Raw genomic sequence first — 71,090 nt, 5'->3', positions numbered from 1 at the left:
TAGGCTGTCCAGAGGTTCCCTGAATCTCCATCCTTTCTGCCCCATCCGAGAATGTACACAACCTCGGTGCCAGGAAAGGTCATGGAGCAGATCATCTTGAGTGCCATTATGCGGCACGTGTGGGACAACTGGGGGATCAGGCTCAGCCAGCATGGGTTTATGAAAGGCAGGTCCTGCTTCACTAACCTGGTCTCCTTCTATGATAAGGTGACCTGCTTAGTGGATGAGGGGAAGGCTGCGGATGTTGTCTACTTGGACTTTAGTAAGGCCTTTGACACTGTCTCCCACAGCATTCTCCTGCAGAAACTGGCTGCTCATGGCTTAGATAAGTGCACCCTGCACTGGGTTAAAAACTGGCTGGACAGGTGAGCACAGGGAGTGGTGGTGAATGGAGTTAAATCCAGCTGGCGGCCAGTCACGAGTGGTGTTCCCCAGGGCTCGGTGTTGGAGCCGGTCCTGTTCAAGATCTTCACTGATGATCTGGATGAGGGGATTGAGTGCACCCTCGGTAAGTTCGCAGACGACACCAAGTTGGGCGGGAGTGTTGATCTGCTGGAGGGTAGGAAGGCCCTACAGAGGGACCTGGACAGGCTGGATCGATGGGCCAAGGCGAACTGTATAAGATTCAACAAGGCTCAGTGCCGGGTCCTGCACTTGGGTCACAGCAACCCCATGCAATGCTACAGGCTTGGGGAAGTGCGGCTGGAGAGCTGCCTGGCAGAAAAGGACCTCGGGGTGTTGGTTGACAGCTGGCTGAACATGAGCCAGCAGTGTGCTCAGGTGGCCAAGAGGGCCAATGGCATCCTGGCCTGTATCAGGCATAGTGTGGCCAGCAGGACCAGGGAGGTGACAGTGCCCCTGTACTCGGCATTGGTGAGGCCGCACCTCGAGTGCTGTGTTCAGTTTTGGGCCCCTCACTACAAGAAGGACATCGAGGTGCTGGAGCGTGGCCAGAGGAGGGCAACGAAGCTGGTGAAGGGCCTGGAGCACAAGTCCTATGAGGAGCGGCTGAGGGAGCTGGGGTTGTTTAGCCTGGAGAAGAGGAGGCTGAGGGGAGACCTTATTGCTCTCTGCAACTACCTGAAAGGAGGTTGTAGCAAGGTGGGGGTCGGTCTCTTCTCCCTAGTAACAACTGATAGGACGAGAGGAAACGTCCTCAAGCTGCGCCAGGGGAAGTTTAGGTTGGATATTAGGAAAAACTTCTTCACCGAAAGGGTGGTCAGGCACTGGCACAGGCTGCCCAGGGAAGTGGTTGAGTCCCCATCCCTGGAGGTATTTAAAAGACGGGCAGACGTGGTGCTTGAGGACATGGTTTAGTGGTGGACTTGGCAGTGTTAGGTTAACAGTTGGACTCGATGATCTTAAGGGTCTTTTCCAACCTTAATGATTCTATGATTCTATGATTCTCTGTTAGCAAAGATGCTGGCAGAGGTGGGAGAGAAGGAGGTTTCTGGAAGAGTGCTTGTCTGTAATCCTAAACATGTCCCTATAATCCCAGCCTGTGACTCAGAGCTGGGAGGATGAAGAGGGTCACTGTGGCCTGCTCATCCACCACAGCCAGTCACTAAGCCCCAAAGAGAAAAGGAGCCTTAAAGCCTCACTCCGATCGCTGTGAATGATGGCAACGGGACATGTTGCACAAAGTACACTAAATCAAAGGCAAATCTGTTATGCAATACGTTACAATACCCGGTCCCTATAGTGTCTCACTTAACAGATGGCAGGAGCTGAGTTTGATTAAACAGGGTTTTCTGAATCACTTGCAGAGACAACTGAGAGGCAGGCAGAGGCATAAAGTGACACACAGCTCAGAGCGCCTTCTAGATCTTGGCGAGTTTGCACTTCTCTGTTCATGCTGTGCCTGCCTCCATACGTCATTTCAATATAAGTCAGCTGAATTAGTCGGCGTGAGTACGTGGCCTTTTGCTCCCACCAAAGGAGCTGCTGGACTCTCCACTGCCGGCTCTGAGAGCATCCCAGTGTCGAGCAGCGCTGCAAGCCTGCCTGTGCTCGATGCGGACAACGCGGTGAAACCAGTAACGTGATAACGACACCAATGCTCCTGTTTTCCCTGGAATTAACGTCACAGGAATAAACGGCCTGTAAATCCCATATTCACATAGGGGCTTAGAACGTGTACAGTGGGCCACATGCATTTGTGAGCAGCTGGAGAGGAGACAGCAGTGTGGAGAGGTGGGGGAAGGGCGGCAGGAGGAAGGGGGATAGGCAAAGCAGATCTGCTTTGGCAACTCTGGGAGCTGAAAGATCGCCAGCCGGGCGAGTTTATTGGTTTTCTTCACAAGAAATCTTAAGCCAGCTTGGCCCTGATGAAGGATGGGACAGCCTCAAATGATGCAGCATCTGAATTATGTCCATAGTAGCAGTTAACAACCTGGATGCTTTTACAAGTTATCGAAACCTCAGCAAACCTCAGGAGACTGGGGCTCTTTTGTTCAATTTTTGGAAATTCTGCTTGGGAGGCCAAATTTGGGGGCCCCACAGAAAACGGCACCGATTAGTTCTCCAAGCCCAGCTCCCCAGCACCAGGGCTACATCTCAGCCGAACGCCTGGCATGGCACAGGGGCACGAGTAGGCACCACCTGAAGTCACCTGCGGTCTCAGTGCGAGCACAGCATGGACTAAGGGAGCCTGAAGGAAGAGAGTCCAAGGAAGCTTTCAAGCCTGTCCCACATCTGGCTCAGATCCAGCTACAAATAGTCCAGGGATGCCCCTTCCAGATGTGGACTGACACCGTGGCTGTCCAGGGAAGCTGGAAATTGCTGGAGGAGGGAAGGCGAGAGGAGGCATTATTAGGACGGTTCGGCTTAAAAATGAGGGGAGGTTCAGGAGGCTTCTGCAAGGTCTCCCTGCTGCAGGGAGCATGTTTTTGTGGCGCCTCTGGCTGTGGATTGCGAGCGGCCGGTCGGTGCCGCGGTCAGCTGCTGCTGCCTCCCAAAGCCGCAGCAGCATTGTCAAGCTGCAGACGTGCAGAACAGCTCACACCAAGGCTGCGTGCTCACAGGTGATCTTTCGGTCTGTACATTTTCCAGCGGAGCTGGCAGCTGCTCCTGCGGCGTGCATGCTTCGTTGGCTATCCAAAGAAGGAACTGGGCGGGCGTTGATCCAGTTGAGGCGGTTTCGAGGAGCGAAGGCAGGAAGGAAAATTACCAACTTTGACATATGTTGCTCCCTGCAGGTCTCTCTTATTATAGCTTGGCGGGATGTCAAGGTGCACAGACACGACCCAGAGCTGTAATACCCGATGGCTGCTTTGCCTCCTGTCCCACCCCTTTCACACAGGCAGGAGTGGCAAACCCATTTCTGGCATACCAGGAAATCCTGGTTCTCGCTATTATCAAGGAGGGAGTGCGCAGTTATACAACCTCGAGCTGCCATCAGCGGGACCCACGGTGGGGGGGCGGGGGGGGAATAGTTCACTTGGAAAGGAATGCTGCAGTGTCGGGCAGTGGTTTTGACATGCTGGAGTGAAACTTGGCATAGGGGAACAGAGGGAATTCGTTTGCCCGGTAGACGTGGCACTTGAAAAAGAGATTAAATGAAATGGCAGTGGAAATCTTGAGAGATCTTAAGAGGCGGCTAGTTAGCATGGTGCATGTGTCTGCAGCCCTTAACGCAGGTTTCACCGTGCTGGGTGTCCGTAGCTTTCTAACAACTATTTTTTATCTGAGACTCTAGCTCTTTCATCCTGCCAACACACAAAAGAAGCCAGCTGTGTGCATAGTCCTACCCGGGGTAGGGCCTCCAACTTGACAAGAAGAAATGAAGATCCAGGGTTCAGCAGCCTGAAGTGTTTGTCAGCCGTTTGCAATGGCAGAAATCTACTTACTTTTCCGAGAATATTTATCCACTCTAGTGTGCCAGGAAGAATGTAGTGTGGCATAGCAGCAATCCAGAACGATGGCAAATATTTGTTCCTGGTAAAAATTTTCTTGCTGCATGTCTTATTTTGCAGCATATCTCCTGTCTTGGAGCAGATGGGGGGGTCCAGGGTGTCCTTCTGAACTGTCACTCATTAAGGACTGAGTCTTAAAGAGAGCACTTTTAGGTGGAAAGGCTGGGAGAAATACACATGTGCATCAAGAAGCATTAGGTGTGTGTTGGATTAACACCTTTCATCCTCCCTCCTGACAAGTCCCTGCCAAGGGCTTGATGTCTAAACAAAATGCGTTAAACCTTCCTCTTCATGAATTCTTTCTTCTGGGGCAAGTTCCCCATCGCTCACTTTCATGCTGTGCTTTCAGCCGTTGTTTTCATAGTCTGTCAGCACAACCTTGAGAGAAAGGACTTTGGCTGAGAGCTGAACACACAGTACCAGTTGTACTGATTTCCATCCCCTGGTATGTAGCAGTGGACTTTCGCACTGTGCCTTCTTCGCCCTCCCCCAGCTAGGCTGAAATCTCTTGCCAAAGTTTCTGCTTTTCTGCACGGCTGAATTGACTCAGCCACGAGAAGCAGCGGCTTTAGGCTCCTGCAGCCCTGCTGTCAGGATGGGAGCCCCTTGGCAGGGCGCAGGCAGCCATGTGGGATGAGGGGCTGAAGGCATTGGAGGAATGTTGATGTTCCAACAAACTTTGGGATGAGTGAGGGAAGCTGGAATGCATGAGTGGATCAGAGAAGAGGAGGAAGCGAGCGGGAAAGGGAGATACCGTGTGATGGATGGGAAGGAGAGCGGAAGGGCAGTGTAAAATCACCCAGGGGATGGGCAGGATTTGAAGAATAAGGGCAATAAAAGATGAGGGAGTATGGTAAGTGCCTAACTCTCTGCGGAGCTGGTAAGAAATTGGACTTCCTTCCCCCCCTCATCTCTGACTTGGACTGTATTTTGAAAAGAAAAGAAAACCCAAAAGATATTTCAGTGATTATCTTTTTTTTTTTGTGAAACAGTCAGGTTCTTGCACTATGATTTATTTTTTTTCTTTCTATTCCTCTCATTATAGCAGCGAAGCAGATTAAAAACAAAAGCACCATATTTTGCACTTTGTCACGTGCTTTGCTGCCCTGTCCTTTTCTCCTTTCTGTGACTCCGGCAAGGAGAGGTGCAAAGCACAGACTTTTCCTCCTTAGCAGGGGTTTTACATTGACCACGTCACCCACGTAATGCAATGTTGTTACCTGGCAGTTATGATGCTCTTTAGCCTTAAACACAGGTTTGTACGAAACACAGGCCCTTTGTGTGAATAGAGGGAAATAGGATGAAGAAATTGGGTAATGCCAGAATAGCAGCATGCCTGGAAAAAAGGCTTGGAAGGGTAATGTGGGAAGGAGGACGCTCCAGCCTCCTCCTCAAACATTCTCCAGGCACTGGGACCTGATGCAGAAAGCCCTCATTGTCCTAGTGTCACTCAGCTGTAAGGTTTCTTCATCCCATCACGTGGCCTGCAGATACCAGTGACCACTGACTCCTGTCACCTGCTTCCCCTTTGCATGCCTTGGAAAAGAGTGTAAAACTGTATTTCTACCCTGTCTCCGCTCTTGCTGCTGTTTGTCCTTCCAAAATATACCTAGCACACCTATTTTCTCTGGCAGTGTGTTGATGAACTTTTATTTGTATCCCAGGGAACTTGTAAGAATTAGGGTCGGCTTGACATGAGTGGAGTACTGTACAGAGATATTTACAGCTGTTTGCAACACTTGTGTTGAGTATGAGACCAGCAGCAATTAGGATCCAGGCCAGTGCCTTCAGTGAATAATGGTCTTGGTTACTTGGAAATATCAGATGGCTTCAGCTTTATGCAGTTGCTATGAGGAAAAAAGTTAAGTAAACAAAGAAAAAGAATAAGAGGAGGGAGTGGTGGTTTTTTATTGGCATAGTCAAGAAGGGCAGTCAAAAAGAGAGAAAGACATTGGAAAACAATACCCTGGGTCTTCTCTTGCAGCCCACAGCACAGAACAGACATTTTCTTTGTGCGCCTTGATGCTCAATATCCTTCCCCGTGAGGACTTTTGGTTCCTGTCCCTCAGAGACCTTCCTTGGAGGCCAGTTTTGTTATTTGGGTGTCCCACTGTTAAAATTTGTTTCTAAGGCCTAACGTAGGATCTTCATCGCCATGCAGTCCTGGGACCTTATCCCTGCGAAGCACCCTCACATCTCATGGCCTTCGTGGCAGCTGGTGGTACTCAACAGCACATCCCTGGGGCCAGCACTCAGCAGTTGCCCCTCTTGTGAGGTGTGTCCGAATAGTCCACCTGGCTTCCTCTGGGGGTTTGAAGATGGGAGATCCTGAGATGGGAGACTGAGAGGGATATTATTTCTGGAGGTTTTCCAGAGCCGCTACACTGCCTGTTGCATAGATGCCTTCCTCTCCTATAGATAAGGGAGAAATGCTTTCAGATTCCTGGAAATATTTTAATTTTGTCTTTCCTCGGATAAATAAGATAACCTGAGGGAACCAATTACACTGTGTTTCTTGGTGTCTAGCTGTGGAAACAGGCACTCCGCCCCCTCTGCCAGACCGGCCTCAGAGTTTGTAGTCTTTTATGCTTCTTCTGACTGGCAGTGTGGGTCCCGCCTGGACCCAGGAGTGGTGCAGGTAGCTCCTGCGAGTCGGGGGCCTCCACCTTGATTTTTGGGCCAGTCTCCCTTTTCTGGTGCAGACTAGCCCTGAGCACAAGGCGGGCACAAGCCTTCCTCAGCACGCCACTGTTCAGAAATAAATCGAGCCCATTTTGCTGCCCTGCAGAACCCCCCCTGAGGACTCCGAGGTGAGGCAGGACTTCTCCTCACAGCTTGCTTTCCCTGCCCGCAGCAGGGGTTGCCTCCTCTCGTGGCATTCCCCGCAGTGGCCCACGTTTCCCTCTGGAGATGCAGCCTGTAATGAGATCAAGATGGAGAGGCAGCCTTTTAGCAGCCCTTCGGCCTGCTCTAGCAATGGAGGAGGGCTGCCAGTGCACCCGTCAGTGGGACGAGGTGTGGGTACTCTTGCCTTCTAGCAACAATGGAGCCGGTCCTTCCAGGGCAGCATACTCTCGCTTGCGATGACACCAAAAAAGCCTTGTCTCCTTGCAGGCTGCTGGCACATACAGCTCACTAGAGCACTGGCAAGTTTTTAAGGTTTTGTCAGATGGGAACAGTGGTGGAGAAAAGAAAAGTGAAACCAGATGTTTTTCCTTACGGTTGCTTCATATTCATATGGGGGGGGAGAAGAGAGGCCATAAAAATGTCATAACCCTTGATCCCTGAGGCTCAGCATTATACTCTGCAAAAGCCAGTGCCATAAATCCATACCTCTGCCTCGGCAGTCGTGGGTCCTGACGAGGCGAGACCGTTGTGATAGCTGATGGGGGGAGAACCTTTGCATTTGTCAGCATAAACCGGAGGAAAAAGCCTTTTGGAAGTTAACACCGATAGGCTACTTTTATGGAATCAGTTATTTTTTCACATTTCTCTGGGGATGCATCAGTGCCAAGTCCTGAGGCTGACCGGCAGGCTTAGAAATTTGGGATGTGTCTGCACTGCAATCAATCTACCCTGCAGGCTGTGCCGACGGAGCTGAGTTAACTTTGTCCTCCCCAGCTCGGGCTCGCCTGTCAGCACAGCTGGGGCAGCGCAGCGCTGGGGTGAGGACTCACCGCCGAAGCATTCACCTAACTTGCTTGGTGGGGTTTTGCAGCCCTCGCTGCACCTCAGGCACCCAGCCTGGGTACTGCTGCACTGCAGCGCAGCACCAGCAGCCATGTAGAAGCCACTCTGGTCAGAGGGTCCGGCTGGCACAGGAGAAGACCGCCAGGAAAAGTCTGACTCCAGTCAACTCTTTTTTCGTATCTACAACTGCTTGTTGTAGTCAGAAAACAACCGTGAAGAGTGCCAGGCAGCCCCCTTCCAGGGAAACATGTGCTTGTGCAAGCGTGGAGATGGAGGAGAGGAAATGAAAGTTGTGTACACACATGCCAAGAGACAAACAAGGATTTAAACAGAAAGCAGCTAGGCCTCTACTGCCCTGTACAACAAGGACTGTGATAACCGGATATTTTTCTTGATATTTGTTGATATTTCCATGCTCGGTTTCTGCCTACATCAGCAGCGAGGAAAGGCTTTCCCTAATCTGACGCAGACTGTATGGGTGCACATCTGCCTTGCAGGGGCTGGGGTGGGAGGTGACTTCAGCTGCCAGCTCAGATTCTGAATCGCTGTTTCCCTGCAAGGTCAAATGTGACTAGGTTTAGCCCTATTTTGGGGGGATAAGCTGTGTTACTTCCAGTACGATGCAGGTAGGTTGCCATCCTGTGCAGTGTATAGCTACAGCGCTACTTGTCCTAACAGGTGAACAGGAACAAGAACAGCACGAAAGGTGGGGAGCATGTGTAGGCTCTGATGGAGAGGGCAGTGGGCTTGAACTCGGAAGATACTGCTTGGGATCTCGGTTCAGCCAAAGACACCTGTGGTTTCTGTGGTCAAATCATGAAAACCAGCTTTTGGAGCCTTCTGCCGTTTTGCAAAAGAAGTGAGCTGCCCTCCGTACTCTCCGCTGGGCCCTGTGGTTGCACACTGCTCAGGTATTAGGACAGCGTGGCCCAACTGGTTAGAATAATTTTTAAAAGTGTTTTCATATGCCGGTTAGTCATCCTGTAAAATAATTTCATAGAATGACTGCAGTTTTCTTTGACTTTGCAATATGTTTTACTCACGAAGCGACTAAAAGTTTAGACGCTTTGTGACGAGAATTGCAGATGTTTTACCTCACTGCTTGATTTCTCTTCTCCATTGCCACACCAAGCAATGGAAAGCTGGAGACATTCACAGGCTGCCTGGCATTGTCATCACACTACTTGTGTGAACGCTGGTGCTCTGGGCATCCTGGTGCACTGTGGCCATCAAAAATGAGCTTTTCTGTGGGTGACTGAGCTTCCAGCAACTTTGTATTGACTGGGATGTTCTCGGACAGACGCAGTTCTTCTGTTCCTTCATCACTGATCATGTTTTCTAGACTTCTGGTCTATCTCACTCCTCTCTTCTGGACTCTTTCCAGCTGGTTGGTGTTGAAGTGTTGTGTCCAAACTGGACAGCAGTCCAGCTCCAGCCCAGCTAGTCCTGGGTGGAAAGATTACTTCACTTGCCCGGAGGGCTTTTCTCCTGTTTATACATCCAGCACGTTGTTTGCCTTTTTCCTAATGGTGTTGCACTGTTGACTGACATTTGGCATATGACCCTGATCCTCCCCTGCAGAACGTGTACCGAGACGGTGGCATCTCCATCCTGGATCTGGGAACTGACGTATTTCTGCCGGCGTATAGTTCCTTGTGCTTGGGCCCCTTGAAATGCACTCTCTTTCTCTGTGACCATTTCTTCAGTTTTCCTGTGGTTAATGGAAAGAAACTTTTATGATTGATTCAGACAGTTGATGAATGTCCATCTGGGGGGGCCGGCTTGGGTGATGGAGTTGTGGTGGGCCAAAGCACCGGGAGACAGAGGCAGATGTTACGGGCAAGACTGAAATGTAATGGCTGATGTTACAATGCTCAGTTGTGAAAATACTAGTTAGCTCTGTCAAGGGATGGATGTTGCTGACCAGCTTTAGAACTAATTACAAAAGATTGCCGCGTTGTAGAAATGAACATAAGAATAGTTTTGCATCTCTCTTTGGTTTAGGGAGTTAGTAATAGCCAGAGGGTGAGGATTTCATGTGCATACCTATTATCTCCTGGCATTTTGCAAAACGACTGAAAACTTCAGCCAGTTTGCGAAATGACTGGTTTCACAATACGGGAACATAACGTATGTGCCTTAAAAGGCTACTGTAACTGAAACGGAGCAGTAACTCAACAGCACCTTTGAGTGTTCTGTGAAAGATGAAATTTGTCTGAGGAGAGAGGAGTTCGTTCCCTCCGTCAGGTATTCTCCTTGTCCCTGTTGCAGCTGAGCACTTTGAAGCCATTAGAAAGGACAGAATGGCCTTTAGACTTCTGCTGACCTGGAAACTCCCCGAGCACTGCATTTTTTTTGTTGTTGTCAAAAAACTCTTCCCCTTGCACCCAGCTGTTTCTCCCCGCTCATTTTGCTTTAGTGCAGCCCAGCAGAACTTCTCTGGGATTAAAAACTGCTCCTTCTGCCATCCAAGTGTTGGGAGAGGAGAGTGATTGCTGGGCAACTGATGAGCTGGGGTGAAACAGTGTTGGGAAAGAGAGCACAATGTTCTTTTCTTTTTATGGAAAGTGATATATTACTATAGGCCACAGTAATCCAAGGTCTGCTCTTAGCTACTTCACGATTAGCGAACAGGCCCCTCTTGTGCTGTACCGACCATTTGTGCAGCTGTGGTAGGCACGAGGATGTCAATTAATCTTGATTTGTGCGATAGGATTACTTCACATGAGAGGAAATTTATCATCGGGTTTGGTTTCAGTGTATGTAGATGGACATCACGCTATCTTTGCAGGGAAAGCACAGGCCTCCGCTGTGCCAGGCGAGTCACTGGTCCTCGCTGGACCTTCCCTGGCAAATTCCCTCTCTTCTCGGGAGCCCTAACTCTGTCTAAAAGATGGAGCAATCAGCACACAGTACAAAACGTTTCGCAAACTTTGCCCAGTCTGTCCCTGTGTCACATCCATTTTAGGGAAAAGAAAAATAAGGCTTTTGCTCAGCCATATAAATGGTTGTAATTATTATTTGCACGGCAGCTCAAACTTTGTGAGATGCAGGGTAAACACAGAAACAGGTGAAGCCCTGGTTCTGCATCAGAGAGCACAACGTCTGCCTAGATAAAAAACCCGAAAAGATAAAAAAGATGCAGGCAAGCACACCCTCCAAGAACAGACATGTGTTGTCTTTTAATATTCCTTCTACCGCCATCCTGAACCAGAGAAAAATGAATTTACCTTCAAAATTGCAAGGCTCAGAGAAATAAATAAACAACAAACCACAAATGTGGTATTCTTCTTACTGGCTTCTTTTGCAAGGTGACGTTTGTGCAGAAGAATGAAGCTCTTCTCTCTCAGGTGCGATGAAAAAATACGGAATAATGTGACTTGTGACAAAATCATGAGACCTGCCAAACTATTTCTCAGTCCAGTGCCCAAGTGTTCTCCTTCTTTATCCAACGTACCAGCCCCTGCTGCACGAAGCCAGGCTCCCCAGGGACCAGACTGCTCTGAAATGGGTGCAAGGCAGCACATGCTGGCTGATCTAGCCAGTACAGGTCAAAGCAGGGAAGAGGGAGCAGCATGGCCTTCAGCAAAAAACAGTTCAGGGACCTGGAGAACTGGCTGCCTTTGTGAGCCGGGGCTGAAGTCCTCACTGCTGTGCCTCCGCTGCAATTGCTCCCTGCCTGACCTCGCTCGGCTGCAGCTAGCTGAAGTATGCCAGCCACGCTGATTGTAATGTGGAGATCACTGTGTGCAAGCCAGAGGAGAAAATAGCTGGGCAGATGGTGCTATATTAAGGAGAGCGTCTCAGAATTGTCTGCTGGGATTCTCCGGGGGCAAGGGCCCATCTTGGCCTCACTTGCTCTCTGCCTTCCCCAGCGCCTCCTCCTCTTCTGCCCCTTTTCTCCCTTGTAGATCCTCCCTCGCTGAGGAAGCCGTGGGGTGATGCACGGCCCAAGGGGTGCTACCTCCAGCTGGAATTTGGGGGAAGATGAAACCTGGGTGTATGAAGCCTGCGCCCCATCTGTGTTCAGGCAAGCCAGAGGCGTCTCCGTTCCCACGCCCTGGTCCAGCTCTCTGCTCTGCCACAGGTCCCAGAGCAGGACCGGAGCGGCAGTTTTCTGCAGGGATGAGCTGGCACAGGCGAGGGAGGGCCTCCTAATCTTCCTTGTCAGCAATCAGCTTTCTTCTCTTCAGACTCCATGGGGGGGAAGGACTTGCAGCAGCATGTTTTTCTTCTTCCTCTCCCAGCCTCAGCTCCTCTCCTTTCCCCCCTCCCACCGCTCCCAGCCAGTACCAGCCCTGCTACTCATCCCTGCCAGTTGTCTCTGCCTCCCTCCCAGCTCTCCCCTCCGGTTCCCAGCTAAGCTCCAGCGAGCAGGGCAGCAGGCTGGGGTGGGAGGGGAGGACAGTGATAAGACACAGCTGCTGGCTGCTCTTAGCAGCTCTGAGACTGGCATCTAGTGACCAGCAGCAGAGCGGGCTGGGCATGGACGGCCGCATGGCAGGAGGGAGGGCACTCGTGTCTCCTCGAGAGGTCAACGTGCACTCCCCTGGGGTCACCTTTTGTAAACAAACAAGACCTGTGTAGTACAGAAAACAAATGGGAGAATAAAAAACGCTTGGGTTGATGATGCAATTGAAGGGCCTGATGATTTGTGGCTTTGCACTACTACCCTTAAAAGTTTTTTGTGGCACTAAGACCATTTCCTAGGGCAGGGGGCTCTCAAGGAGGCTGGGCAGAAGTTCCCTTGCCCCATCTCCTCGCCAACTCTGCTGGAAAATAGAGTCCACGTGTTGCATGACATTTCCAGCCCTTTGAAACATCCTAACAGCATAAAGACGGTAGCTGAAAGCATGTGGAACGGTCATCCTCCTTTATCAATGCAGGCATCTGGTGTTTGGGGGGCTCAGAAAGGAACGGAGCTGTCTGGTCAGATGTGATACGAGCTCCAGTGCGGTATATCTGGGCTGTGGCTGGGATCCCTAGCTGGTCACCGCAGAAAACTGGAGTGCAGAGAAGCCCCGGAGTTGGTCTAAGTAATGGATGTTCAGGATCCTACACATACAGAAAGAAAACTGTCTCCTTTCACCAGTCAGAGTGTGGAAGTATCAAAGATGGAAATACAGGGATTGGTCGTGGTGGGTGTCGAAAGGGATGCTAGAAGATAAAGAAGCACAGCAGCCGCACAGGAACAGTCATGCAGTCACTCAGAGACGCTGCAAAAGGCATGTGGGACAGTGGCCATCATTTGCTCTTTATAGCACACATCTTACTTGGTTAGCCCTTCTGTTGTAAGAATAATTTTACTGCCTGTGAACAGTTTGCATGACACTCCTTTTCCACGCAGCCCTTTCACAATGTTTTTTCCATATTAAACTTGACGGATTTTTAAGTGTAAGATTGTCACAGAAAAAGAATTTTTATTTTTTCTGGCTTTTGAGCATTTAAAAAATCTTGTCCACAGCATTGCACCCAAATAATTTTTTCTCATTGTTAAAATATGATGCTCCTGGGTTTGTATCATGTGCTTCTTCATATCCCTGTTACCAAGTGGTATTTTGCCCCAGCACGTCATGGTCCTCTCAGGTCCTGGTTTCGATTCTGAGTCTGCGAGGAAAGAGGCAGGCGAGGTCCCCAGCTGCCTGATGCAAAGTGCCGGTGCTTGAGAGAGGGAAATACTAATTCTGTTGTAGAAAGCGATGTGACATGCCATCTGCACAATGCGGGGTAGTTATGGTCATTCACGTTCAAAAAAGATTGATTCACGCTGGAACAGGTGCAAAGAAAGGCAGCGGGAGGATTAGGGTGTTGGAGAGCTGAGGTTATAAAAGTAGACTAAAAGAGCTTGGCTTATTTAGTCCAGCACCATGAAGGCTGAGAGAGGGATATGATCGCTCTCTATAAATACATCCTGGAGGTTAATGCTAAGGAGGAAGAGGAGCTATTTCAGTTAAAGGACAATGCTGACACAAAAGCAAACGGGCATCATAAACCTGGCATGCAGAAACCGAGGTGGGAAGTTAGGTAGATGTCAGGCATTGCTGCTGGCAGGGTGAGGGCAGGGTGAGGGCAGAGGGCTCGGGCTGCTCGCAGGGAAGCTGCATTGCTGTGGCTACCCGTGCCACGGGCTGGGGACAGCAGCCATGGGATTGCAGGACCCCAGCAGGAGACGTCTGCTTGAGCCCGTTCAGTGGAGTGCCGGGGAGGTGGCACAGCAGATCTGCAGCTCCCACCCTGACGGGACCCTGAGGGCACCGGCAGCCCTGCTGCCCCTGCCTGACCCCGCAGGGCTCCCTCACGGCCTAGGACCCCGTGTCAGCCCTCGGGGCCATCAGCCCCTGCCCCAGTGATGCCGCAGCAGGGCCGCTCTCCACTCCCCACAGCCCTGCCCTGTCCAGGCATGGGCCCACCCGCGGGCCTAGGCCTGTCTCCATCCCCAGGGAGGTGCCTGATGGACGGGGCTGGCGCTGCCCTCCCTGGGCCTGCAGGGGCTGTGGGACAGGCACCTGCCGGCCATGTTAGCCCTGCTGCTGGCCGTGAGCAGCGTGGGGCTGTGCTGATCTGCATGCAGGACTTTCACCAGCCTGTGGGTTACAACGGCCATAGTAGTCTCAGTTTGCCTGCCTGGAGAGGGAGGAAGCACCACTGAGATGGGGCGCGCTGGTGCCTGCTTTTTTTGTGGCCGGGGAAGGAGAGTTTTACTTGTAATGGCTTCAACGGGGGATTTTGGGGTATGGAAGGAGGCGGCTGCCCCGGCCTGCTGCTGGTCGTGGGGCTGGGGCCTGGGAGCGCAGCCAGCTGCCCAGGGCTGATGCTGCAGCAGCACAGGGCATCCCCAGGAGGCCACGGACATTTTGTTCCTTGCGCAGAGCGTGGTCAGCCACTGGAGTTAGCCCACGGCCGAGAAGCTCTCTCTGGGCATATCTGTCCCTTGATATCACTCACATCACATTGTGCTTCAAATCTCTGACTTGGGCTTCAGATCTCACTGTCTAAAAACATTGGCAGCACGAGCAGACGAGTGAGTTGCTCTCGGTGATGGGAGCCGAGCGGCTGCTGGCGTGCCGGTCCAGTTTTATTTCCACCCTGCACCATATGCTCGCTGAGACTCTTCACCTTTGTGTCAGTGGGATGGAGAGGAGCTGTCAGTGAAACTGTGCCTCCTGCCGAAGCGTGCCCGGCCAGGGCAGGAGCCCTGCCTTTCCTCCCCAGGAAGATGCTGCTGCTTGCTCTTGGGGTGCTCTGCTGGTACAGAGCTCCGAGCACACCCCACCTTTGGTGGCCAGGTCACCTGTCTGAGGACCAGGTGACATAAAGCGATGGAGATCTTACCTAGCTAGCAGGTAAGATCTTACCTAGCTGGCAGGCTTTTATTGCTCCTTGCAAAACAAATAACGTCGCGGTCACAAGCATCCCAGCTCATGTGTTTCAGGGTTTCCCCCCCTTTTCTATTTTCATTGAGTGAGGCTGAAGGCAGCCCATGGGATGAATATTTCACTCTGGACTTCCATTCAGCTGTTAAGCCAGGATGTTTGCCAGAAATGTAATTCTTTCTTATATCTCCAGGATAATAGCTGGGCAGGATGGCGGATGGCTCATTCAGGACGAGACATTACAACACTTTTATTCCTGGCACAGGATGGTATGTGGCTGTACTGCCTCTGGGTAGGTGCTTGGCTGCTTGGCTGACAGTGCTTCTTTAAGGGGAGATTTTTGGGTTTTTTTAAATACCTCTTCTCGTGCTTTGCCCAGTGAGTTCTCCTGGTTGGGACATCCTGTATTAGAAAGGGACCCGTCAATGCATGTGTTAGATGCCTGCTGCCCTCTAATGGCTGCCTGTCCCTGCGAGCCTTGGGACAGCAGAGGTTTTGTGCATTCAGTGAAAGAAATCTGCTTAGCTCAGAGCCTTTTCCAGCGATTTCATAGCATGGGACAAATCTCTGGAGAGAGAGTGTGGAGAGATCTCTTCATTACTCTTCATGGTATAACGTGCTTCTTCCTTTTCCCCGCGCTCAGTGCAAACCCCATCTTTTGCTCCTTGCTTCTGCCACATCCCATCCTGCTTTGATTCCTGTTAGGGAAGTACTTGCCTTTCCTAGCGGCTTTAGATGCAGTTTAGGGGGTGGACAAAGAAGAAAAACAACAACACAACCCTTGAACTGCATCAGCTTTCTGCAGACCACAGGAGACCTGCAGAACATGGTCGGAGAGACACTGCTGTGGACTTGCCAAACACTTGGAGAGAGTTCAGACAGCTTTATTTGTGAAAGGCTTTACTGTGGTAACGGAGACACATAGTGTCAACTTCTGCTGGTTCACTACCAGACACGTAATAATGTCTCCTCTGTTCTGAGAAAGTTATCGGTGCCCTGCCTGCCTTGTTGACTTAGAGGGATTACATTTCTTACCAAGCAGGGACCATGCAGTTCCCTGCTGAATGGCTTGCTGCTTCTTATCTGCAGGCAAGGTACAGCACGTTGCTCCCTCAGGAGCATTTCCTGAACCAGCACGGGCTCCCTGGAAAGCCTGATGCTCATCAAGTGTTGTGGAGTTCTTCTGGTCTTCTCCCCAAAACCAAAACCTTTAAGACTGTCTGGAGGTCCACTGCTGTATTGGACCAGCACAAGGGAAGCAGTAAGATATCTGGAAGGAATTTTGCAGATGAGTTAATGATCAGTGGAGTATGAAGAATGGTACCGACACAGCCTGCATCTCTTTGCCAAGGAATCTAGCATCCTACTGAGGGCTGGAGGCCGTAAGCGACAGGGGAAAATGAGAGATGAATTGCAGTTAAGCAGACAAACAAGCACTGTGAGTGCTCTTGGAGGAAAGTTCCAGGGGCTGGAGCCTAACTTCATTCACAGCTTTCTCCCTCTTTTGACTTAACTACTTTTGCTAATTTTGATAACAATCTCAATGAGAACACAGGATCACAACTGTTGTTTCATCACAGTTAGCCAGGCTCAGTGAAAGTTTAACGAAAACAGCAAGACTGCAATCTTTGATGTTCCCTCTTCTATCCAGCCTGGAAAGAACAGTTTTAGTGCTCTATTTATAAAACGTATTTTAAATCTGGGTTTGTACATTTGGGAAGGTGGGGGGTGAAAGCCTGGCTTCATTCAAATCAGTGGGAGTTTTGCCATGATTTGCACAGGCCAGATTTTCATCCTTGTTTATGTAGTTTTGCAGCCAGGCTGAAGAACTATTAGGATGCCTGGGCCAGAAAAAGAAATCTTGAATCTCAACATTTTTTTTCACTGTTGCAAACAGTTGGGGTAAAAATGCTGGGAAAGTCCCAAGGAAATTGAACTGGCATAGAAGTCATGTGTTCAGCTGGCCATGCTTTAGATGCTTTTTTTGTGCTCTCCATCTCTTCTCTTGCTGCCTGAACCGAGAATGATGTGCTACAGACCAACCTGATCTGCAGAGAGCTGCAATTCTGACACACAGCCATCTGCAATGCCTTCACCGGCAGGGGATTGCTGGGTAGCTTTTTAAGATCAGATAATAGGCGGGTGAAAGACAACCAGAAGTCTGAACATACTTAGTAAGCAAAGTTCCTGACTAATAGAGGCAGCAGTTGGTTTAATAGCAATCCGCATTTGGTAGCCAAGGTGCTATGGGATGTGCTTGGATCACGTCTGGGCATGCATCAGGTGAAAAAACTGCTCTGTTAGACGGGCTGCTTTTTCTAAACTGCCATTCTAGGTCAGTGCAACACACTGAACTAGAAGCCACGTGTGAAAAGGATTTCTAGGTCACATCCCTGTGACTCTGAGTTTGCACTCGTGGGGTTTTCAGGTGGTCTTTCTATATCTAGTAGCACTCATCAGCTTCTAAATTCCCCAGTCTGTGTCTGCGCAGCAAAGAGCATGTGCAGCTGTTCATTTCATTTGACAAATCCTGCACCTCATATTCCAGAATAACAGTCAACATACTTAAAATTTCTATTTTGGGCAGAACAGTGAAACCAATAAGTTGCAGTGTAGTTTTTACCCCAGAAGCTGCACTGACTTTAAAAAAGGCTACATCTGTGCAGCTTCTGCTAAAACACTGGGGTGCAGGGTGCCAGACAAACTAACCTGAGCATCCACACACGTCTGCAACACTTTAAAGCAGCTGTATGATTTTAAGCTCATTTAGTTTAACGTTGTACCACCCAAGCACAGCACCTTGTGTAGGGAAAGTTTCACAGGTACCACCAAGGGCTGTGCTGGATTGTTAGAACAGGCAACTCTTAAGGTAGAGCTTTGAGCTAAAAATAAGTCACTCAGTTCAAGTGTCCACATAAGGCTGTGCTATGCTCCATAGCTTATCTGGTAGCAGTGACTTCAGAGGAACTACACTGGAGAACACAAGAAGAAAATTTTGTCCCAGGCTCTGATCTCAGAACCTCCTGTAGGCCCCAGAAGCACATAAAGCAAACACCAGTGCTTGTTTGGTGCAACACTGTCCCTTTTTTCCACAGAATTTGCCTCAGAAGAATGAGGATCTGGTCAAGTACAGACTAATCCTGGACCCGAACATGGTGGCTGAAGAGTTGCTGGACTGGATCCTACAGGCCTTGTTTAAAACAAAACAAAAGAAAACAAAAACGACAAACCCAACAGTCCTGCTGACACAGGTTCAATTTTTGCCTGAGGGAGACCTACCAGGTTTGACACTTGGTGAATTAAGAGGGAAATTATTGGGGTGACTTTCCCGTTTTCTTCAAATAAACATGCCAACATTTCCGTCAAAAGCAATGCTCCAAACAGAACCAGTTTGGCTTCCTCTCCTAGGCAGGACCCACCAGAGAGAATTTTGTCGAATCTTGCCAAGATGCTGGCAGCTGTAATAAGCTGGATATAAACAGGGCAAAGGGACAGCCCACAGGCCTTCCCTTGCCCCTACCAGTGGAAAAGGGATGGGTGAGATTTCCCTGCTGTTGCTCAGCTGCTGGTTAACAGAAGAAGCTGTTTTCTATTTGGGCTTGCGCTGGTTGAGCAGCCCGGTCTGCAGCTGTATCGTGTTACATGCTGTTATGCAACCCCATCCTCTCTTGCAAACAATGACAGGAGCAACCTAAATCATGAAACATAAAGACTATAATTAAAGAGGGGAAAGTGCTTATTTCGCATTCGGATACCCACAGCCAATTCAGATTAGCTGAACTAGCAAATCGCTTGGCACAGGCTTAATGAGGATAACATTTGCACTGGACTAAATGATGGTTGTTTTACCCCACTGTCAGCCAAGACAGTAGTGTAACCTGACTAATGCTGCCATGGCTTGGGCATTTCTCTCCCTTCTTAACAGGCAGTGAGGTTTACACCACGAACAGGAGGAGCCTTGCAGTCAAAGGCTTTGCCTCAGGTTTCAAAACCATTAGCACCTGGGGGAGCTCTGGTCCAGGATGATGCTTCAGCTCTGTTTCTTATAATTGGAAGTTTGCAGGTCTACAAAGCTGACTATTTGCTGAGACTATGCTCTACATTTCCCTACAAGGCTTACCCTCTTCATGTTGGCTGGGGGGTTTATGCATCCATGCAGCTTGCTGCTGCAGTTGGCTGTGAAAAGTGGAAGCCCCCAGCCGGGCACTCTGAGTTTGGAGAGTGTGTGACTATGCAAAGCCTCTGAAGGCAAGGAAAGTGTTTCTGAACCCCCTACTGCCTCCCTCCCACCTCTTAAAGAAAAAAGAGCCACAGTTTTTAAGATCTGATGTTTCTTTCAGATTTTTCTTGCTGGAGGTCTTCCTTGGGGAACCCAGATTAGTAGCTTACGCAGGCATTAATGGAACAGCAGCTGTTTAATGTTAAACAAAGAGAGATTTTCATCCAACTGATTGCTAGATATTTGACTTAAATAAGAATTAATTAAGAATAAAGGCCCTGCTTCCTTTTAGCTTACAACTTTTACTCTGGTGAACATCTCCAAGGGACTCAGTTGAGTTTTCTGATTTGTGCCACAGTCATCAGGACTCCAAAAGTTCTAAGGAAGCTGAAAAAAAAAGGTGAATGTTTTTATGTTGCTGCCTATGAAACTATATACCCGCTGGATCTTCAGCTGACCCTAGGGATATCTAGCAGGGGGAGGAAAAGAGCTTAAGTTTAAAATGTAAAAAATGGGGAGATGAATCAGCACTATTTTGATGCTAGTGGCTCCACCCACCTGTTTTAATCATGCATCTTTCCCTTTTTCCTGCTGTAGTCATCCTCTGCACGTAGTTAGAATTATTTTACAGGTCGCTGAATGCCAGAAATGATGCAAGTTACACTGTCCCAGTATCAGTGACACCCACATCTTGCTAATTTATATTGGATATGAAGATAATTACCCATGACTTTGGGCAAGTAGGTCAACAGTTTAGTTTATGGAGAGTTCTGCAAAATACTGATGACAAAACACTGCAGCATCTGTACCGCTGGTTGCATAGTGTCCCACTGCTGTCCAGAACCCTGCATTATCCCTTCCTACAGCCATCCCATCACAGCCAAAAGCTTATCTATCTGAAGAGTCAGGCTACTCTTCAAATGGGAAGACGTTGCATGATATTGAATAACAGTTCTGTTTCTCCATATGCATACATTTTTCACACTTAATCTCATTCTTTTGCCTCAGTCTCCAAGAGGAAAAGTTCAGGCATCTTAGCTTTGAAAACAGCTCTGTGTTTCTCCGACAGTTAGTTAAATTTGAGATGCAACAGGTTATTCCACAGAGGCATCATCGAGGCTGGGGAATGATCTAGACAAATTAGAGAGCTGGGCAACCGTATGAAATTTAACAAGGGCTGGGTTTTGCACCTGGGACATGGCAACCCTGGATGTGCATACAGACTAGGGAACGAGAGGCTGGAGAGCAGCCCCGCGGAGAGGGATCTGGGGGTTCTGGTCGGCGGCAAGTTGAACATGAGCCAACAGTGTGCCCTGGCAGCCAGGAGGGCCAACTGTGTCCTGGGGTGCATCGAGCACTGCATTGCTAGCTGGTCGAGGGAGGTGATTGTCCCGCTCTGCTCTGCACTGGTGTAGCCTCACCTTGAGCACTGTGCAGAGTTTTGGGTGCCGCAGTACAAAAAGGATACGAAGCTACTAGAGAGTGTCCAGAGGAGAGCCACAAAGATGGTGAAGGGTTTAGAGGGAAAGCCCGTATGAGGAGCAGCTGAAGTCACTTGGTCTGTTCAGCCTGGAGAAGAGGAGACTGAGGGGAGACCTCATCGCGGTCTACAGCTTCCTCACAAGGGGAAGAGGAGGGGCAGGCGCTGATCCCTTCTCCCTGGCGACCAATGATAGGACCTGAGGGAACGGCAGGAAGATATGCCAGGGGAGGTTTAGGTTGGACATTAGGAAAAGGTTCTTCACCCAGAGGGTGGTGGAGCATTGGAACAGGCTCCCCCAGGAGGTAGTCACGTCACCAAGCCTGGCAATATTTAAGAAGCATTTGGACAACTCCCTCAGACATATGGTGTGAATTTGGGGTTGTCCTGTGCAGGGACAGGAGTTGGACTCAGTGAGCCTTGTGGGTCCCTTCCAACTCAGGACATTCTATAATTCTATGACTGTGTTTACTAGGAGGGTGCAATATCACATTTTACTGACTGCAGTATCGGTCAGACATGAGACACTGCCTCTGCTGACACAGTGAGTCAGTTCTCCAGCGCAGGTGTACCTATACCCCAGCTTCCCCTTAGAGCCCCACATCCAGAGATGCTTCTTAACCTCCCCCAGGTTTTAGGCTCCTCATTTTTTTGTATATCCTGGGATGAGAACCTCAGCAGCCCTGGGCCAGTCTAGCTCTGCTTCTGCTTAGCTTTGCTATAGGTTTTGGGTGGGAACCATGAGGATTTTGCATGCTAACGAGCCCTTAATTGCACCTGCATTGAGATGCCTCCTCCCCTTCGCTTAGCTTAGCTGAGCTCACAGCAAGTGGTTCATCATGTGCCTGAATGTACAGCAGGTGACCAGTCTTACACGCTGATAGAGAGGAGCTTATTTACAGCTGGGATCATTTCCAAGCTATAAGGCCCAACAGAGCCTAGGCAGGAGGTTTCTCTGTGGAGGCAGGGGGGGAGTTTCAAAGTGGAGCTAATGGGGTTAATTCAGCACTCCTTTGCCTTTAGGGCTGTCCCAAGTTGCTCACCTGCTTTTACTCAAGTGATGAAGCAGCAGCTGGTGCAACCCACCATTTTCATCACCTTTATATTTGGCCCTCCAGCAACAAGGAAAGAGAGTTGGGACTTGGCCTCACTAGTAGTGCTTGTTTTCCTTTCAGGAAGGATGGAGGTGGGTGATGAGGTGGCTGGAAACATTACTCCTAGTGCAGGTTCCTGCTCTCTCCTTCATGGAGAGATAAGCTGACCTGATATTCCCTCTATCTACAGGAGCTTCTCTGACTATGAAGGTACTGTTGTCAGGCAATTTTTAAAGGATTGTATTGTTTATTTTTAGTTCTTTAAATATGGGCTTAAGTTCATAGACAATTGTCCTCTTTATTTTATTTTTTTAAAATAAAAAGCTGTTTTGGGAATACTTAGACCTAGGCTGATGCTCAGTATCAGAACTTGGCTCCCTGTGATGCTGCAAGGAGCACAGGGAGAAACAGCTGCCTATGGGCTGCAAAAGAAAGGCTCTTTAGCAGCCAATGGTGTCACCCCTGTAAAGATCCTGGGGAAAAAATGTTTCCATGGGTGCCTTGTTGGATGTAGGAGCAGGTGGGTATTTGACACTTCTTCAGAAGTTATGTATTTACAAAGTCAGATGCTGACATCAAACACTTGGTAACTTAAGAAGGTGGAATTGTATGTTATGTTGGTGTATTCTTCTTTTTCCTCCATGTCTTCACTTCCTCTAGACTGCCAGTCTGTTTTCTACTTTAACCCTGTAGTGCCAAAAGCCGTTTGAAACAGGCTGTTCTTTTTCAGCTCTCAGTGACTCTAGTAAAATTCAAAGAGTTAATCTCTTCTACATGTGTTAAATACAAAGGCTTGCTTCTGGCTGAAGTGCTGCTTTGCTGAGGTCTGTCTTTTCTCTCTCTGTATTTTTTTGGAATCAAATTTATGGTTGCCTCTCCACAGAGTATGAAAGTTTCTTTTTATTATTATTTTAAGTAAAAAATATAACTGCCGTGGTGTCCCACTTCCTGGATGACATTGGCAACTTTATGTGTGGCTACTGACATTTCAAGAGAACCATCTTATGCAGGCAGTCTGTGTTCAGCTAAATTTAGCAAGCCACGGATCAAGTGGCAAGTGTGTTCCACCCCGAAACCTATTTTAGGGAGGAACTCGGCATAGGCACCAAGAGGTTAAAAAGCTGTGTGGGAGAAGGAAAAAAAAAAAAAGACAAGAAGCAAAATATTTTGCAAGAATTGTTGCTATGTTCTGAGCTTCAGCTCTTGAACACTGTGGCTCTGAATCACGTTCACTGGGGAAACAGCTGCAGCTGTTTAAGATGCTACTGCTCCTCAGCTGTTTGTTACCTTCCCTTTGCAGGCTGGGCTCTGAGTGCAAACCTTCCTCAGCAGCTTAGGCTTAATGTACTGGCTTCTAATCTGTAGCAAATAAGATCCTGGCATGTGCCCCTTTCCCTCAGCATCACTGGGAAGCACAGTGGTCCCTGCAAAAGGGCTGGGGTGACCGTGGATATTTTAAGCAACCTCAGTAAGTTTCTGTAATGGGTTTGGAAGGGCTGCGTTTATGTGCACTGTGTGCTTGAGAGTCCTGACTGTATTCTGCTGTCCCAGATCATGAAATATGTTTCTACATATTCAGTTGTGACTAGGTTAGTTAAAATTGTTTTGGAAAATTGACTTGGCTAAGTCACAGAGAAACCATGGTGTGGATATGCTGGTCTGTAATTAATTGATGAGCGCTAACCAGATAAAAACCGGTTGTCAGCTCGCATAAATGCATTCATATGGGTTTGTGCGTGTTTAGCCAAACCATTCAAACCCTATTTTGATTCAGCTGCTTCTAGACGCTGTTTATTCCCTCCTATAAAAGTGTACATTAGCGAAAAGGAGGTGAAATGCTGTCCTAGAACAGAGGTGTACCACTGCGCGCCCATCTTCTCCCTACTGCCAGGGCTGCCCTGCGATGGAAGATGCGAGGCAGACTGCCTCCCTGGGAGCCCTGCCAGCAGCTGACTCAAGGCAAAGTATCTCAGGGACTGACTGTAATGGATAAGAGCCGCACCCGGGCTGGTTAAGCAGCGCACCTGGTGCTGTCTGCTCTGGCAGCGATTGGGAAAGACATTGGTGTTTGCTGGCGTAGCCCCCTGACAGCGTGCCCACGGCTCACCTGGGCTTCAGCCGCAAGCAGGCCTGCGAGCTCGCACAGCTACGAGGTCTTGCCTTGCCCCAGCCTGTGCAGGTGGGGAGCTGGCATGGCCCCTCTCCTTTCCTGCTGGAGGAGGGAGATGGATGAAACTAGGCTGGGGGCAGCTGAGTCACAGCCTGGCTCCTTGCTTACTCTTGGGGCAACTTTTTGATTGAGGATCCAGAGGTATGTTAGAAACAGGAAAGGGACAGCTAGTTTCTAGTGGGGATGCTGGGCTGGGAATCTAGAGGTGTAGGAGAGTCCCAGCTGTGCTACTGGCCTCAGCTTCCCTTAGAAACAAAATAGGGCTAGTAACTACTCTATCATGAAGTTCAAGCTCTGGAATATTGAACATTACTTAAGGGAGTATTCATTGGACTACCATTTGTGCTTTTATTAGCAACACTGGCACTTATTAAAATGGGGATCTAACAGGCTTTTCATTGTGTAGCTTGCTTATTCTTTTACTGAGCTCAAGTCAATTGACAAAATAGTTCAGGGTCTTCTGCATCAGCTGGTAGTGCAGTGTGAGAATAAGTATGATTAAGACTTCAAGTTTGTACCATAGTCACAGGAAAAAAAGAGGGTGTTCCCTTTTTTCTTAGGATGTACTAAACAGGTCCTTATTATTAAATCTTCGCAGAGGTTTTGACCAGTCTGAAAGGCATCCTTGCAATGAGCAAACTAATGCATAAGTGCTTTTGATGCCCAAGTGTTTAGGAGAGATGCTTTCCTAAGCATTCGGTACTCTTCTTTTTCACAAAAGTCATGACTGCTCAGTATTCAGCCCTAAAAATCTCTTGTTTTCTGCAAAACCAGAGAAGGCTGTGTTTAGCTTTCTTGGTATTCCTAAATCTGGAGGGGGGACGGACGGACGACACCCCAGACTTGAAAGGAAGTACACTTAATTTCCCTCCTCCATGGGAAAAGATAAAGTATTTCTCAAGACCCAAGAAACCCCCCTGAAAAAGAGCAGAAACCCAATTAATAAGGATTTTTTTGCAAGCAGCCTTAAAATCTTGACAAAAGACAGAATTATACCTCTTGAAAACGTCACCTTGACCTTATTTGGGGCAACACGGGTTGGAGTACCGTTTTCAGATCAGACTTGTCCTCCCCCATTTTCACTTCTGTGAAAGTAAGCAGAAGGGGTCATTTCAGCACCTGCTTGCAGGACACAGCCATGTTGAAGAGCAGAAAGCAATGCTTCAAGGCTGCTTGGAAAGAGAAGGAATTTAATTCCCACCTTAATTGGTGAAATGGGCTCTTTCCTATCAATTTCTGTGAGGGCTGCTGCAGACACTAACAAACTGAGGTGAAACTGCAAATAGACTAAACCTTGCTGAAACTGGTGGTGGAGGGAGAATCTGTGTCCCCCTGTTTATGGTAGGAGTAGGAAACAGATAAGGTCCCTAATGGAACTTGAAAGGTGGAAATACTGGAGTCCCAACCCCAAATGCATGCTCATGGCAAGTGGCAAGGTCTTCAGCTGGCTGTTGCCTTATCAAATATGAAAGGATTGAGAAAAGCAGGGAAAAATGATGGTGGTCTTTTAATGATATAGGAAGGCTGTCCTAATGCCTAACTGCTGCTGAACACACTATCCAGCTCTCCCCTTTCCTCTGTTCTTCTTTCCTGACTCTGGAGCAAGCTACTTGGGGAGACACAAACAAACCCCTCACCCTCCTAGCAGTGTTTTTTATCATTTTTTTTTTTTTCAGTAGGATCAGCTTGCTGTGGGATGGCAGGGGTGGTCGTGCTGGCCTGAGATAGAGCAGCACAGCTGCAGATGGGGGTTGTGAGGAGGTAAGAGGCAGTGATCTGAGGGTGATTCTCAGGGAAAAAAAATTTGCTGAGTCTGGTGTTGGCAGCTGAAGTTGTTAATGAACTGGCTGTGAATCTGCTGCAGGGGATGGGCAGCTGTATTAATGCCTGGTGTTGTCAAGTTTGCTAGTGCAGCAGCCTGTTACTGGAGGCGATTTGGGAGCAGGTACATGCTGTGCTTGGCTGTTCCCTCTGCAGGGCAGTAACCTCTGGCAGAGAAGGGTTTGGTGGCCCACAGCTGGTAGTGTCCTTGAGTCCTGCAGCAAGAATAGCCAGAGCTACTGTCAAGGTTTGAAGAAGTTTCTAAACAGAGTATGAATTTCAAAAGGGGACATAAGAATGTGAGCAAATACATCGCATTATTTGATCTCTCCTGTGTTCATTGGGGGGGGGGAGGAGGAAAAAAGGAATTTGTGCATTCTTTGTAAGGGATGGAGGGAACACCTTATTCAGCTACAAATCGGCTTGTAACGGAAACTTGCCGCTCCCTAAATTTTTGGCTGGCTGCTGAGGTCAGAAGGGATAATAGTAGCACTGTGCTGGGGTTAGCATTGCTCTAGTTATGAGGAGGGAGCTCTGTCTTGTCAACATAGGCTGAAATCATCTCATAGTATGGACACAGATGATGTCTAAGTCATTAACACTTCAGTGATAAATATCTTCTCACATGGTAAAGTCCTAGGAAAGTGGCTTTGATAAAAATGAAGAGGATTGCTTAACTGGAAACTTTCTACCTTTATGGCACTTGCACGGTGTTGGTGTATGACACTAGATGTGCTCCAACAAGTAAGGGCCCAGCAGGACAATTCATAAGGCTTGTGGCCTGATCCTTGTTGCATTTTTTGGAGGGCCCTTCAAAGTGGGCAGCAGGCCACTCTTACCCTGCTGGTGATGGCAGAGGTAGCAGCTGAGGCACTGCAGCCCCAGCTGTGTTTCATGATGCCTTTCCTGTACCAGGAGGCCAGGCGTGAGCTCTCTATGGGAGAGGAGGGGCTGCCACATCCTCAGGAAAGCTGGTAATCGGGTTGGTTTCCAGGAAATTGGTGCTTGTGGGTAGCTCCTCTAATGAATCCCAGGAGCTCTTGGAAAATAGTTTGCTCTGGTACCACGAGCTGAGGACCATCCTCCTGATGGCCTTGGTGAGAAGTAGGGTGGGTAGAGGCTTGTGTGAATGCCTGCAGCGAAGGCAGTGTTTCAGAGAGGTGTTGAGCTGACTGCATGTGTGCAGGTTGGCTCTTCCCCTGTGTGTGATATGTGATGTTCAGGGATCATCAGGTGTGTAGTACTCATGGTGAGAAGAACTTGTGGCCTGTCTTGAGCTAGAAATTTGGGCACCGCTGTCCCAGAGCATATAGCTTGCAAAGCCTCATTTGCTGGTAGTTTCTGCAATTGTGGTAGAGAAGGGCCAAGTTTCAGGGAGGAAAAAAGTGGCCATGAGAACTTTTAAATCACTAAAAAAAGATACAGACACTGCAATCTTTGCTATGACTCATCTAGGCTGTTATTTGAAAAAGGCAGGCTGAGCAGTTGTGGACCTCCTTGCTCAAGGGAGCAGCACTCATTTGTGAACTTGCTGAAGCCCTGAAAAGCAGAATTGGTGTAGGTGAGCAGTTCCCATGCTGAGCCTCTGACCACTGATTTCCCTCTAACCACGGCCAGATGCAGCTTAGGGAGAGCTAGCAGGTCATGGCTGGCTAGTTTCTTCCCACCTGTTGTTTAGCAGTAGTGGAAACAAGTTTGAGAAGTAAAAATCCAGCAAATACATTCTCATCATCCTCTTTCTCCTGCAAACAAACAATGAAATAGTTGCAGGCCTATCTAATTCCTGGATGGATGGAGCTTTGCACTGCTATGGGTGTTGTGAATGGGAAGTGGGGGGATGTCTATGAGGAAAGCTGGTGTCTGCATTATCAAAGTGTGAGTGGAGAAAATTTCAGGATATTTCGTGAGCGTTTTTCTCCCTTTGAACTTTATTCCAAATTCACAAAGAGGCAAAGCACTTCTGTGAACTGCAGCAGCTTGTTCAGTCACCTTCCTTCAGTGAACAAGCCATGCTCCCGTGGGGCATTGCTGGGACATGAAAGTGCCGACAGATGAGTTCTGGCAAACCTTGCAGCATCGCTGCCTCCTCCCTGGGGATTACGGACCCGTCGAGTCCCAGCAGGAAAGAGTATGTCCCCTCAGCTCAGCAAACCTTGGTGCAAACTGCTGAGGGGGGGTAGGTCTGTGCTGTTTCACTGTCTGGTGGCCTGGGCACTGGGCAGAGGAGTGCTGCTGTCCCCGGCCACTGCTGGTGTTTGCTCAGGGAGCGGGAGTCGGGGTGATAACGTGTCCCTTGTGATAAAGCGCTTTTGTTGTTTGCCTGCTCGGTCAGAGCTAGGTAGGTGTTCTGCATTGCTGTGCGTTAAGGGTGTAGGCTGTTTAAAAAAAAAAAAAAAAAGGAACTTTGAATGGGCTGGGTCTAGGTGTCAGAGGGTTAAAATGGAACAGTTCCGTCAGTCGCTGGAGGGAGAAAGTTGTATAACATCACCTTACACTGAGTAAACATCTCCATCTTAGCTAGTCAGCCCTTTAAAATCTTGATGCGCGAGAGGAACGCTCGTGCAATCACGAAGCCACCGTCTGTTTAAGGAGCTTTTATTTTTTTAGCCAGGTTTTTGCAATGGTGTACCGCCATCCTCAAGGCAGGGAAAAAAGATAACGGGGGGGGGGGGGGGGGGGGGGAAGGAAGGAAGGAAGGAAAGAAGGAATAGACCGGTGTCAAGGCTCAGTAGTTTAAGAGTGCCACCTCCTGGCTGGCCGTGCGAGGCAGGGTGTCCCCGCTTGGCACTGACGTGTCCCACGCTTGCTGTTACCGGCAGCAGCCGGGAAGTCCCACGCACGAACTTCTTGCCAAGCGCTGGACGGCGCGGGGCTGGAAAGGGGGAAATCGGCTGCAGCTCATACCTAGTCAGCGCAGCAGCCAGGAATGGTCTTTGGTGTGCAAAGGCTGGCCCAGGCAGGATTTTTCCACTTTGTGCAAAAACCGCGAGTCTTCAGTATTTCTCAGCTGCATGGGATGAAAAGAAGTCCTGATCTTGCCTCTTCTCCCAGAGGTGGGGGGGCTCAGAAGATAAGAAGTTTTGATTCATAGGGGGGCAGGACAGATCCTCTTTGGTAAGGTCAGATCAATTGTCCAAATGCTTATATTTAAATTTCATAATGTTAATTAAAGGCAACAGTTAGAAAAGTATTTTGAAGTGAAAAGCCCCTTCCTATAGCACTGGTGTGTAAAGCTTTCCCCTTAGGAACAGGCCAGGATTTCCTGGTGTGAGGGGGTATCCATTGCCCCATCCTCTAGGGCCCTGATCTCCCTATTAACACCAGTTAGCACAAGGCAGCACGGATGTAGCCAGGCAGTCCTGCTGGGGCTGCACGGGGTGCTGCTGCAAATGCCTCCTGAGCCAGGGTGATGCGAGGGCAGCGTGGCTGGGCGGCTCCTTGAGATGGGATGTCAGCTGGAGAGCAAGGACTTGTCTGGGACCGAGGAGCTGGAGCTTGGGGTACTGCAGAAAAGTCTGTCCCTAGGGAGGCCAGCAGAATAGGGTCTCAGCTTTGCAGGAAACCTTGGTTTCCCTAAAGGGTTGGGTTTGCAGCCTTGCTTTTACTGCTGCACTTGAGTTTCCATGAAGCGGAGCAGGATCCAGGACTGCCTTGCATGTGGGTGGCAGTCCCATAGCAGTTTAGGCAGCTTTTAACCTCCCATCTTGTTTCCCTGCTCCTGGCTACGGCACTCCTATGACCCCTGCAGAGCCAGTTCAAGAAGTTAAACCACTGGAAAGCACAAGGCAGAGGTGAGCAGCTTTTGCTGGCTCAGTTTCGTGAACAGACGTGCGGCAGAGCAGGGTGAACCTAGCGTGGGTGTGAGGGAGGGGAGAGGAGCACATAGCTGTGGTGACAAGGGCATGAGCACAGCCCCAGTGGCCTTGGTGCTTTGCTGTGCCCTGGATGCTGTGTTTGTGGTGGCCCCCAGTGCAGCTGGGGCAGGCTTTCAGCAGCAGCATGTGCTTCCTGAGGCACATCAGCTACTTCAATGTATGCTTGAGCGCTTAGAGATGCTCAGGACCTTATAGGCAGTATTTTCACTCTCTAAGGAAACAATTTATCTTTGCAGAGGTTCCAGTAACAGCATGGGGTGGTTTCTTGTCTCTTTTTTTCCTCTCTAGATGGTACAAAAAAATACATTCACTTACACAATGCAGCAGACCAGGTCTCTAATCTTCCCTCTGTTGTACCACTTTGGCAAGTTCTTTGGATTTATATTTGTATTTCAGTGTTCCCCATCCTCCTCGCTTTCATCTCATCCTATGGTGTTTCCTGTGGGTGTAGTTCCTACTGAGGAAGCAGGAGTGGCAGGAATGTCTTGAAATGGCTGTGATGGAAAAACCTGGAAGTGGGATAGCACCTCTGGAGCAGCACTTCAGCCTGTAGTGGGGCAAAGCGGAAACCTCTGCAACACTTGACATGAGGAATGCTGCATCCTGGGACCCCAACCCTTCAGCTGGACTGAAGGATTTGTGACAGGAGCCAGGCCAGAGAACTGGCTGAGACTGAAATAAGTAAATAAAGCTACAGTGTAAGTCTAGTGTGACACAACTGGGAATTCCTTCAGCCAGTTTTACTGATAAAGCCTCCATATCATCAAAGTACAATTCAATAGTTTTGGACTTTCTTCTAAATCACTCATGAGTGAGTCTTTTTCCTACCAGCCCTTTCTGCTCTGTGACCCCCATCCGTGTCTGGGCGGTTGTCTGTTTAATCGATCCTTTAGCTACCACCCTTTCCAGACAAACTGCTTTGCTTGATCTGGCTGCTTGCCCTGAAATTGAGCAGAAGATCTTCAAACCTTAATATTGGTCTGTTAGCTCTGTCTCACCTGTGTTTGGGGTTTCATACCAAGTGGGAGGTAAAAAAAAAAAAAACAACCAAACAAAAAAACCCCAGAAAACTTGCCAAGAAAATGCCTTTCAATCCTGGTGGTGATATCAGTTGTGTGAAGCTCTGTGCAGAGATTGTGATTTCCAAGCCAATGTAGAAAATTTTCCCTGAACTGTCACAGGACTGAAATCTTTCTTTTTGCCTCAAGATACTCTGGTGTGATTAAACCCTGAGGTACCCATGAGTCTACTTAAGACTAAGTTTCTTACCTCAGCTGTACTTGGGATTTGTGTCCATGTAGCTGTTTTTGCTGGCCAGTAAATGCCAGAGTGGGAGCAGTTTGCCATTGTAGACACAACTATAGGAGAGATCTGTGTGAGCAAGCAGCAGTGACTTGGAGGTGAAAAAATCCTGCAGTGTTGTTTGCTTGCCACCTTCTGCAATTGCAGTACCAAAGCTCATTGTAGTAGTGGCTCTAGGCCTGTTTGTTTATTCGTACTCATCATCCCCAAGATACTGATGTATTTTTGAACTCTCATGTCTCTTGTGTGTTTGCCCTTGGAGATGTTGATGAAAGAATTGGGGATGGAAAAGCATTGTGTATTCCTGGCCTGGATCTGCAGTTCCCTAGCATCCAGGGAGACCTTGAATTTGATGCTGCTGTCCTATGTCTTAGGGAACAAACCAAGCTATGAATAAGAAAGACAAGCTCTGGGGGAAAACAGTCTTCCATTCATAAAATTCAACAGTAAAGACTGAGTAGTAATTTCTCAGCCTGCTGCAAAGCAACAGGAACTCCACATTGGGACTAGAAAGCTACTGACAGCTTCTTCAGCTTTTGCTGTGCCACAGTTAATAAATTGGTTCAGCTTTGATTTTTATCTAGATACGACAAAGGTGTCTCCAGCTAAGTGATGCGGATTAGGAACTACACTAATCCAAGCAGTTTTGAACTCCAAAAAATAAAACAACCCCCCTTCTTCCTTCTGTTAGCTTCTCTTGGCTTTCAGAATGCGAAATAGCTGGGGCATAACTTGAATAAATCAAGTAAAAGAACAGATTAAAGTTATAGCATTGTATTTTGGGCTGAATCAAAACCTATTGTGCAGACACTGAAGTTTCTGCTTCAGTGATGCTGGGGTGAGAAAGAGAAAATTATTTGCATCTTACAATTTGATGTGGTCCTGATCCTGCAGTTATTTGTTTCAGCAGCCAAAGGGTCCTGTGGGAGCTCAGGCAGAGCACTGCCGGGAGGGAGGCAGGCAGGAGGGGGTAAATCACGGTCAGCAGAGTGGTGCAAAGGTTGAGGAAGATCTTTGATTTGGGTGCTCTAGTAAAGAGCATCTCAAGCATTCAGTAGGGAAACCTGATTGTGACTCCCTCTTCTCCTGCCCTGGAGCAGCCTGTTGTTTTCCAAACTGATGTTTGTCAGGTGGTAGAAGGAGGTGAAGTTTTGCAAGGGGCAAGAGAGCATCCTGGATCAAAGTATTTGGTTTTTCAAGGTAAAGCTGCATTAAATGGGGGAGAAGCGAATCAACAACAGTGAAGAATAATCTGTGCATTTTATCACTGCTAAACCCAGCTGTAAAACTCACCATAGGAAAGCTAATGAAATGGGAGCCACACAAGCAAACAGAGGGCATGGGGCTATCTGCAAACATTTATTTTGGCTCTGGTAGAGCCACTCTCCTGATCAAAGCGGTTGGAGTTTGAACCTCTTCTAAGTTGTTTCCTACTTGGTCTGGGAGTGCCCTGCTCTTGCATTGATGGCATCGGTACCCTCTGTGCAGCTGAGTGGAAGAAGGAAAGCATCAGTAGGGAGAAGGAAAGTATGTGTGAGGCTGCCTTACTGCAGTGTGAGACAACAGTAGCTTATTTTAGCTTTGCCAGCTGCTGCCTGGTTTAGGGAAACAACCTAAGGCTTATTGTATAACTAGATAGTACAGGCATTATCATAGGGCCAACAGGGAATGCTTTACCCTCTTGCAGGCTCATGCCTGGCAGACTGAGTAACTCTGCAACCCTTGTCAACAAAATATCCCTCTGGCAGAAATCCCCTTGAGCCTCAGGCTGGGCCCTTCGGGAGCCTCTTCTCTGATCTTTGTTCAGGCTTCCCCTCTTCTCCCCCAGCTAGAGATGCTTGAATCCCTCTTGGCAATTAGTTGCCTGGCTGAAATGAATTGCTCCTCTCTGATCGTTTCAGGCTCTGTGGTTGGTGTTTGGCAGGGGGGCTTGCTTGGTGAATGTGGTGTTCTTGCTCAGTCTCACTGGCTGGGGAAATACTCTAAGAGCTTTTGGGAGGAGGTAACATGGGTGAGGAAGGCAGTAGTGCCATGGAGAGAGGCAAAGGGAGGAGGAAGTTTTAAGGCCTCATGAGCAGGATCTTTCTATGCAAGCATCTTGCATCTCACTTTATATGTTAAGAGCAGATCAAAGGCAGCTTTATTTCTGACTTTCTTTCCATGATTTCTTTTCTCGCCATTTTTGTCCCTTCTGTATCTTTTCTTTTTTTGGTAGTCTGTTGGGAGATTGTTGTAGACACTGGTGTGCTTGAGTTCGGATCTAGTTTAAGACCAGCTCCTAATTTGTTTACACTAGAGAGGTGTGAGAGACAAGTGGGGAGCTGGGCTTGACTGTACCTGCTAATACTCTGTCTCTCCTCACTGGGTCAGGGCAGTGCTGAGGAACCACAGAGTGTCCCTGCCTCGAAGGAGAGGCCAGGCTGAGCAGCGAGGGAAGAGAGCAAACAGTGTGAAGTTAACCCTGTGGGTGTTAGTCTGCAGAGGATTGCTTCATTATATATTTTTTTAACAGTTCTTATTTTTAAATAGCTCCATGTTATCTAGCCAGAGTACTTGTTTTTGGGGCCCTCCCTGGAGGTGTGGGTATTGAGGGTAAACCGGGGCAATCTGGAAGGCTGGCAGAGCAATCTAAGCAAGACTTTCCCCTCACTGTCCCAGGGGACCATATGTGACTCTGTCCTCGTACCTGCCACAGCCAGCTCTCTTGTGCTATGTGAGGAAAGTCCTGTATCCATCGTGTGAGGTCCAGGAAGGCTTTCCTGTTCTAGGCTGGTTGAACACTGGCATCTGCCACACGAGTCTGAGAGCTCTTCCTCCATGGGAGCCCCATCCTACTGCTGCACAGAAATGAGGATCTTTGCAGTGTACACCCATGTAACAAGGCTGGGTGGGAGACAGCTAGATTTGTGGGTGGACCTTCATGTTGATCTGGGGATATGCTGGTGTAAAGGAGTGGTGGGAGCTCTGTTCATGTCTGGCAGTCTTGAACTTTGCCTGCTGAGATACAGAAGTCTCTGACTGGGCTGTGCATGACTTGGTAGAAACATTGTAGAAACTGTTCTGTCTCAGCTTTAACTGATTATTGAGTGTATTTGTAGCACACTGATCATTGTGTTTGCCTGAGCCCTGTGGGAGCTTCTGGGGACCAGACTCCCATCCGATCGGTCTCACTGAGGCATTTGTTAGTCCTGGGAAGATTAGTTCAGAATATTCCACAAAAGAGACTGGGGTCTATATTCTAGGCAGATCCCTCATCATAGTCCGTTGTGTGAGAGCTGAGGCTAAAGATAGCTTCATGCTTTACCTTCCCAGTGTCCTCTGGGGCAAAAACTTAAATTTTTGTTGTGAATATACCACAGACCTTCTGGGACAGCAAAGGATTTGTTAGCTGTGCTGGGATTAATGAAACTGAGCCCTGTTTTTGTTGCTTGACCATGCTCAATGGTGTCTTATTAGAAACAGGAATTCATGGAAGAAATGGAGGCATTTCTTAGGATGGTGGGGCAGAGCTCTTTTTAATTTAGAGCAGCTGAGGCCTTGAGCTACTAAGCCCTGAATGATTTTCAGACAAGAAAGCTCCATGGCTCTATGGTATGGCAAACACCTTTCTCCTGCTATGGAGAAAGCTCCAGTTTAAGTCTTGGAGTGTGGGTTTAAGATTTATTCTTGGTTCCTCAGCTTAATTGCAGGAGAAAAAGGGCAAGCAATTTTTGTGATAGGAAGCCAAAAGTTGTTCAGCTGGTGCTGGGAGTGAGGCTTTGCAAGGTCTGTGTGTAAGCTGGGCAGTGAACGGTCGGTGGTGGAAGATCTCAAGGGCTGGAAGTCTGTCACTTTAGATTAAATTCCTGCTTTTTGGGCAACTGAGACCTGAAGCATCTTCTGCTACAGATGCTCTAGGGAGCCTCTGTACCATGTGGAGGTGAAGGCTGGCTTGTTTGCTGTGGTGGGCCTGGGGGCCCCTCCAGGTGTGCCCCAGGGTGTAAGGAGCATGGCAAATTTAGCTAAGAGGATCTTGGCTATTATGGGACTGATTTCAAGTAGAAGTGCTTAAACTAGCACTGGGTTTGTTTTTCATCTGATAAGAGACCAAGAAGCTTGGTGGAAGGAATTTCAGTTTTAGTCATGCTTTTGTTGTGTGGTTGTGGTGGAACAGAGCTGAGCAAGTGGACTCTTGTGTGAGTGCTGCTGCTGAATGCAGTTTTGTTAGCTTTTTCTCAAGGTATGGCTCTTCTGGTATCTTATGGGAATCTGGGGAGAGAAGTGAATCTGAAGAGCTACTGACATAAGGAGAAAAAACGGAGCCTGTGTCTGTATTGTGATACTCTCTTATTAGCTATGAAGACCTAAAACACAGTAATGGTGGTGACTTGGATGAACGGCTTCCGAAACAGCATCAGCACTTTAGAGTTGATCCTCATCTAGGGAGTGGTGGCCAAAGCTGTGATGAACCCCCTGGTGTTCTCTCTTTTTTTTTTTTTTCCAAATCAGGGTGTAATGGAAATGGGCTGAAACTGCAGTGTGTTAAACATGCTCTATCCCATTTTGTGGCACTTGCTGGTTCATGTTCAACAGTGGTAAGCCTCCCTGATGCAAGTCAGGCCTCAAAGACTTGCTCATCTGTGCTGGGGTGGCAGGTGAGAATTTCACTGCATGGGAGGGAAGCAAGGGACTATCCCTTGCTGCTAGCTGTTGGCTGCTCTGCAGTGTTGGTCATCTGTGCGGCAGGGATGTTCTTGCTGCTCAGGAATTTGTTTGAGCCACAGCATGTGGGTGTGTAGGATGGGGGCCATGTGTTGGTGCTCCTGTGTGGCCAGCTGTGAGCCACAGCTGCCCTAGATGTACATGCTGAACCTCTCCAAGATGAGGCATGCAGCCCAATGCTTGCTACCATCCTTCATAAGCCTGTGCTCAGCTCCAGGACCCTGCTGTGGCTCCGATTCCTGCCCATACCTTTCCAAATCAGAACTTAACCCTAGTACTGACCCTTCCCCTATGCTGTAAGTCTCCCAAACAGGTCTCCACACTCTCCAACCCAAGATCCTAATCCCATGTGCTGCCATATGCTTGGTTATCTACCTACCCATCAGTTATGCCAGCTGCAAAGGCTCCTGGAATGAGAGGGTTTGGGGAATGTGCTGCACCTGGGAGTGTAATTTGTGTTTACTTTTCCTGGGGCTTCATGCTCAAAGCAAGGAAAAATGTGTCCTCTGCTACCGTAAAAATGTGTGTCAACATGACTGATATTTCATATTTAAAAAAAAAAAAAGTGCTCATTTAACTTGTTTCCCTCAATCTTTTTTCCCCTCCCTTCTCCCCCCCACTTTAAGCTTTGGATAGATCCTGGAATCATGAGGAAAAATGAGAAAAAAGTATTCTCTCATTATGAATTTATTGAGAAGCAACAAAAGCGCATAGCTTAGGTACAGAATGATTCACCTATCACTTAAGACAGTAAAGAATGAAAAATTCCAGGTAGACTCCAGAAGACTCGAGTGATATGAATCTGGTGACAGGACATGGATCACTGGAAAAAAAGGCATGTTCATCCTATTTGGTCTTTGTTCTGTGGTTATAACAAAATCTATACTAGTGGGGGCTCCAGACAGACCCCAGGGAAGATTGAAAATGTTGAGTGCTGTAACTGCATAATGTGTTACATATGAAAGTCATCTTTAGCCTGTGTTAGAAATGGATGCCTCCATAACTTACTGCAAAAAAAAAAAGTTTAGGCTCTTGCCTGTTCTGCCTCATGCTGTTTTCATCCAAAGATGAGAATGTTGGTATCAGATACTTTCTACTTGCAGCTGTATATATTAGAAGCAAAAAGTGAGCTAGTGTGCATTTAGAAATAAAATTACCACTAGAGGGTCTAGTGACTTCTTGAAAATAGTGGATTATAAAAAGGAATAGCATCAGAACCACCATGTGGGGATTATTTTCTTCAGAATCATTGTAGCATGCAAGCAGCTCACTTGGCTTGAATAGCTTTGGTAGTTTGTAGCTTTCATGAAATTGGCTTGTTGCTAATAATACTCTAAATAATTTTTCACGGTAAAATCAGCACAAGCAACAGTGACATGATCTTCATTAGTCAGCTTTGCTGAAATAGTGTAATCTCCCTGTATGAGACAAACACAAAACAAGAGATTAGCCCATCAGTAGTATATAACTGCTTCTGTTTCGATGAGGGAGTCCTCTTCCTAGAAACAGAATAACACTTTTCCCATCAAGTTCCTCCAAAACCTTTCCTGTCCAAATGTTTCAGAACTGGTAAAGGACTTGTCTATATTTTCTGCCAGAATACTCTCATCAGGGATATCAATGCTGACAGCACAAGTTCAAAATTAAAACAGCACAAGGGGAACAAAATGTTTTGATGCATAAAAATTCCTTTCAAATCTGTATAACTTCTCATGTTTCTTATGAGCAAGTGCAGTATGGCCTGTGCTGTTTAGTAACTGGAAGGGGAAGAGGTGCTTGGTTGTCTGGCACTTGTCTTCCTTGGAGCTTGTTGTTCAGTGCGTACACTGTTATTGGTATGAATTTTTATAGAAGAGCACCTTGGGGGATGTGTGTATAGATGACTCAATCTGTGATGAATTCCTATATAATAAAACAAGAGGTAGTTTAATTTAAAATTGTGTATAGAATCGTTAAGGTTGGAAAAGACCCTTAAGATCATCGAGTCTAACTGTTAACCTAACACTGCCAAGTCCACCACTAAACCATGTCCTCAAGCAGCAGGTCTACCTTTCTTTTAAATACCTCCAGGAATGGGGACTCAACCACTTCCCTGGGCAGCCTGTTCCAGTGCCTGACGACCCCTTCAGTGAAGAAGTTTTTCCTAATATCCAACCTAAACTTCCCCTGGCGCAGCTTGAGGCTGTTTCCTCTCCTCCTATCGCTTGTTATTGGGAGAAGAGACCGACCCCCACCTTGCTACAACCTCCTTTCAGGTAGTTGCAGAGAGCAATAAGGTCTCCCCTCAGCCTCCTCTTCTCCAGGCTAAACAACCCCAGCTCCCTCAGCCGCTCCTCATAAGACTTGTGCTCCAGACCCTTCACCAGCTCTGCCCTTCTCTGGCCATGCTCCAGCACCTCCATGTCCTTCTTGTAGTGAGGGGCCCGAAGCTGAACACAGCACTTGAGGTGTGGCCTCACCAGTGCTGAGTAAGTGTAGTTAAAATTATGAATACTTCAGGCAGAACTTGTATCATTGCAGTGCAAAAAATCTTAACCTTAAAGAAGCCATGGCGCTTTTTTTGTATTGGTCAAAACTGCTCTCTCCTCCTTCTCCAAGTGTCTGCACTGGGCAGGGGAGGTGACAATGCTCATTTAACAGATTTGGAGGAAGAGGTGAACTAGATTTAATTCACTCTGGATTGTTGGCACTGCAGTATTTTTTTCTGTTTTTTCTGGAGCGTGGAGGGGAGCAAAACCTGGGGTAGGAGAGCTTGGCAGCAGTGGCCTCCTGGCTTTGAACCATAGAAAGCCCTTGCCCTGCTCTGGACTCTTCTGGTTGTGGAGTAGAAGGAGGCACAGCTAGAATGAGTCAGGCTTCTTGGCATTTGCCTTTTACCATGGGATTTCTAAAGCAATAACTGGCCTGTGTCCTCACAGAGGTTCAAGCTAAGTGTAACATCCAAATTTAGAGAGAGGCCCAATGGCAACATGCTCATGAGAATACAGCCTTGTTGTAATCGCTGTGCAGACTGTGCAAACATCCTTCGGGCTGCTCAGATGAGGCTGTTCTTTGTAATGAGCAGAAGACAACTGCTGCATGGAATAACACCATCCTTCCATGCCAGCAGTAAGGAGTTATTTGCCTGATTGATTAATTAACAAAAAAGGCTTCCTATTCCCTTTCCCACAAGCATGTTAATTCTCCAAAAGCTCATAGTTTTGTTCATGGAAGGGAGTTTATAATAACTCATTTCCATTGCTTGTTAGTGATTAGATTTTTTCCTCTGTCAGAATAACTTTTTCCTCATGGGTAAAAATTCTTATTAAAAGAGGATTGTGAACAGTCTTAGAATATCTGGCTCCAAATTCAGTTAATTGGCCTAGAACTGGAGTTTTATTGGTCTGTGTGGATGTTTCTAGGGCTTCCTCTTGGTCTAGAGACCTATTCCTCCGTCTGTCTAGAGCCTTTACTATAGAAGTGTCCTCAGTATGTTGGTAAAGCTGCTCCTGGAGCAGGATGCTGACTGATAGGAGCTTGGGCACTCCAGTGTGAGAGAACAAAAGGCATTGCTAAACACAGCATCTCTAGGCATAGCCTTTAGGGAAGCAGGCTGGTAAGGCTAGGATAACAGTCTGCATAAGGGGGCCCAGCTCCCCCTGTGCGAGCCTTGGAAAATGAAGGTTGTGGTTGCTGCTATCACCAAGGAAAGACTGAGACGCATGAGATGGGAGGCTCAATCCTCCCAAAAGCCAGCTATCCTTGTTATTGCCTCTGTAGGTTTTGGCAAGCCTAATCCTCTGGGGCTCATGTCCTTGTTCTGTATCCTTGTTCTGATCTTGTCTGCACCTGTTCCTGCACCTGGACCAACCCAGTGCTGAGCAGGCCCCAGACCTCATCTTTGAGGCTGTGACATAGGTTTTATGTCTGCTGCTGAAGAACTGAGAGCTTGTGCTGTGCTTCTCTGTGTGAGTAAATCTGAGGAGTGTTTGACTGGCTACCTGAACTGTGTGCTTTCACAGTGGTGACAGTGATCCTTTCTTCACCACATTCTCAACCAGATGCCTTGATGATCCAGATGTTGCCTTCTCCCCTTCAATCCAGTCTCTTTGTGTCTGTGGCTAAAAATCCTGTTATTTACTGGTCAATATAGTTTCATGTTGTGCCCAGTTAAGAGACACTGGTGTGTTCAGCATTTGAGACCTATCTTGCTTTGCAGTGTGATTTAGTTGACCTTTAAGAAGGAGACTTAGTTGAGTGTGGAGAAGACTGCTTGTAAAAAGCATCTGTAATGGATGACCAGGAAATTCAGAGCAGTGCATAGAGTACTGCTTGTTTTCACACCTTTTGAAGAAATTACTTACTTTCTTTAAGGCTCCATTAGTCCAGAGAAAGTGTCCTTGGCCTAATAACTTGTACTTTCAGTTGCAACCTAGAATACCTCTGTCTGTATCTAACACCATATATGTGCAGAGGAACACATACAATTGCAATAGTTTTAATCTGCCTTTATAGCCAGTGAGGATGAATGACCTTCTCCAAATTGTTCAGCCCACTAAGGAGTGAGCTGAATTGCAGCCTTGGTCTCTCAGAAGTCCCTTGGAGCTGCTGCTTTTGTTGCCATTTTAAGAGTAATAGAGGGGGAGCCTACTAAAGAACTGTATGGCTGCATGACTTACTGCTGATAGAAGGGATCTGCTATCCTAAGAAAACCTGTCCATCTCTGGACTCTCTAATGGTGCCTGGTCTCTCTCTGGTGGCTCTCTAGTGCTTTAAGCAAAGCTACTTAATTTCATATTGAAAAGGATTAGTCATGTAAACACTGTCAGATCCAGTGTGCCAGCTGGGGGAGCTTGGAATATGCTGATGTGATTGCTGGTAGTCCTCTGACCATACCTCATCCAGGAAGCCCTTCTGCTTGGGACCACAGCTGTGACCAACTTACCTGTGGGATTTCTTTGATCCCCAGTGTGACTGGTCCCTCATAGTAGAGGTGTTCTGAAAAGCAAAAATGGTGATGGGTGGTTAGACAGGCAGCGTGTGAAGGAAACAAGCAGCTGATCGTAGATGCTTTCTTGTAATAGCACTCCAAAGTGCTCCAGTGACAAGTGTTACGGAACTGTGAAGTGCTCTATACACAGTCTTGCAACAGCCCTCCTGAGAGAAATGTTAGTATGTCTACTGCCTTATGGGGAAAGCAGGGCAGAGCCTCGTCTAAAGGAGGACCTGCAGTCCCTAGCTGAGTGGAGGAGCAGAGCATGGCTTTGCACAACTGGGTGGGTGTTCCTATGTCAGCATGCATCCTGCAAATGGGGCAGTGAAAGGGGAGGAGGATTGCCAGACCCAAGTCCTTTAGGGTGATCTGTTAAACACCTGCAGCTGCAATAGTTGAATTATAATGTTTTGGTAACTTTAAGAAAAACCAATCTGAGTTGAATGTTTCTGTAGGTGTGGACTTCTGACTGCTTGCTGAACATGACCTTAAAGTAATAAGAACATGTCTATCTCGCTGCTGAGAGAGCGTTCACCAAGAAGTTACATGATGTGCTAAAGCCATCACAAGTGGTGTTGGTGACTGGAATAGAGCCCAGGAGTTCCACCTTCCAATCCTCATCTCCCTAATTGTGCAGCATGCTTGCTTTTTGCTGTTGAAGAAAGGGAAACTTTGGCATTAATGGACAGAATTAGCAAGTTGTTCTGCAGTTCCTCCTACTTTTTCATAGCTTACTGGGCCAAACTGTGCAGACTTGACTGAAAATAAAATTTGTAGATGTTTTAGTGTTTCAGAATTTCTTGCACAACTTGCCCTCCACAAGTCATGGAAAAGTCTAAGAACTGTTTAAGAATTCTATTTTGTAGGTGTCATGAAATATTCTTTACTTTGACAGTGACAGAGGAGTAAGCGTTTCATCATATTTATATGAGTATGTGCTGGCATCTTGATGCTTGTCACTTTTCGAGAGTTGTTTTAGTCCAGTCTCACTGTGCTGGTTTAAACTGTTTCTTGTGAAAGGTTAGACAAAAGGTTTGTAATGCGTTTACCGTATGGTCCATCCCACCATGCAGCAGGTATCTGACTTGGAAAAGAGTCCACAGAAGGTCTTCCCTACACATGCTATGAAATGTTAGTCAATGCCTTATAACAAACTTGTATGAAAGAATCATGACTATAAGATAAACTAGGAAAAGTAGGAGAAACCTGAGACATCACCAATGTCCTACACCTTTGCATTAATAAGGAGTTTATTAAATGGAATGCCCTGATGATCCTGGGAGGTGGAGAAGATGCAGAACTTCTCAGTGTTGCCCTGAAAAACCTAATACCAAAACTGAGACTTAAGTATGTTTTGACTTGTCATTCTCAAACTGATCAACTATGCTGCAGCACTCATACTGTATTCATTCTCCTCTGTGTCCCTGGCTACTTCACCTGGACACTGAGAAGCCTCTTCCTTTTCAAAGAGCAGCCACCATTGCTGTTTGCTTCTGTGCACGAAGCGAGAGCCCTGGAGTCTGACACTTCTCTGCTGCAGAGAGCGGTGACTCAAGAATTTTAAAAATACAGTACAGCCCACTTCTCAGTTCACAACTTACTGGAGTCTAAATGGGAGTTAGAGGCACTGCAGACTGCACGACTTGGGTGATGAGTGGCTCCCTTGGGACTTGAGCTGTATGTGTGATGTGTGCTAAGCCATGTTGTGAGCTGCCCCCTCAGGGTGGTGTGGGCCATGCAATGGTGTGGCTTGTGGTTCGTGTGTCCTTTTGTTCAGTAGAGATCCTTGTTTGACTCTCTCTCCTTCAGTCAGCTCTGAGCCTAGCAAATCTTGGATGTCAGCAGAGGAGAGTGAAGAGGAAACTGGGCTGTGAACTATCACCCTTTCCCAAAGTCCTTCTCCACAGGGACATGGAAACGCCTCTTGGATCATGTGACTCATTAGGGTCTCGCCTAGACTGTTGGAAAGCCATCCAGGATCTAAACATACAGATGCAGCATTCAAGCTCTGTAAAGCCTATATTTTAAAATGAAGTAGGAGTCATCAGGCCATAAATTTGCTTCTGAAATGATGGCAATGCTAATCTCTCCTTCAGTGTAGGTAGAAGCTATTTTTTTCCTACTTTGCTGTGACAAAGTAATGATTACATCAGAGCTAGATGAATGCAGTCTTGGGGCTCTGCCTCAGCCTTCTCCGAAAAGTTTTCTGGGATTGCTCTGACTTGTGGTAGCCATGCCTTTGCTTGATAATCAATGGAATCACTCTCGTGGGCTGTACTATCTTTTAGGGAGGCTCAAACTGTGGAGCTAGGTGCTGTGTGTCCAGTCTGAGGTCCATGTTTACTGCTTTGTGCTTCAGCATTGCCCTTATTTAGCTCTTTCTAACCAGGGGTCTTGCAGTGGTTCACAGTTATTAATCATATGGAGCTACTGGAGAGAGTCCAGTGAAGGGCCACTGAGATACTTAAGGGACTGGAACATCTCTCCAATGAGAGGAGGCTGAGAGAGCTGGGACTGTTCTGCCTAGAGAACAGAAAGATTAGGGGAGAGCACGCCAATATGTGCAAATACCTGAGGGGAGGGTGTAAAGAGGATGGAGCCAGGCTCTTTCCAGTGGTGCCCAGTGACAGGACAAGAGGCAGAGGGCACAAACTGAAACACAGGAGGTTCCCTCTGAACATCAGGAAAGATTGATTTTTTTTTTTAACTGTGAGGGTGACTGAGCACTGGCAGAGGTTGCCCAGAAAAATTGTAAAGTCTCCATTCTTGGAGATACCCCAAAGCCCTGCCTGGAAATGGTCCTGGGCAACCGGCTGTAGGTGGCCCTGCTTGAGTAGGTGGGAGTTGGACTAAATGACCTTCAGAGGTCCCTTCCAACCTCAACCATTCTGTGGTTCTGTAACCAGGCCTCTAGAAAACTCCTGTGACCTTCCTTGCTTCAGTGATGTGGAGGGGGGAAAAAGGCCTGTTCTGCTTTGAAAGCATGTCCTGATAGGAAAGCAAGGGCAGCTTTCACTTTCAGCTGTTGAGATCTTCCAGAAAAAAATATGGATCCATAAATCTGCTGAATTTTATCATTCATACTCACTCTGGACCATGGCAACCTCAGTGCATATGCTGGCTGGATCAGGCTTTTCAAAGCTCATTCAATGTTCCTCTCACATGAGATTTCTGCTATAATTCCAGAGGTGTAAACATCCTCCAAGGCTTTAAGGACTGTAGTTTATCACAGCATCCTTCATATACTCATACATCTTTTTCTCTATGTATTCATATATTTTTGTATTCCTGCATTGAAAGAGGATGAACACATCTGTTGCAGTATGTGTAACTGTCACAAACACTGAGCCTAGCTCATTGAAAGAATTCTGCGGTCTTTCTAGAGCAAGCCCAGATGTAGTTGGAAAAATGTACCAACACTGGGAACAGCATAAATCACGAGTGCATTCTTCCAATTAAGAATTCCCCTATGTCTTTATTGGTTTGCTGTTAAGTTATGGTATCTGTCAAGCATGCTGTTATCAGTGATGTACTTTCAGTCCACCTTCTATTTTCGTCCCTTTTTCTTAAAGACTTAACTGAAGGTGACTTCTGCAGAGCATCCTGGAAAACACTTCTAATGTGCCACTGATTCAAGGTGATATTATTGTATTTTATATTATTGTATTTGTTGTAGCAGCTTTTTGCTTTTTTTTCTACCAAAAGTAACTTAGTCTTTTTCCCTGCCAGCAGCCAGGCCTCCAGTAGCTTCCAGTATGAAGCAGAGCTTTCAAATGTGTAAGAACTTCCTGAAGATTACTTCAAGTTACTAGTTATCATTTATTGTGAAGATGCTTCTCATTCCTGACAAAACACCTATAATGAAATTCTCACTCCTCTTTCTCAAATCTTCCTTGCACTGAAAAATCTTTAAACGTTCTCACACTCTTGTACTATATAAAGGCCCTGTACATCTGCACCCACCTCTTCCTTTTCCTATGTTTTTTTTTTTTAATCTTTTTAGAACTTAAATGCTCCATGTTGGAGTTCTTCTAGGACAAGATCTTGCACCCATGCAACTGACACACAACTTCTGAGAGTTTTAGGGATGCAGGAATGATCTGAATAACTGCCAGCTATAGATGTATAGTTGAGTGAGAAAAACATATATAAATACATAGCTGTGTGAGAAATATCCAGTCTCTTTACTGGGGAGGAAAAAGTGAGATGAAGGGGCTAAGCAAGATGGCATTGTATATCAGTCCAAAGACCTAGCTTTGTGGTGTGGCTGCTTTCTCAAAACATGTACCTAAACTCTGAATGTGATACCCTGTTCTGTAATTCATACCACATTCTCTACTTTTATTCACAAATACTATTTTAGAAACTTGCTCACTATAACGCCTACCAAAAGGCAATAATGTAAAGGAACGGAGGTCTGAAGCAAGGGGGGGTGGGGGTCCTCTACGATTTGGGAGCGTGCACAAGGAATCATGCAAGTGCTCTGATGGTGCCATTATCAGTTGGGCCTGAAAGAAAACTTGTGGACTTGCAGAGGATGCAACTATCTTTTGTCAGTATGCTTTGTTTAAGCCTGCAAGTTGTGGTTGGCGTGTTGCTAAATACTACCCTGGTAGGTCTTTTTCTCTGATTTAGTGATTGCGCTGGGAAATCTGTTAAATCTTATGCAACTATGTTCTTTAGAGGAAATGGGGAATAACCAGCCCTTCCTATTGAAAAAGGAGAAGAGCTGAGTTCGTGTTATGCCAAAAGAATTTAGCAGTTTTGTTGTTGTTCTTAAATGGGTGATGGCCCATTTCCTTGCAAGCTTTGAGCTAACAACTTCACAAGAGGCATATAGTTCAAAGAAAAAGATCTTGGAATCCTATTTAGGAGTCTCAGTGTGCAGTGCCAGATGTGACCTTTCATTAACATAAATAGTAAATACTATATGATCATGATGAACATGAAACCTCTAGCTATATTAAGTCTCCTAAAGTATTTCCAGTCATGGCAAAACTGTAGCATTATAGGAGAGCAAAGAAAAAACAACCTCAAACACCAAGACTTTGCTGCATCTAGCTCTTAAAGTCTCTTTTCTTTGTAACCTCTGCTTTGCTTGTCCACATGAGTGAGAGGACCTACAAAGCCTGTAGCAGAACTATGTTCTGTCTCATTTTGGGAGAGGGAGGAACAAGCAATTTTTGGCCTCCTTGTGGAAGGCAAGAAAATTCTGTGTGGAACTATATTTAAACTCAGGTCAGGTCTGGCCAGATGTTGGAAATGTTGCCCGTACAACAGGGAAAAAGGGGCTCTGCATGAAAAGCTTCAGTTGAAAGCGCTATCTGCTCATCTGTACCTTTGCTAGTCTGCATACTTGGCCATTCCCAATGTTGTCCTTTCTGCAGAGGTATTAGGTCAGGTTTACAGCTGTGCTAATATGGTAAATTATGGCTGTGCTGAATTGCCTCAAATTGGTCTTCAGCTCAATTCTGTGTCCTGAAATGTGGGTTAGAATCAAATGTCAACTAATTAAGAAATACCACATTTTTCATTTTGAACCTTAGTCTGAGAAAGTTCACTTCTTTCCCACTGTGACTGAATTACTAAATAAAACCAGCTACTGAACAAGAGGGCGTGTATTAAAAAGTGTGTGGCAGAGGTCCTTGCACTAACTTAGGGATGCTTCTAAATGAAGATATATAGTATTATTTAAACAACCAACTATGGTTTTATATCATAATGTACTTCAATTAGTAGAAACAATCACCTGTCAGTTTAAGATTAAGGGACTTGGAAACCCCAGGAGGTTTTGGCTTTGTGGCTTAATGTGTGAATAGCAGTTTGTGCTCTGCTCAGGACTGACTCTACTTCTCCTTAATGTATTCTCTAAAGGATGTTATTTAGTGCTTCATCAGAATAAGATAGTTTTTCAGTAGGTCTGTGGGTGGTTTTTTTCCCCTTGTAATTCAATATACAGTTGAAGAAACCTCTGAATTTAATTTTTTTGTCTATCTGGCTTACAGGATTTACATAATTGGTTGCTCATGCAGAATTTCTCTATTATTCTTTGTGATATTTCTATGCTGTGTGAAATGTCGTAGTAATTTTCCAGGGGCTGTCTTAGCAGTAGCACTGTGCATGGTCTTTAAGCTCATAGCCCTTGCACATGAATTATTGCAGTGTTATCAGGACAGGGATGCAAGTGAACGGAAGGAAACCAGAGCTTCTGGAAGTAACTGGTGCTCTAACAACTCTGAAACTTCCCTGCAGCTCTACCTGTTTATTTTAAAATCAGCCTAAAGAGACGATCGTGATGTAAGAGGGATTTCAAAAATAACCATTTAAGATATGTGAATCTTACAGTCCAGAGGCATGACCATAGCTCTTCTGGACACACCATGGCTAGCTTTGCACTACCTGGCCTGGGTTGTGGCAGAAGGGACCTCGAGGTGCCCAGGTGCACCTGGGACCAAAGGTGCCTACTTTCTGGGGACAGTTAATGCCACTGTAAGCCAACTAGTGCAAGTCTGCACCAGGTGGCACTTTGACTGGTGTGAACTGAAATCATCCGACTAACACACAGGCATGCGTTGAGCAGAAACAAGATGCAAACTGTAGATGGGATCAAATAGTATCTTGGTCCAAATATACTTATTCAAGCATAATTCCTCTTAAAGTGAGTTAAGAACTGTCTTTAAGGATAGGAAGTGTTACTTGCTTAATAGTGAAGAACATGTTCAGAACAACTTGTTTGTTTGCTCAGCCATTTTTTTTACAGAACTGGCCTTTATTTTTGTCATACTTCTTGCTCACATGATGACCATGTGGCTATAAATAGGGTTTATGAACCTCTCTGCTGTTGGATGGGGTCATGTTACCACAGTTATTTTTTTAATGGACTTGAAATCTCATGTGTGTGCAATATTCTGTGATTAAAAGAAAAGCAAGCAAACAGGTTAGGGGAAAAAGCAGGCTCTGAAATTAAAACATCTCTGTCCTACTGTGTTTCTGTCATCCATTAACATGCCGTTGAAGTAAACAGAACATTACGATGTATTGGTGTGTTCAACAACACAGCGGGTGCATCCCGCTTGGAGTATTCAGTAGCCATCAAACACTTAGTGCTACCTAAATTACCTCCTTTCTTCTTTCCACAGAAAATAAGCTTAGAGACACCCGGCTCACACAGCGTCTCTGAGTAGGTTAAGATGGTCTTCCCATTTATGATCAGGTCAACCTTGACATACAGTTCCTTGATGCTGTGTCCTACACACAAAGTAGAAAGAGAGCTCAGAGAAAGTGCAAGGGTAAACAGGTTTATTACTTTATTTTTAAAAAGATTTCATTTTTTCCCATGCTGTTTAAGCCGTTGAATGTTTCCTTTGCTGAGAACTCCTCATACATAAAAATCCATGCTTCAGGAACAGGTTTCTAAGTCCCTTAAGGTATGTAACAGGGGACATAATAGCATATATCTTTATTGTTAAATAAACTATGCCCATGACCATTCTCTGACTCTGAGGCCAACTGGCATAGTAAATCTTGTGTATGTACAACTAAACTTTCTTTCCTACTGTCCCTAGCAGAGGGACCATACCCAGCGGGCTCCTAGGAGCAGCCTGTGGCATGTATGTGCTGCCTGGGAAAACTGTAGCTGGCTCAAGCAAAACCTGTGCCAGGGACTAGCATAGCAGCTTGGGAGTGCTGGGAGGTTGCCTGCTTGTGCCTGGCTTGCTAACATAGACACAGCCAGTGAGGCTACTGGATTTAGAGGGAGGGCCTGTACTCTGAGTTGTTAGAAAAGTATTTGCAAGTGCCTGTAATGTGATTTTGCAGGCTTGTTTAACTTTGCAGCCACATGAAAACAGGTGCTCCCTAGGCAAAAGGGCAGCACGTCTCACAGGAGGGGGACCTTTTGCATGCAAGGAAGTATTCCCAAGTGCTAAAAGACACTTGGCACACAAACTTATTTTCAGTACCAGGAGCATACAGGAGTGCTCTCATATTTATGCTCTGGTAGTAGAGGTTCTAGGTGAGCTTGGGGCCAACAGGGTTGCAAGAAGGTGGCTTTCCTGTGGAAGGATCACAGGTCAAGCTATGGCTGATATTAGCTTGTGCACAAATGCAGTTCTACTGTTGACCTTTTATTGCTGATCAGTCAAGTGCTGGAGGGTATAATTTCAGCTAACACAGGTGGTGAGCTGATGGCATGACTGTATGGCCTCAGGCTAGCACTCCTGCAGTGCTCTGGATCCCCAGCACTCCCCAGCATACTTTGTGTGGCAGGAGGTGCCCCCACCTTACTCTGCCGGAGTCCCTTAGTTCAGTCTCCCACCTGCAAGGGTCAGCCTTGGTGATCTGGTAAGCACTGCTGGTGCTTACCCACAAGAGTGAGGGTGCTGTAGCTGTCTTAGTCAACAAGACTCTCCCCGGAAGACTTAGCTGTGAAGGTAAGCTCTAGAGCAGCCCCCATGTTGGCTATCCATATGTACAGATGAAGGGTTGTCGCATATGAGCGGTTAGGTCAGAGGAAGGAGAGGAATAGGGGCTGAGGGCTGGTATGACCTGTTTAGGGTGACACATGTAGACTGAGGCAGAGCTGATAACAGAACTGACATTTCTGTAGCCTCACGCAGGTTTTGAAATTTCTCAGAAATGAAGCCCATTCATATTTTATAGGAGGTTGTCACCCTTGCTTCTTAATGCTGGCCCTCACACATGCGTTACCTGTTTATGGCGTGAGAAAATAACAATTCACTTACTTAGGACCATTGCAGCTCTGATGTTAAAGGTGTGGGTTGTGATATCAGAACAATGGTCAATGCTGAAAGCAAGATCTTGCTGGGGATCTGTTTGGAGACAGAAAAGCAGTGGGTAACAAGTTATATTTTTAATGAGATACTGACTGTATAGAAGAAAACAATAAAATGTAGAAGTGTTATAAAAAAAACAGATTACATATTCCTTAGAAATTCTCTAAGATGTGCTCAGAGCTCCTATACTCCATGTTTAGTAGCTGCTCCTGTCCTTCCTGCTGCTTCAGTCTTGAAGCACTTTCAGATGATAGCCTATACGTGGCCTAAAACTTACTGTGTGAGAAAATGAGCCAAGTTCAGGGAAAGCAAGCTCCCCACGGTGGTGGGTAGTCATACTCATTCAACAGTGCAGTCTTAGCACAGATGCTCTTCCCAGGCTCTGTATCACCATTCCTTCCTCAGCACTGACGAGCAATTGGTTATGATGATGTCTTTTTATTCATTTGTATCACAAGATAGCTTGGCGAGGCTGTCTGAGAAACTGAATCCTGAAGTGGGATGAAAAAGCCCAAAAATGAAAATAAAATTGTGTAACTGAGATCCTGCAGTATTTCATGCTGGGTCCACCATCATGTGATATTTCTAACCCAGGAAATATTCTACATTTCTCCCTTTCTGGGAGACTTTAGCAGAGCTGGGGTTGAAGGGAGACGTACAGCTGATAACTGACATGAATGTGGCTCTTACCAGTTCCTGCAGTACCCCTTTCTCTGTATCGGGCTCCAAAACTCTCATACAAACACAATTGCTTTCTCCCCACTTCCACCTTCTTCCTTACTAGCCTCCATGAGACTCCGTGCTACGCCTGAAGGCTTGCCAACGTGTCACTCTGGTGACAGCCGGCAGCTACAACTGACAGCTCAGCTGCTGCAACCGACAGCACATGCAAGTGTTTTCTAGAGCCATGGCTGGAGATGAAAAATTTGGCTGGTTTGGCAGCATATCATCTTGGGCCTCAAGGCTTGCTTTAGGCATAGGTTTATCTCTCATGGTGGGTTTCTAGCCAGCCTGTGCATCCACTGTCCTCTGTGGAAACCAGAGAAGTGACTGCAGCATGTGCAGAAGCAGCCGTAGGCTCCCTGGTTTACATAGAACTGGTGGTGATAAAATATAGGCTTGGGAATTGCATTCTGTTTCTAAGTTATTGTTGCTTGAGGTAATCTTTTCACTGAATTGAAAAGAATGGGTTGGGAGAATTTTCTTTTGATGCTGTGGTGAAACTTGAGTCACGAGTGTCCTCTGTGAGGCTGAGCTAGTATCTCTCTAGCCTGACCCTATTTTTGCAGCAGTGCCCTACAACTGTAGCAGCTGGTGGGGAGCAAGCCTGATTGCTTAGAGGGGAGCATGAAATGAATGAAAGTGCTGGGAGGAGCTGGAGGCTCTAACTAAGCCAGGCTCTGCAAGCACATGGATTGTTAGTGTGGTCCAAAAGGAGCTGCCAGGTCCTAAGTTCTGGTAAATTAAAATAATTGTTTAAAGGAGGGAGGTAAAAGCTGCTGTGGGAAATACCACAGCTCTGTGTCTCTGTGCTGGATTTTGTCCTCCACACCACTAAAGCAGTCTCTGCAGTTGCATGATCTGCTTGGAACAAAAAGTTGGTGCCTGGAGTTGTTTATCTGCTCAAGTGTGACAAGATTCAGAGGGTTGTCTTTCCTACCTTTCCCTATTGCGGTCAGTTCTCGCTTTGTTATTGCAGCTTCCGAAGCTGTTGCAATCGGGTGGGAGAGCATTTTCCTGCTCCAGCCAGAAAACCTGTCAAACTTCTCTTTTTTTCCCGGACCGTTATGCGTGCTTCCCCTCTGGTCTCTACCACCTCTCAGGGCTTGGTTTCTGCTTTTCTCTGGACTTTTGCAAGAGCCCCTCTCATTTCTGTTTTGTGTGTGGTGCAATGATAAGGTTCAGGAAGCAGCTGCTCAGATTTGGCGCAACTTGGGCATTGATGCCGACAGGCAGCGCTGGTTGTCCTGTGACAAATTGTCAGCTCTCTAATTTCCAGAGGGAGCTATGGTCAAAAATGGCACTGCAACTTACATGATGCTCTTCTCTTTTCAAAGAGACTAGGCTGTGCTTTAGTCAACAAATTAAATCATGGGCTAGAAGTTAAATTTTTACTTCAAAATCTATCATCAATAACTGGATAGAAAGGCGATGTTCATGAAATTAAGCTTCCCTGGAAAGCATGGGTTTCTTACAATGAACCTGACCTCAGGGTTGTTTTAGTTTGGATGTCTCATGCCTGTTTTTTTGGTTTTTTGTTTGTTTGTTTTTTCTCCTGTGGGTTGAGCTCTTCTGCCAGATAACGTATTTCACAGTGCATTGTAGCCATGGGTGTCTTCTGCTGCACTGCTAGTGATGCAGCATAGGACTCTGGCATATCCAGAGAAGTGTTGTCTGGTCCCCAGAGAGGAAGCACTCCTATGAGAAATTCCAGCAAAATTTGTGAATTAGAGCACTTGGCTTTTGTGTTGTTACTCTGTTGCTGAGAAAAGTAGACTTTTCTACTGGCAAAAGAAACCCCAATTAATGTTTATCTCCTTGTGGAAATTCAGGCTATGACTTTGCAATCCAACATCTTGGGTATTGTGGTGTACGTCGGGGCCTCCTGCTGAAATCAATTGAAAGGATGGCTATGTTGCTAAAGCTATGATGCCAGGGAGTCTGGATTCCAAAACATGTAGGCAGAAAAGTTGCTGCTAAAAGGAAATTAAAGAAAATAGTGATGTTTAACTATTTGATAAGTGAAGATGTCTGCAAATTCAGTTGTGTACTATGAACTAAGGTAGTGTGCCATACCCCTCTTTCCTTAAATGTTGAGGAGTCCCTCGTGTGGCAAAGGCAACTCGAGGCAATTGCCATTTTTGTGTTTCATCTCAGATGCACAACTGTGAGTCACTGTGTGTCTCTTATGGAGGTTTAATACTTATTCTTCCTTGTTTGCCTCAATCTGAAGTGAGCTGGTTAGACTGAAAAAAATACATGTTATGTCTTTCACATGTGCAGAGCAATAACATTTACTGTTAAATCTCTAAAATACGTGGGGCTGCCCTTCAGCCTTCCACTTCCCTGCAACATTTCATAGTGCACAGTACTGTATGTTCCCAGACTTCCCTCCACCCACTCCCTTCAATCTGCTCCCTCTTCCATAATTGAAACTAGAAACTCTTCAACTGGTTGCAGAGTTTTGCTTTTCCAGTTCAGCTTTGCTATATTACCAACACTTAAAATGTTGCTGGAAATTTTGCAAACACGTTGAGGTTTATCAGTGAAAATCTGCTTATTGGGCGGGGGGGGCGGGAAAAGGGCATTTTTTGTCTCTGTGTATCTACATGAGAAGGGCTTGGGCTGCAACATATTTGCAGCTAGCGCAAAGGTGCCTGGGAGCAGGATTTTGACTGAAGTTTCTCCCTAGACAGTTCTAAATCTTTCAGGCAGCTGCTCTGAGAAAGAGGAAAGTCTTTTTTTTTTTTTTTTTGGTAAACAATCAATGCATTGTAAGATCTATTAGACCTGTTATTTGAACTTGATGCTGTGGCTAATGCTGAGCTTTCAACTGTATCTAGCACTGAACGTACAGCTCTCACTGAAGACTGGCTTCTGTAGTACAATCCTGTTTTGCGAGAGGTAAATTTGGGATGTACCTGGCATCTTGCCACCAATCGCATCTTATGTGGTATAGTGCCAGATGACCTGACTCCATGCATCCCACCTCCCATTTCACTCTTGCCCAAGTACCCTAGTGGAGATTTATTGCTATATTGGCTTGGAATGTGGTTTTCCTTGCATATGACCTGTAGTGGCACCATAGTGCAAGATTTCAGCTTGGCTTACTATTGAGAGGTGCTCACAGCAATGAATTTGGCTGGGTTTTTCTAGAAGACTGAGCAGGCATGCATAGTACAGCCTTAGAAGCTCAGATGAGTTCCTCACCTTTTCTTCCTTGAGTTTCTTTTCCTGTCCTTCCTTGTTCTTGGCAGAAGGTTTATAGGTAAATTAGCTCAGATATTTACAGTGGTGTATCCATGTGACCCTTCTGGCTGTAAGTCTTGTACCTTTGATGGAGATGATTATGCCAGTAACAGGGACAACAGATGGGAACGCACTTTCATGCCTCAGTTACTGCAGTTGTGGGGCCACCAGCTCGTGCTCCTGCAGAAGATCAGTGTGCGCCAAGCCACGGGGCTGTGAGCTGGGGCTACCCTTATGCCCCAGGTGTCTGTTCAGCCTCCTGGGCTCTGGGAGGCGATCTCCAGGAGGAAGATGAAGCAGACAGCTGGGAGTGATAATGTGCTAAACTGCTATGGCTATGTCCCTCAGAGCCTGAGCTGCTAGATGACTAACTGGGCATTACAGAAACTGCATGGCCAGATGGGAAGCACCCATTATAGGAATTTTGCTGGGCTGGTGTACAACAGTCTGTCTTTTATTCTTCTCTCTTCCTCCCCCCATCTTGTTTAACTATCCTCTACTGGCTTTACTCTCATCTGAATCTGCTCTAAAATCACATTGTTTCCATATGAGCATGAAAATCAGTGGTACAAGTGAATAGGAGCAGCAAGCAGGCAAGCTTTGCTTGTAAGAGTTCACATCTGTAAGTCTTGCAGTGGTGAGAAGACTTTCCAAATTGGTAAGCTTTGAGTGTTTCAAAATAACACTTTTTAGGAACAGATAGGCTACATAATTGAATGCTGTGCTTGGCTAGGGGTCATACAAGGACAGACTGGTGCTAAAGGAGCTGGAAATTAGCACAAGGAAGAAACATATTTAGTAATTACCCAACACTCCTCACCTTCAAAGCTCTTAATAAAATTAAATCATTAGTCCTTGTAACATTCAAGGTGATGAAAGGAGAGGGAAAGAATGAGGAACTGTTTGGGATCTCAGGCTTTATGTATTCATTCAACATTTTCCCTTTAATGTCTATTTAAATGAATTAACCTGAATGCTCAAGGTTATATTTGATGCTGGAATCTACTTATGAGGTACTGAGGAGGAAGCATCAGCTGAATTAGCAGCTCTCCAGTTGTGCATCTAGATTTCCCTGAGCACCTTCAGTTTAATGAGCTTCCCTTTGGGCCTGCCTTCCCTGCATGCCACTGCGATGTCCAGACATGGCTGGGAGAAGCAAAGTGACCCTCTGTTCAGAGTGGAGCAGAATAAATTGTGAGACTCATGTTGGCTGTCGCTAGTTTATTGTGAGGATGCTTGATCCCAAGATGCTCACCTCAGACATGACCAGCTCTGGGTTTTTGCCTCGTTAGGACAGGCACTCTGGCCTCCTTTGCAGAAGTCATGGTATGTTTTATCTCCTGTACCTTTCTGGCTTGATTAGGCAACATGGAGGTGAAGGAATAGGGAAGAATACAGTTCATGTATCCTTGATATCCTGGGGGTACAGACTGTGGGAATTCCTCTTTGCAAATAGTGCTATCAACTTATGGTCTCTGAGGTCTGCTTAAACCTGAAGCTCTTGGAGATGGCTGGTGGCTTGAATAACTGCTTCCTTTATGATAAAATTTACATGGCTGTGGAGGGAAGCCTGAAGATTTGGTCTCAGCATAATCTATAAGCTAAAAAAAACCCAGAACACTAGCAAGAGAAACTTAAAATATGGTTTTAAAAAGTGTTTATGCAATATTTAAATAATTTCCACTCTTCTCTCAAGAATACTGAACACTGATAATGCAAAGAGCAATTATATACAGTTTGGTTAGATTAAAGCACAGGCATTACTGGCCTGTGTTTACAGCCCTAGTTTTGGAGCAAGGCAACTCCTGTGTCTTACGAAGTCAGTTTAAGTTAAGGATGAAGACTGTCTCTTACTATTTCAAGTAAAACTCACTGTTGAGTATAACTGATGTCCAAATGTGCAAATATTCAGAAACGGTAACTCGGAAGGATGGTAGCTTCTCCAAACGTGTTGCTGGGGCACTGACTGCAATAGTAGCAGCGTTTGGGGTGTGAGGAACAGAGGGCTCAGCCCATGAGCAAAGGGCTTGAAGCGTGGCCGATGGAGAAGAGAGGAAGAGATTTGCCCAGTACCAAGCTGAGTTTGCCCAGCTGCCACCTGTGGCCATGGAGCTGCTGGTGGCCTGGGCAAAGAGCTGTGTGGTGTGATGAGCTGGAGGGAAGCCCCTGTAAAGGCAGCAGGGGTGAGGGGCTCACTGCAGCTGGAGGGCTGTGTTTGGGGATGGAGGTCTCACCAGTGTGTATAAAGCAGCCCTGCCAAAGACTTGAGCTGAGCCTTCCTGCCTTTTCCTGCCCGAACCACCTTTCTTAACAGCAAGCTTGTTAGAGCTGTTTGCCAGGGCTCAAGGGGAGGCCCAGTGTCTGAAGGTTCATGGAGGCTTTCCTTCCTTTCACCGGTGGTGGTATTTGGAAAGGGGGGTTTCTGTGCTTTGTGTGGTGTGACAAAGCTTTGTCTAAGCCTGTTTGAGAAGAAAAAACTGAAAGATGCTGGCTTTGAGAGACAGCACATACAGATCTGTATTTGTATTTGATAATCTTGAGTTGTCCTAGTTAGCTTGAGAGAGAAAGGGAGGTAGGGCAGGCTTCAGCTACAGCAGTGTAACAAGAAAATGCTGCATTAATTTGGGCCCAGCAGGGAATGTATTAGAAAGAGAAAGTCTTTGTTCTTCTGTTCTGTTGGTAAGAAAACACCATGCACTGCATGAGTAAGATGCATAGAGTATCTGCCTGTATTCCTAATCAGATCTGTCTCTTCTCTCTTCATGTGTTTTTTTTAATCATTCTTTATACTGCTCTACTTGAGACAGATCTCTGGACATCAGTGCTTGCCAGTATGACTGGGGATTCACAACAGACTTGCAGGCTTGTGTCAGAAATAGAACCAAACATTACTAGAAACTGCCCTGCTGTTAGACACATGCCATGCTCTGGGATAGCAGGCTTTACCGCTGATTATACAGAACAGTAATCAGCAGCATATAAATGGGCTAAATGTTCCAGTTTTCCCAGGATGGGTTGAAATCCACCGCAGGAGCGTGGCAGTAAGCTATAATTGGAATGGCATGCTTCCTCTGCTGAGGAAACTAGCTGGGTTTCTGCCTGCCTGATCACCACTGGATCATTTGACAGGAGCCATCCATCTTCAGGTGAAGAGGAAACTGGTGCATTGAATTAATTTGTGGTAGCTTTCAAAATCCTAGCTTTTGGCAACTGGAAGCTCTCCTGAGTCTAAAAACAGCATCTGGGACAGATCAGAGGTTTTGGATTCGGTACGTGGTTCTGTACAGGGTATTTCAGTATCTTGTCCCTGATGGCCACTGTTCCTCCCTAGTTTTAGGTTGCCATAAGCCTTCTTGAAGTTGGTGCAGTGACACCACACACAATAATACTGAAGTCCTTTTTGCATTTTTCTGAGGTGTGTTAATTTTTCTTAGATTATTCTGGATATTTTTGCTGATGGATATTAAATTGCTGTGAGAACCTGATCTCCTGCCTCTATTTTTTTTTTGGTAAACTGTAAGCATCGTAGGGTCCAGAGCTATTTTGAGGCTTTGATGACAGCTCTAGATGAGATGGTGTGGCAATATCACGAAAGTCTAGCAATGCTTCATATGCTTACACAGAAAGCTTTACACTGGAGCATTTATGAGCAACTGTGGTTTGCTCTTGCTCCTGACTTGATGCAGTGAATGTGCCTTTTGATAACTTCTACTTTATGTAATACAGGAAGCTAATCTCAAATGTTCATCAAAATGTTAACGGAGCTGTGACTCACCTGTTTAGTATATTAGACTGCTCCCTCCATAGAGACTCAAATTTAGTGTGCAGTAGCAAATGACAGTTCTGCCTTGCCCACAGTACTACTTGACTAATGCAATATACAGTTTTTAGGTATGTCTCTCCTATTTGTTTCCAAAGGGGAGAACACCTTTTCTTATGGCTTGCCTTGCAGGCTGTTGCCCCTCCTGCTTGCAATTCCTTAGTGACTCAGTGGCTACAACAACTGAAGACATGGCAAAAGTCAGTAGGTGGAAAACATGTCTACTAGTTTAGATTTAGCAGCTGGAGATAAGCAGAAGGGGCTGTCATATGTAAACAACCCTCTTTTGCAGTCCATGACGCAGGACCTTCATTGATTTGATGAAGAAACGGACACTGAGCAAACTTCTGAGAACTAAATTAGATGGGAAAATTTAAAGCATGGTGGGGAAAGTTCAGCTGAGGTTAATTCTCTCCACTACTAGTCTCGGTGAAAGCATTAATTTTGATTTTGCTAAACGGTTCAAAGTCTAGATGCTGAACCTAATGTTTTTGCCAGAGTACCTTAGAGGTATGAAACTGTCTCTTGCTCCTCCTTACCATTTACATTTTAAAACTTACTAAATACTCTCCTCTCTAAAAGAAGATGTAAAATTAAACCAGAACCACCTTAAGAGGTCACACAGGAAAAGAAAGTTTTAATCCTCTCTAATGAAGCAGGTAATGAAACAGATAAGGTAGTTTTAATTCATGGGGGGACCAAAACTTTAAAAGAAGATTTGCACGTGCACTCATATCTACATTACCTTGATTCTGATGATAGCTTTAGTTTGTTAGGATCTGGTGCCAGAAATAGGCATGTCGACATCTGGCCTTCCCCTTGGAATAAGTAAGCTATACCAGATGAGTATAGCAGCAAGGCTATGACACTAAGATGACTTGGACAGAGCAAACAAACAAAATGTTTTCAAGTGAAATTCTTAAGTTCTTTGATTGTTTGCCCATTAGCAATCTATGCAACAAAAGATCAGAGGGGAGCTGGTGTTGTGTGGCTTTAAATAATTTAGAAGCAGAAGCAATTGCTGGAGACTGTTTGAGGAAAATAAATAAATAAGTCCAAAAGCAGCATCTGGCTCAATCTGTCTGCCAAAAAAACAAAGAAAAATGGAAAAAGAACCTTCTTTTACCAAGTGTCTAGAAGAACATTTGCCCTGAAGATGCATGAGGTGAGAATTTTTTGCAGACTTTTCTTTGCCAGCTGAAGCTATCGGCTTACTTATATCATTTAACTAAAGGATATGTGTGGCCAGGGAGGAAAAAGGACTAGTAACATTGATTGACATAGAAAACAAAGTTATGTGCTGTAAAATTAGTGCTACCATGATGACAATTTAGCAGGTTTGTTTACAAGTTGGTATTGCTGATTGAGCAGGGATGGGTGTTACAGGTCTATTTTTTTAAAAAAGGAAAAAGTATTTTAAGAGAAATAGCATATTTGATCTCTTGGTATGTTGGAGAAAGGATATGATGGGCTGAGTGTGTGAGAGGGACCCTAGTAAGACTGAAACTATTCAGTGTGGACAGACAAATCGTCAGAAAATTGTAATCTACCCAGTCCATCAGTTTCCAATTTTTTTTTTGTTTGTTTTTAGTCCTGAAAAGTTCTCTCAAAGCAGAGTTTAACAGGAGGGTGTCTATACTGTGCTATCTGAACAGAGCAGGTCCTACACCAGAATAACCCTGTTGACTTCAAGGGGCCATCTTAATGGAGATCTAAATCTGAGCTCACAAGTTTAAAGAAAAGCCATACAAAGGAGAGTTTCTCTACCTGTAAATGCAATCCAGTGCACGGTTGTACTGAAGTGGGCAGCACTGCTCTCTCCTACTGTACCAACATAGGGCAGGAAAGTGGTGTAGAAAAGACCCTGCTTGAAGTGTGACATAGAGCTGTATGAGCAGTCATGAAGGTCAGTGGACATAAGTTCAATCTGACTTTGCTCTCTTTACGAATTGGTATTGGCATGTAAAAATAATTCTCTAGATGACCACAGGGCCCTGCTTCTTTGTCTAGCAGAAGACACTAATTAAAGCAAATGGTTACTTATATTGCTAAATATGTTTTATTATTTTTAAATCTGTAGATATGCAGATATAAAACTTGTAGAGAAGGGTGCAACCAGTTTCATATTTAGGTTCTGGAGGTTGAAATGAATACTGATTGGTTGCTCCTTCTCCTGAAACTTCAGCTAATGGCTATTAATGTTGCTTCAGATGAAAAAAAGAAGAAACAGGAAAGTCATACATGAACTAGGAAATGTGTTTGTCTGTGATAGCAAAAAATCCCATGTGGTCTGAACAGTGTTTTATAAAGCCTAGGGAATATCTCTCAAGATGTCATCTTCAAATACTGCTACTTTGACTCTCCTGAAGGTCTCCCGGAAATTCCATTATTTACTGCTGTGCACAGAAACCAAAGTCCTTCATGGCTGGTGCTCTCCAGACCCTTTCTAAGAACCTTCTGCCTTACCAGTAACCTTTCTGCACTGTCAAGAAATCTACAGTTTCAGGCAGTAGGCAGCTCTGAAATCTCCCAGGTCCTCATCTAAACGTAGAGCTTTATTAATCACAGAGCATACTGGTCTGGGTTTGCTGGTTGAAACAAAACCAGGCATTCTGAAATACTGATTTATTGACATAGGCCCAACTAATATTTCAAGAAAGAGCTGTAAAAATAGCTGAAAAATGTGGGGTTTTTTTTTTGTGCATCCGCAGCAGCAATCGCCTGCTTTACCCTATGAAGAGGGCCTCATTTGAACACTACATTGTAAGAATGTTTTCATGGCTAATTAAGACAATTAGGCTAACATGAATGGTCTGGAAGCAGGTGCTGGTAGACGTGTTGAAGAGTTATATTTTTCTAGTCTCTCACTACTTTGCACTTCGAGGTGGGTGACTGACACTCAAATAGCACTGGAAACTGCTCGGGGCACTTTGCTACCATTGCCTTCCCGCCTTTCCATTCCCAGACAATTGCCTTTTAAAATGTAGCTGGAAAGATCAAAAGAGTTATTACTGTAAAAATCACTGTGAAATTAAAAGGGATAGGAATCAGCCATTTGTGTAGCAGGTTCTTTTCATGTCTCTGCATAGACTTGCCAATTACGGTTCTCTTTTCTCAGTTGGAGATGTTAACCTGTGCTGCTTTCATCTCAGGATCCCTGCCCAGGTTTCTAAAGTGATTTGTGGTCATTTGAGATCTTCCTTCGTTTTTGTCACTTGTTCCTGGGAGGAAAAGTGGCACTGATGGGAAATGTCTTGCTATTTATAGACTGTCTTGGTGTTATGTCTCCTGTGGTTACATAGAGGAGGCAGCATACTGTCTATTTACTTTACTTTTAGACCACCCGTCTCAGCCTGTGTTTCTTGCTATGGACTTGCTGCTGGGAATTTTTATCTGATTTCTTCTAAATGACTTTTTTACAAGTGCATAATATTGATGAATGAGGTCTTGTCCAGCCCTTTCTCTTTTGATGCATCCCTGGGGGTCCTGGTTACTGAATGTTTAGTCTGATGTGGCTGGGTGGGGATGGGGATCCTTTTAAAGGATCCAGAGCATGGAGTGAGGCTGGGGGCTTGATGCATGCCTGTATCTTACATGTTATCTTACACTTACAAGTGCTTGTGACAGGGAACTGGGACTTGCTCCTGGGTGCAGGAGATTGCTATGCTTTCTCTGTCTGTCTTCAGTTATCCACCTAAGCTTCTCTGCTACATTTATCACAGTTATATTAGCTCGTATTTTTGGCTTTAGTAAGATTTTTACTGCATTATAGGAGAGAATCTGATAAACTGCAAAGTAAAAATGAACACTTAGCTCCTCTTTAAATGCTCAGACTGAACTCTATTAATCTGTTGATAGAGGGCATTCAGCTCCAGAAATAAAGTTGTGTGAAGTACTTGGCTAAAATTCTCCCAACTTCTGTAAATTTTACTTGATTCAACCCTGATTCACTGATAACATCCTAGAGTTTATAGTAACAACAATAGAGGTGAAATCTTGACCCTCTTGAAGCCAATAGGGAGTCCTTTACCCAAGATTTCATACTAGGTACCTCACTGTGGCCACAGTATCCCAAAAATGTGGCATCCTCTGGCATCTTCAGGGGAGCAGGAAATACCACAGGGATTTCTCAGACTGGAGGGACGTGCAGGGCAGTCTTCCCCTGAAATAGCTGAAGAGTATGGGCAGTTGCCTAGCATTGACTCTGTGCTTGCTGATGGTATGAAGTTGTCATGAGAAGGTTTGTTGGGAAAGGGTCTTGTCAAACCTAGGCACTAGCATGTCTGTTCCCTCCTGGGTGAGAACAATTGGCAGGACGCAGCTAAAGAACGAAGATATGTTCTGTCCATCTAGTTGTGGCTTACAGTAAAATGAAGTGGGGATAAAGCTTCCCTTCTCCTGAAAGGGTGATCAGCACCTTTGGCACCGTGGTGAGCTTGCTCAGTAAGAGCAGTGCCTTCTCTGAAGGCAATGTAGACTATTCGGATTTATCCTCCCCAACTGTAGATTTTTGGGCTCAGCCCAAAACGTGTTTCTGCTTTATGCAAGCTACCAGGCTATGAGTTGGGTCAGCAGAGATGCAGATGGTAGATCCTGATCTGATGCTACAAGTGTGGTAGCCTCTGGAAAAAGCAAGGCAGAACATTGTGACAGCAGCTGTGAGTGTTGCCGTAACTGAATCTGCCAGAGCTGTAAGGGAGTGAGGAATTGGGCTTCAAACAAGGAATTTGATTTAATTCTTGCATTGTTTCCACATCTGTGTAATCTTATCTCCCATAGTTGTGCCTGGGAGAACAGAAAACCACTCTGTGTTGGGACCTGACCTGTATGATCTCTGGCTTGTGCTTCTCAAGCTGTGAATTCCTCCTGAATGAATGTACCTCTTACCTTTCTGTGTGTGGCAAACCAAAATAAGTGACACACAAGCTCTAAACAAATGCATTTTGTTAGCTAGGCCAGTGGTGTGCATAGTAAGAAGCAATGCCTTACACATGCCCCGCAGACAAATTTCATCACCATTTGAATTGACTCAAACTCTAGCCTGTGCCTCTGTGTCAAGGCATCTCATGCTAACTGAGACCTGTTGAGGGAACAGAATTAACTTATACAATGAATTCTTACTAAAATAAAGGTAATAACAAAGCTTGTATTCAATATCTAATTAAATATTTTCCTAATGCAGTATACCCATTTATAATATGTGAAGCCTGACTTGTAGTCTCCTGGGAGCAGGCCAGTAAAGAATAGCATTACAAATATTTATTTACTTCTCTTGTCCCTCACTGGCTTTGTTTTAATGGGTGTGCAAAACAGCATGAAAGCTACAGGGGAGAGAAAGCCCCCCGGGAAATCCTTTGTATCAGGATGAATTGGAAAAACAAACTCTAGGGTGCTCATTTGCCGTGAATCGCTTTTCACATCACGTGCGGAAAATGAATGAGGCGTCTGTGAATCTAATTCCCTTTGTCCCAGCTGTAAAGCAGATCAGCACAATAGGAGAGGCACAAGGCCAGCAAAGCAAGAGGTGGAAAGCAGGCACCATTCAGTGAATTCATTTTCAGTCATTCCAGTGCCGCTTGCTCCTTTTCTTCTCTACAGATTTAAAGAACAAACAAAACTCTATGGGTTCCTGGGAAATGCCTCTGTTAAGTGCTGCTGCTGAAGTCTCGCTAAGCACAGTGGCAATGGCGAAGAACACAAATCCTTCCCACTGTCATGCTGGGTCCCTTGTCACTCCAAGTGGGAGGACAGAAAGCACATCACCACAGCCTCGTGCTGCACATTAGGAAAACAGCAGATCAGTGCATTGAAGAGTCTGTGTCGCCCCAGGGGTAAAAAAGATAAAGATCTAGGGTCTTCCTCTTTTTTTAATCTAACATCAAGATAAAAATCCTAGTCATCTCTTTCATGCTGAACTAGATTTTTGACAGCTGTTTATTGTTCTGAATTAGGTTACATTATTTCCTCTTTATTACCTTCTATCTAAATACAGTTGGATTTGTGTGTGCATGTCAACCAAACCAGCTATATTTGAAAGACTAAAATATTCTAGCTGCGAAACCCAGCGCTGGCTTGGGAGTGTAACCCTTCCATTCGTTGCCTGGCTTATAAGCTTCTCTTGCTGCACAAGAACAACTTTGTTGCCCAGCTAAAAGGAAAATGGAAATTTTAAAAATCTCACCACAGCTTTTGTAATATATTTCCAAGTTGTCCTCTTTGCAGACTGTGTGCGTAGGCCATTCTGTGCTGGCATTGATGTAAAGCAGGACGAAGACGAGAACAAGAACATTTGATGTCTTCATGGTGCTGGTGGTAGTTTGCAGGATTACTTCTCTGTCTCTTGCCAACCCTCTGCGGAGGGAGGTGTTCCTTCCTTTTTCCAAGGGAGACAGGAGTTACTACATTTGCGCCCGCAGAAGGGTTAAGTGAGCCAATGCAGCCTTAGCTTACCACAACGTTGTATAAACAAGAGGCTATCGGAATTGGAGGGTGCTATTTCCGTGTGCATAGACTTCTGCTTTCTGCTTCATGTTAGTTTAAACTAATGACAAATGAGCTAATCACACCTACTCACTGCACGGCATAGCCCTGCCTCGGTGCCTGCTGGAACAATGCAGCAAACTGTTTAGTTTTTCTCTTGCTGCCAGTTTCTTCTCTTGAAGTCAAAGCGTTTGGGTCAAGACTTCAGACAGGCTTATTTAGCCCTTCTAGCCGCAAAACATTGCAATCTAAATCGCTCCATCTTAATCATGCAAAGTCAGACCGAATTTTGCAAGGCGGATTGTTTGGTTTCTATCTGCTTCTTAGTAACATATCTGTCTGCTAGAGGGAAGGGAGGTGTGTCTGATGAAGCTGACACCAAATAAGCAAGCCTTGAAACTTTCAGGAATGAATCCTTTCTGCTTGCCTATGCTAAATACCGCGTTTATGCTCATTTTGTTCAATGCTTCTTAGGAATGTGCTATTTAGCAGTATACCCAGTCAGGTGAACCTAGACTTAATTTTTTTCCTTGTGTCTTCCTGGTTATTTAACTGCCCACTAGTGACACTGTGCACTTGTTATTCATGCTAGATTTTTTTAAAGCTATGCTTTATGCAAAAATTAGTGGCCGTTGCAGATGGCAGGGAATGATCAGTAAGGAAAGGAGGGAGGGTTGCTGCATCTCCAGTAAACTTCTCCAAATTCAGTTTAAGATCCAGGACTGGGATAGGATTTCAAACTGCAGCTGCCAAAAAGGTCTTTCCTGGACAGAGCACCAACTGGAAAAAAGCTACAAGCTAAATTCAACCCTAAAGCAAATGTCTGCAATAGTCTTCTCTGAGCTGGAGACAAGGAGAAATTGGCTCTGTAGCATGACAGAGTTGGATAAAAGATCGCTTTGTCCATCTCGGTCTTTCTTGCTCTGAAGGCTGTGAGCATCGTTTGCTCTGCCGCTGAATAAAGTTGAAGAGGGGAAAGCCTATGTACTTTAGCAAACAGGAGTGCACCTAACAAGATAATTATGAAATAATGCTAAATAGTAGAGCTGTTCTTCAGGCAAAATCCTGGCCTGAACGAAAGTAATAAAAGTAATCCCATAGATTAGAGGAGGCCAAGATTTCAACTGTGATGTATTAAATTTAAAAGCTAATTCAATGCAATCCAAGAGATCTTGCTTTGAATCATGAGGCTTAGGCCTGCTTTGTCGTTTTGGATACTATCATAATGGTAAATTATATGTCCAGGGCCAGGGTGAGAATCCAGGCAACCGTCCTTAGGCATGGAACGCGTATGAGTTGCGTAAAGAGATTTGGGTTACAGATGTGTCTGGTTTGACTGGACTTTGGTTGTACCCAGCTGATAGTTCATGAAAGCAAGCACAATTGCAAAGGGAATAGTAAGGAGAGACAATGTCTAGGATTACTGTAATACATTTAAACTAGAATCATGTAAAGTAAAAATCCCTTCCCACTAAGGTCTACGATGACAGTGAAAATTGGATATAGCAATTTATTACAAAATGCAAAGTACTTGAGAATAGGACTGTGAGAACATAACCTCCAGATTTTTTTTTTTAAGGAATGACATCATTATGGTCCTTCATTTAAAATGTCAGCTAAATGCTCAATAACAATGAACAAAACAAATCAAATGATAGGCAAATGCTTCAAAGAGAGACCCACTGGGGATCATTAAATAAACCAAATCAGGTTCAGGACCTCTCCTGAGATGAAAATCATTAGAAGCCAGGAAAATATGTGGGAGAAATACCATACATGCTTGCCCTGCTCTTATTTTTCTCTTTTCTGCTTGTCCACGCTGCTGGGAACAGGTTACTGGGTTAAATGGAGCCTTGGTCTGGACTAGAACGGTTTACCTGGACACTGAGCTTGTTCTTTACCTTGCCCACCCCATTCTCTTGGAACAGTGTTGCCGGTGCTTGTGGCTTTCAAAGTGCTGACTCAAAGCAGTCTTTCGTCTTTGCAGAAGCCCTGTGGTAGCTGCTCTGCAGATATCCAGGAGCTTGGGCCAGGCCTTGCCTTGCAGAAATTTCAGTATAAGCACAAGTAGACAGCCTGGGAAAGTGGAACAATGCTGGACTTTTGGGATACAAGTCTTCCTGCTTCACTGAAAGCAGGATGGCTGGGGTAGATCTAACGGAAACCAAATATGACTTTGTAGATCAGCTCAGGAGCTCTGCTGTGCACAGGCAAGTGCCTGCACCATTTTTCCCGTCTGGTGCATAGACTCTCTCTTGCTCTTTTGAGACAGCTACTTCATCTTTTTTTGGCAGTGCTCCTGACACTGACTCAAAATGACAAGTCACAAGATTTTTTTTTTTTTTTTGTGGGTGTAAGGTTGGAACGTGTGTCTCAAGTAGGTTTTGGGTAGCCAGTGTTCTGAGGGGAAACAGCCATGATAGCTAATGTTTTGGAAAGCTGCGCTGTTGCTTCCACTTTGCCCCACCATGTTGTTCGCAGTGGGAAGGGAATTTTACTTTGGGTATTTCAAGTTTACAATGTGTACTCCAGACACTGTTTCGCCATTTCATTCCCTGTGTAATCCTTGTATCTCCTAGAAAGAGCTTTATTACCAACTCCATCTGTTCTGAGAACTGCTTTCCCTTCAAACAGCCGAAGCCTGTGGGATGAGAAACTACATCTAAACGAAGTGGTATCAGTGCTGGCAGTGGGAATTCTGTTTTGGCAGGTTGCTTAGCTGGCCAACAAGCATGTTTCTTTATCTGTCTGATTGAAGGCTTTGACCATAGAGATAAGCAGCTCAAAAATGCCAGTAAAGAAATCTATTTACTTAGAAAGGCAGTGACTTCATATATCTAGAGCAGTCTTCACCTTGTTTGGATGCTTCTGCAGTATTAAAGAGTGGAAAAGCCTCCTGTTGCTTATCAAGAAGATTATTATATCTGTAATATAACTGGTAAGAGTAAAAGATACAAAGATAGCAGACTAGTAAGCAGATCTTACATCAATGTCTAACTTCTTGGGTTGGCTGATACAAGGCTGCCGATATAACTGTATTAGCAAATCACACACCCACACCCCCCAAGTAGCCGATACCAAGTAGCCTCTCATATCTATAACCAATAGCCAGTACCAGCTTCTTGGAGAAAGTATGGCAATAAAGAGGTGTGGGTTTTGTGGGTGTTTTGTTTTTGTTTTTTTGTTCCTTGTTATTTCAGGGTCCAATTCTCCCCTTTTAGACTGCAGTCAATATTGAGTCATAACTGATTTAAGACAGCAACATCTATTAATTAAACAACATACTATTAAGTAGCCTAATTATATACTATTAATAGATACACTGTTACCATAAATTTACAATTGTATCATTTTGCACAGTTACAACCAAATATAAAACCAATTCTCATTCTCAGATCTTATAAATCACACCCAACTATTTTATAATTCTGCCACCCTTCCCACCCACACTACTTGGTGCCAGAGTGCAAGCCTGTCCCTCTTTACTTGCCCCCACTGAGTCTTTCAGGCATGAACCTGATGGAGAGTCGTGTGGGTTGTCAGCAGGGTTCCCTTCCCTGTCCTGGTGGGTTTGGGTGCACCGGTAGCTTCAGTGCTGTTTGTAGGTGCCTGCACTCCTACTGTCAGAAGAGCCCACCCTCTTTTTTTTCTTTACCTGATTTTGTCTTTTTCCTCCTTTTTTCTGTTGCAGGACCCATCCTTTTTTTCCTACCTTTACCACCCCGCTTTCTTTACCTCAACACTTTGCAAACAAGCAACTCACCTTCCTCGCCCCTGCCTTTTCTCAATTCTGCTACATCCGTACCCAGATTTGATGTTTCCAACACCTTTACTCAGGTAATGTTGGCCTCATGGATATTACTGATACAGTTGCTGAGGCACAGGCAGCATCCTAAGACTACATCCCAAAACTCCCCTACAATTACCTGGTTCATACTGGCAATGCTTTTTTTTTTTTTTTTTGCTTTCATACCCTCACTAAGGCAAATTATTCTACTTTAGCCTTGATTCTTCTACCTCCCTCCAATTAATGCAAGTAGTTTCATATCTGAGGCACAGCCTGCATACCAGAGCAACAAAACTACGTGTTTTTCATGCTCTGTTTTGTGCTCACACAGCATCCTTGCCCTTGAATTGTTTTAATTACTCTCTGGGTTCCCTGCAGAGGCTTAGCTAGTTGTGAGGCCCAGTGCTCTAGTGGGGCCTCTTGCTCGCGTTTGTACAACTGCACCTATACTATGACTTTTGCCAAAACAGTTATGTTTTTTTTTTCCCTATGCTCCTAATCAAATAGTTGTGTTTGCAAAACTTTTTGAAACATAGACCTGGATAATGCTTCACCTGATCTCCGTAATGGGGTTTCCTTCTTAAGAGATTCTTTTATGTAAAGATTTTTTTTTTCCCCCCTCTACTGTGCAAGCCTGATTTAAGGTGAGTCCTAACCAAAGTTTAAATTCTTTCTTTCAAGCCAACATCTTTTTTCCTTGCCTTTGGCATCTTTGAGTACATTTCCACAGGGAAATGAAATATTTCCACAGGGAAAGCTTCACCTTAAAAGCTTCACTGATTTATCTTCCTTTTTCTTGCAATTCTTTCTGAATAAAAGCTTTCTGCTTCATATTTATCAGTGTGGGTCTCCTGCTAGTGCAAGATAGTGAGTGAAAATTTCTCAGTAAATAGATGAGACTTTTCAGAGGAGATACCTTCACTCTCTGTAAAAGTCAGCTTTTCCTACTGCGCTCGTAATAGCGTATTTAATATTTTAGTTAAAAAAACAACAAGGCCTAGAAATGTAATACAAGCTGATGTGCCACCGCCACCCCTTTCCGGCTGCACCTGAGAGGAGGAGAGTTTTTTGTTTTCTGAGATTTCTGCAGTGCTGGGGGTGTTCGAAGGGCTGTGCTGTCAGCAGTGTGCCTGACGGGGCTCGTGCACAGTGCAAGCCCTGCAGGAGCAGAGACCAGCAGGCCCTTGAGCCCCCGAGGCTTCTCCTTTCCACGGGATGGCAAAGTTTTTGAGACCCACCAGCCCTGTTGGCTGCCAATGCAGCACCCGCTCAGTGGGCACCCAGCTCCTGCAATCACCCCTTGCCCCTGCAAGTGCTCCAGGACCAAACTGAGAGCTGAGACTGCTGCAAAGTGACAAGATTTGATGCAAGCAGGACTTGCAGATGGGGCTGCTGTTCCCTGCTTTCTCTGAGCGCTGTAAAGCTGAGCTTTGCTGAGCCCTGGCATGCTCTCATCACAAGCCCTTTGTGGCTGGCTGGGGTTGGACTGCTGCTCAGGAGTACCTGCTCCTCGTGAAACACTGGTGCTGTTTGTATATAGCACGAGCCTACACAGTTTTATACAGGTCAGGTTTTAATTACTTTGACACCTTAAATAGTAGCAGACTACTATGTTATCTACCTTGCTAATTTTAATTGCTCTTTTTAAAATTAAAGCTTTTAGGAAACGGGAGTAGTCAGTGGTATGGAGGAAAGGAAAGAACTTTCTCCTTTTTATCATTTATTTCAGAAAGCTATCAAAGTTTACATGCTGTTACAACTTTTCAGGACTCTATCTGGAGCCTACAGCCTGTGAGACAGACCAAAGGTTCCTGGTTCATCTGCTACCAAATGAGAAGGTGCACATTTGCACCAACGTACACACCTTAGGCCATGCATCTGTAATAGATATGCGCAAAAGTGGAGCCTTGTACAGCTTCTGGTTACAAACTAGCTTTTTCCTGGAGGAAACTGGTGGACAGTCATGGAGAAAGGGCATAATTAAGCTGTTGTCATGAAGCAAGCGTGCTCCTCGGGTCCAGAGGAGGGCCACAAGAGTGATCAGAGGGATGGAATACCTCTCCTATGAGGAAAGGCTGAGAGAGGTGTGGATTGTTCAGCCTGGAGAAGAGAAGGCTCTGGGGAGACCTTATTGTGGTCTTTCAGTACTTAAAGGGGGCTTATAAGAAAGATCGGGACAGGCTTTTTAATAGGGCCTGTAGTGATAGGACAAGGGATAATGGTTTTAAACTAAGAGAGTTGATTCGGACTAGAAAAAAAGAAGAAATTTTTTACAATGAGGTTGGTGAAACGCTCCATCCATGAAAACATTCAAGGTCAGGTTGGTCGGGGCTCTGAGCAACCTGATCTAGTTGAAGATGCCCCCACTTATTGTAGCAGGGTTGGACTAGATGACCTTTAAAGGTCCCCCAAACTATTCTATGATTGTATGAACACTTCTAGATTTTAACATTTGAATCCTTACATATATAATGTCCAATATTTCAAAGACTTGTATGCAATTTCTGTGCTTTGATTATATAGTATCTTTATATATAAACATAGATTGTTTGTTAAAACTCCATTTAACTCATTTATAAAGTGCTGGAAGACAAGATGGAAAGATTCTGGGTTTTGGGGGCTTGTAGGCTTCTACTGGTAGCAGAAGAAGCATTTGAAACATAGGTATGAAGTTGATGGGTGGTACCTGGGTAAGAGCAGTTGTCTGGTTTCCAACTTTGATTTATCACTATACATTTTTATTGCCCTCAGTTATACTGCTGTGCCAGGGGCTCTTCTGTAGTGACACAAACTCTGTGCTCAGCTCCAAGGAAAGAACTAGTTTGTCTCCTGTATGGCCTCTTCTCTTTGGCACCTTCTTTCCATATATCAGAGAGACAGAAAACATTCAATCATGGTAGGTTTGGAGTAGGAAGGTGATTTTTATATACTGTTCCTCTGCTATTTGTTTGTATGCAGGAAGAAAATGTAGGATGAGTTTGCTCTGGTGCTCTGTGAAAAGGATAGCCATGCTTGTGATGTGGCTAAGGTGACGTACGTCCATGTACAGAGTGACTGACTGAGAGTTTGGGATGTTATTCTTGGACGAGTGTTGCCATCTTTGTGAACTCATCCACAGTGTGCCCTTTTAAATAAGGGAACGGGAAGGAGGAAAGTAGACTTAGCACCATCAGAGCAGAAGCAATGATATGCGCATACAGTTATTTGTGGTTTGCATTGCATGTTCATGATGCAAATGTACACAAGCCTAAGGCTGAAAAGAAATTCTGGCCTTGGAGTCATGTGGCTTCTTAAACCCCCACCCCGTAGTAGGGGTGGAAGCAACAAAACCAGCTTTGGTGCAAAGAGAAAAGCATTTATCTGCTTCTGCATCTCCCCTCCTCCGTTCCACCAACCAATCTCAATAGCTGTGTGGAGTTATTACTGTGGTAGTCGGGTATTGAGGTGGGTGGGAATTTTCTAGTGAATACTGATCTTCTCAGAAAATACCACTTCACTGAGTCTAAGGCTTCTTATGGAAATGCTGGTAATTTGTGGTGGGAATCTGCATACCAGTAGGGGAGTTTCTCAGCACCAGGAGCAAGCACTGCAGTTAGCAGAAAGCTCCCTTTCCAGCATAGCCTGTGTA

General features: G+C 45.8%; 1 protein-coding gene across 1 annotated transcript; it reads right to left on the bottom strand.

Annotated features, from left to right (window-relative positions):
• Positions 1-36,320: 36,320 nt before the first annotated feature.
• On the bottom strand, positions 36,321-63,661 carry LY86 (lymphocyte antigen 86). Its single transcript, XM_082327343.1, has 5 exons — positions 63,377-63,661; positions 49,356-49,442; positions 47,731-47,859; positions 40,564-40,616; positions 36,321-37,057 (listed from the first exon to the last, which is right to left on the bottom strand). Exons 1-5 carry the CDS (start codon positions 63,495-63,497, stop codon positions 36,962-36,964), a joined length of 486 nt encoding a protein of 161 aa, XP_082183469.1. The 5' UTR covers positions 63,498-63,661; the 3' UTR covers positions 36,321-36,961.
• Between the last annotated feature and the right edge of the window lie 7,429 nt (positions 63,662-71,090).

The sequence above is a fragment of the Platalea leucorodia genome (assembly GCF_965183815.1).
Source record: "Platalea leucorodia genome assembly, chromosome: 1".
Lineage (NCBI taxonomy): Eukaryota > Metazoa > Chordata > Aves > Pelecaniformes > Threskiornithidae > Platalea > Platalea leucorodia.
This window is presented reverse-complemented; position numbering and strand designations above follow the sequence as displayed.

Bases quoted from the DNA above. Each gene is read 5' to 3' on its own strand.
- LY86 (XM_082327343.1), bottom strand. From the start codon at position 63,497: ATGAAGACATCAAATGTTCTTGTTCTCGTCTTCGTCCTGCTTTACATC. The intron at 40,617-47,730 runs GTAATTTAGGTA...TTTGCTTTTCAG, and splicing joins CTGTGGAAAGAAGAAAGGAG to AACACCTCTACTATGAGGGA. The intron at 37,058-40,563 runs GTAAGTTGGTCA...TGTCTCATACAG, and splicing joins GGATCAAAGAAATCCCACAG to GGAGATTACACTATTTCAGC.